This window comes from Bufo gargarizans, chromosome 1, assembly GCF_014858855.1.
Source record: "Bufo gargarizans isolate SCDJY-AF-19 chromosome 1, ASM1485885v1, whole genome shotgun sequence".
Lineage (NCBI taxonomy): Eukaryota > Metazoa > Chordata > Amphibia > Anura > Bufonidae > Bufo > Bufo gargarizans.
The window spans coordinates 466463006-466533840 of NC_058080.1; the positions used below are offsets into that span (position 1 = coordinate 466463006).

At 43.8% G+C, this 70835-nt stretch overlaps 1 protein-coding gene across 1 annotated transcript; it reads left to right on the forward strand.

Moving 5' to 3' along the window:
- Nucleotides 1-32061: 32061 nt before the first annotated feature.
- On the forward strand, nt 32062-47313 carry NFIL3 (nuclear factor, interleukin 3 regulated). Its single transcript, XM_044273299.1, has 2 exons — nt 32062-32224; nt 45172-47313. Exon 2 carries the CDS (start codon nt 45357-45359, stop codon nt 46731-46733), a length of 1377 nt encoding a protein of 458 aa, XP_044129234.1. The 5' UTR covers nt 32062-32224; nt 45172-45356; the 3' UTR covers nt 46734-47313.
- Nucleotides 47314-70835: the final 23522 nt, after the last annotated feature.

Sequence of the window (70835 nt, forward strand, 5' to 3'; positions counted from 1 at the left end):
TAATTATGGCAATACCAAATGTGTTAATGCGTTGTAATTTTTTTTTACATGGCCAGATATTTTCTTTTTTACATCCCCATATTTTAGAACTTGTAACTTTTTCATTGAATCAGCTGTGTTTTTTTTGCAGAATGAGAAGTAATTTTCATTGCTATCAATTTTGAGTACATATGACTCTTTTAATAGCTTTTTATACAATTTTTGGGGGTGTGAGATGACTAAAAACAGTTATTTTCTCATTGTTTTTTTATTCTTTTTATGGCGTTCACTTTTTATACTGTAGATCAGGTCGTTACGGATGTGGTGATACCAATTTGTAGACAAGGAAAAAAATTGATTTTTTTTTTTTTTTTACTTGAAATTTAAATTGATTTTTATTCACTAGGTGTCACCACCAGACATCTGAGAAGCTCTGACAGATGCCTTTCAGAACCTCCTCCTTGAGCTTCCTTTGTTTTGGTTTTCAGTTCCTCATCTCGTTAGCCTCTCTCAGCTGTCTTGTAGTTGGACTGATTGCATCCCTTTAAATTCCTCCCCATAATGCATTAGTGTGCGGTTTATACAGCTTCCTGGAGTGTGTGTCCATGCTGATCCTATTTCCCAGTCTTCTACAAGATAAGTGTTGTACATTCATTTGTGATTTTCTGTTTGCTGAATCCCAGGTGACCCTGACTCCCTCCGTGTCTAGTGTAGGGAGCCGGTGGTCGTGTCCCCTCACTATTATAGGGTGTTCAGGTGTTATACAGTCGAGGTACGAGGATATGCGATCATCTACCATTGGGATGTTCGCATAGGCTGAGCAGTCAGGGAGAGTGCCAGGTCTTATGCAGGGGTCTCCCTTTTTGTTCCTTAGTTTTGGATCCAGTGAGTCATATGTTCATTTTGTATTGTCTTGTTTCCTGTACACCTTCCGTGACACTAGGGGACTTGAAAATACATTGATCTAATCACTGGCATAAAACACTGCAATAGATATCTATTGAAGTGCATTTTACCTGTAATTTTTACACTGACAATTCACCTACTAGACCTTAGCCTATGGAGGGGCCTAATAAGCCTCCAGCTGCAATGCCAAGCGTCAAGACCTTGCGAAAGCATCACAGGGGCCCAATAGGGAAGTGTAGGAGCCTTTTTCCTCTATAAATCACTTAGATGCCACGGTTGTTATTCACTGATGCATCTAAAGGGTTAGACAGTTGGGATAGGAGCTAGCGCTGATCTCTGCCATTGCAACATGGTGTCAACTGTATGTAACAGCAGACACCTGCTGCTGATGGTGCTGGCTCAGTTACTAAGCCAGCTCCATCGCTATGCCGTAAAAGTACAGCATGGTATAGGAATGTACTACGGCATGGCGCAGGAAGGGTTAAATCAGGTTTTCATTCTAAACATGTATGTCTTTTGTGTTTTTATCGATTTATTTTTGCTATTAGCCATATAAAAAAAGTCTTGATAATTTTAAGTTTTTACTCTGGCCATTAGAGTAAACACAATAAAGTGAGCCTGGTTTCTGCAAATCACTTTTCAAACAATGTTTTTTCTTCTGCTTCTCTGGCTCCTGCCTTCCATCACACATCTGCTGAATAAGACCATGGGTCTCCTGCTGTGTGGTGGCACAGACAAACAGTGTTGAAGATGCTACAAGGCGCATTTTTAGAGGGAACCTTTTGTGCTCATACCTCCCAACTTTTGAAAATCGCAAAGAGGGACAATATATGCCGTCACGCATCGCAGCAATTTTTTTCATACTAGGCCACACCTCTAACTCCGCCCTAATATACAGGTAGAAATTATACAGACACTTTAGTAAGGAACAACATAGTAAATTTATTAATGCACATTTATTCATTAATTCCCCAGGTCAAAAAGAGAGACATTTAGGCCCCTTGCAGAAGAGCAAGTGTATTAGTTCTGGATTAGGGTGGCCAGTCTGGCTTTCAGACTCCTTGTCCTCCGTCCGGCGCAGGGTCTGGACGGACGCAGGGATGTCCTCCTTTTCAGTAGCTCACGCTCAGACAGCAGCATTTCATCCCTTTTCCTGGTTTGCCCAATGCTAAGACGCTGGCGCAGGCATTTATTGATCACATTGTCAAATTGCATGGTATTCCTTCAGACATAGTCTCTGATAGGGGCACGCAGTTTGTTTCCAGATTCTGGAAGGCTTTCTGTTCTCGCTTGGGGGTTCGGTTGTCATTCTCTTCTGCTTTCCACCCGCAGTCGAATGGCCAGACAGAGCGCGTCAATCAGAATCTGGAGACATATCTGCGCTGTTTTGTGGCGGAGAATCAGGAGGATTGGTGTTCTTTTTTGTCCCTTGCTGAGTTTGCTTTAAATAACCGTCGTCAGGAGTCCTCTGATAAGTCACCATTTTTTGGTGCATATGGGTTTCATCCGCAGTTTGGGACATTCTCGGGAGAGGGGTCTTCTGGTTTACGTGATGAGGACAGATTCTCCTCATCTTTGTCATCGATTTGGCAAAAGATTCAGGATAATCTAAAGAGCATGAGTGAGAGATATAAGCGTGTGGCAGATAAGAGACGTGTGCCTGGTCCGGACCTGAATGTTGGTGATCTGGTGTGGTTGTCTACCAAGAATATCAAATTGAAGGTTCCCTCCTGGAAGTTGGGTCCTAAGTTTATTGGGCCTTACAAAATCCTGTATGTCATCAATCCTGTTGCCTACCGTCTTGATCTTCCTCAGACTTGGAAGATCCATAATGTTTTTCATAAGTCCTTATTAAAACCTTATGTTCAACCCATTGTACCCTCGCCTTTGCCTCCTCCTCTGATTATGGTTGATGGTAATCTTGAATTTCAGGTCTCTAGGATTGTGGATTCTCGTGTTGTCCGCGGTTCTCTCCAGTACCTCGTTCATTGGGAGGGTTATGGTCCTGAGGAGAGGATGTGGGTCCCAGTGACGGACATTAAGGCCACTCGTCTCATCAGGGCTTTCCATAGGTCCCATCCTGAGAAGGTGGGCTTTGAGTGTCCGGAGTCCACTCGTAGAGGGAGGGGTACTGTCACCACCAGACATCTGAGAAGCTCTGACAGATGCCTTTCAGAACCTCCTCCTTGAGCTTCCTTTGTTTTGGTTTTCAGTTCCTCATCTCGCTAGCCTCTCTCAGCTGTCTTGTAGTTGGACTGATTGCATCCCTTTAAATTCCTCCCCATAATGCATTAGTGTGCGGTTTATACAACTTCCTGGAGTGTGTGTGCATGCTGATCCTATTTCCTAGTCTTCTACAAGATAAGTGTTGTACATTCATTAGTGATTTTCTGTTTGCTGGATCCCAGGTGACCCTGACTCCCTCCGTGTCTAGTGTAGGGAGCCGGTGGTCGTGTCCCCTCACTATTATAGGGTGTTCAGGTGTTATACAGTCGAGGTACGAGGATATGCGATCATCTACCATTGGGATGTTCGCATAGGCTGAGCAGTCAGGGAGAGTGCCAGGTCTTATGCAGGGGTCTCCCTTTTTGTTCCTTAGTTTTGGATCCAGTGAGTCATATGTTCATTTTGTATTGTCTTGTTTCCTGTACACCTTTCGTGACACTAGGGGACTTGAAAATACATTGATCTAATCACTGGCATAAAACACTGCAATAGATATCTATTGAAGTGCATTTTACCTGTAATTTTTACACTGACAATTCACCTACTAGACCTTAGCCTATGGAGGGGCCTAATAGGCCTCCAGCTGCAATGCCAAGCGTCAAGACTTTGCGAAAGCATCACAGGGGCCCAATAGGGAAGTGTAGGAGCCTTTTTCCTCTATAAATCACTTAGATGCCACGGTTGTTATTCACTGATGCATCTAAAGGGTTAGACAGTTGGGATAGGAGCTAGCGCTGATCTCTGCCATTGCAACATGGTGTCAACTGTATGTAACAGCAGACACCTGCTGCTGATGGTGCTGGCTCAGTTACTAAGCCAGCTCCATCGCTATGCCGTAAAAGTACAGCATGGTACAGGAATGTACTACGGCATGGCGCAGGAAGGGTTAAATCAGGTTTTCATTCTAAACATGTATGTCTTTTGTGTTTTTATCGATTTATTTTTGCTATTAGCCATATAAAAAAAGTCTTGATAATTTTAAGTTTTTATTCTGGCCATTAGAGTAAACACAATAAAGTGAGCCTGGTTTCTGCAAATCACTTTTCAAACAATGTTTTTTCTTCTGCTTCTCTGGCTCCTGCCTTCCATCACACATTTGCTGAATAAGACCATGGGTCTCCTGCTGTGTGGTGGCACAGACAAACAGTGTTGAAGATGCTACAAGGCGCATTTTTAGAGGGAACCTTTTGTGCTCATACCTCCCAACTTTTGAAAATCGCAAAGAGGGACAATATATGCCGTCACGCATCGCAGCAATTTTTTTCATACTAGGCCACACCTCTAACTCCGCCCTAATATACAGGTAGAAATTATACAGACACTTTAGTAAGGAACAACATAGTAAATTTATTAATGCACATTTATTCATTAATTCCCCAGGTCAAAAAGAGGGACATTTAGGCCCCTTGCAGAAGAGCAAGTGTATTAGTTCTGGTTAGGGTGGCCAGTCTGGCTTTCAGACTCCCTGTCCTCCGTCCGGCGCAGGGTCTGGACGGACGCAGGGATGTCCTCCTTTTCAGTAGCTCACGCTCAGACAGCAGAGTTGCCTTATCTGAGCGTGAGCCACAACTACAAACTGACTGACTGAGGATTCTCTCACCTCCAGTCAGTCAGTAGAGCCTGCAGACATGGCTCCCTGTGGCTGACTCAGGGGGAGAGAAGCACCACTGGCTGCCCCCAGCTCACCTTCCCATGTGAAAGTTCTCTCCCCCACCCATTTTTTTGGGCTGTGATGGGGGCGTGGCTTAGTGGTGCGGGGCGTGGCTTCACTGATGGTTTGGTAGTTTGGGGGCGTTCCAGTGAGGTCCAGCTTTCCGGGGTGAAGCCAGTGGCCACCCCAGTTCTGGAATGTATTAGATGACACTGACATAATGCTGTCACTGTTATCCAATACATTCCAGAACTGTAAGGGTTACATAGCATCATAAATCAGTATAATGCTATGTGACCCCGGCAGTGCTGGAAGTTCAGGCCAGGTGCCTCGCTGCGAGTCCAAAAGGGGATTTAAGGATTTGTCTCTGCCACAACCATTGGGTTATTCATCCGTTACCTGCTATCCCAGCTGTAAACCCTGGTTCTGTTCACTGCACATCCATCTCATCTTCTGGCCTGTCACATTTTGACTGAACTCCTGGTGACAACCCTAGGCTCTGTTCCTGACCCCATCAGCACTCCCACCACCAATACATGACTGTGAACTGCAACATTCAGCTTAGCCTTCTTAGGCGCCCATACATGTTAAACGTAAAGGTTTTACCCAGACTAATTATTTGTAGAACCATACAAATGCTTGTTTATCAGGTTATTGTGTATTTTGCCTGGCACATAATAAATCATTGTTTCTGTGAAGCACATATTCCTGTATAAACAAGGATCTGCTGCTCAGAAAGAATGGTTCTCTATATTGACCAATGAATGTTGAAGTGAACACTTGTCGCCATACAGAGGACATGACTGCTGCATATAAGGCTACATTTACACGACCGTGGTGTTTTGCGGATCCGTAAAACGCGGATGCTGGCCCATGTGTGTTCTGCAATTTGCAAAATTGCGGAGTGGATGCAGACTCATTCATACGGTCGTGTGAATGTAGCCTAAGCCACATGCACATGTTGCGTATTATGTGTGGATCTGTTCAGCGCATTCATATGTAGCAAACAGCACAATGCAGTACCATTTAAAGGGGTTGTCCGGGTTCAGAGCTAAACCAGAACATACCCACATTTTCACCAAGGCAGCCACCCTAATATGCTCCGATGCTCTCTGTTGCCCTGCGCTGACTCGGGTAGGGCAAAGGCATTTTATGGAGATCCGCTGACGTACCGGGCTCTGCATAGGGACTGCTATGTGGAGGCTTCCGCCAAACAGTTAGCCTGGTGACCGCACCGACATTAATGAGCTTATGGAGTGCCGTTGACGTTACCGGTAAGGCCTCATGCGCACGGCCGTTGTTTTGGTCTCCATCCGAGCTGCAGTTTTGGTGGCTCGGATGCGGACCCATTTACTTCAATGGGGCTGCAAAAGATGCGGACAGCACTCCGTGTGCTGTCCGCATCTGTTGCTCCGTTCCGTGGTCCGCAAAAAAAATATAACCTGTCCTATTCTTGTCCGCGTTTTGCGGACAAGAACAGGCAGTTATATTAAAGGCTGTCTGTGCCGTTCCGCAAATTGCTGAACGCACACGGACGCCATCCGTGTTTTGCGGATCCGCAATTTGCGGACCGCAAAACACACAACGGTCGTGTGCATGAGGCCTAACACAGCTGGGCGGAAGCCTCGGCCTAGCAGTGTGCCAAGGTAAGCAAACAAGCCCTTGCCCTGCGCAATCCAGCACAGGACAAGGGAGTATGAAATTCTCCGATGCTCATATTAGGGGGGCTGCCTGGGTGAAAATGTGGGTATGTCCGGGCTCAGCTCTGAACCCGGACAACCCTTTTAAGGTTGATTTTAAAAGTCTCATCAACTTTCCTTCATAAATTGACCTGTGGGGTGGATTTTGCAATCTGACAGCATGTTAATTCTTTCTGTGGATTTTCATTGCAGATTTCACACTTTTCAATGCAAAAAGCCAATCCGAAACAAAATCCACATAAAATATGTAGCTGTGTGCATGTCGCCATAACGTAGAATCAAGTTTCATGCGTTTTTTAATTCACATGGGCACTTTATGACTGTGAACTCTGAATAATTAGGTCCCCCAAAATACAACTGGAGCTCATTATGGGAATGAGGAAAAATCTTTCCCAAAGTTTTTCATTCAAATTGCTTGTGATTGTCTGTAAGAGACATGGGGGCAAATGACACACTCTAATACTAACTTAACGCTAATAAATGATTGACACCAACAACATAGTGGAGGAAATGGCCGCTGAGCTTTATTAAGGGTCACTTAAAATTATTTAACAACCATAAATAAATAAATTAATTAATTTAAAAATACCATAATAACCGATACCAAAAGACCAATAATAAATTAACCATATAAAGACCAAGATCCACTCAGCATGAGCTGAGCGACACTACCCCTCTAATAAAGCCCAGCGACAGGTGACACAGTGCGAAAATAAGGGAAGGGGGGGTGGGACGCTGGTCAGTTCTTCAGGCACATCTGAGCCAGCTCTGCCGAACCTGTAAATATAAAGGGGAACAGCTTCCCGCCACTAAACCAACAACAAATCAGAGGGCTGGAAATCTCCCCCAGCAACAGCCAGCACCAATCAGCTGCGCTCTTCACTTGTACAGCAGGAATCTTCTAGACTACAGGTAACACTTTTTTCTGAGGTAAATGTACCTGTAATAGAAAAAAGGGCGGGAAAAGACAAACAGGGGAAAGAGACATGGATCCTACTTCAATCCTAATTATGTAAACCTATGGTGTCATTGCCCCCATGCTTCCCCCCAAGCTAAACGCTCTGGTGGGGTTAATTCATGGGGGCAAATGACACACTCTAATACTAACTTAACGCTAATAAATGATTGACACCAACAACATAGTGGAGGAAATGGCCGCTGAGCTTTATTAAGGGTCACTTAAAATTATTTAACAACCATAAATTAATTAATTAATTAATTAATTAAAAAATACCATAATAACCGATACCAAAAGACCAATAATAAATTAACCATATAAAGACCAAGATCCACTCAGCATGAGCTGAGCGACACTACCCCACAAGCCACGCCTAACATAGGCGAGGCCCCCCACAAGACAGCAGCCATTTCTCCACTATATTCTGAAAACCCAAGTTAAAAATATCAATCCCTACCTCAGAAAGATGAACGTTATCGGATCTAAAAAGGCCAGGCAAAAAACCCTCCAAGTCTGAATGCCTATAACTAAAACCGCCCACTAAAGGGAGAAATTTTTCAAGGGCCCTGTTCACTCTTTTCCGGATTTTTTCCATAAATTTACCATCCCTCCCGGACCAAACTAAGCGAGGGACAATCTCTGAAAAAACTAAGTTAGTACTAGGAAGACTATGATGTAATAAGGCCAGGTCCCTCTTCATGACCCATAGTAGCTCACAGGTCCTTATCTTACCTAAATCATTCCCCCCAAGATGAATGATAACCAAATGAGGAACAGGCCATTTTTTAATAAGCTTATTAATTTCATCCATTAACCCTTTCCAACACAACCCTCTAACACCCTGCCAAAGAATAAGAACGTCAGATGTATTAAACGACAAATTCTCTGAGTATATTCTTTTTTCAGCTCGCTTCTGAGCCCAAAAAACAAATGAATGTCCCACAATCCAAATCACAAACTGACTTCCTGCAAAAATAGAAAAGCATTCAGACTGGCAGCATTAAATTCGGCCTAACATAAATTTTAAACCTATTAGATTCCCACCTCCCAATTCTTTTAACTACTGAATCATCCAGCCCAAACCTGGCAGCCTCCGTCGCAGCACCTATCCTAAAAGAATGTGACGAGAATTTTGCAGAACTAAGGCCCAATTTCCCCAAACATTTTTTAAAAATTGCGCTGAACTGAAATTTAGTGAGAGGGGAGGAATCCTGGTGCATTAAAAAGGAACCACACTTAGAGGGATGCATCTCATACAAACACCTTACCAATTTAACCGGACAAAATTCAGAACCCACCCAAGAATGTAAACTAACTACCTGACCCCTACCATACTGATCAGTTTTTGACTTCCTAACAAGAATCTCGACTTTATCATTACTCACCATAACATCAGAAAAACCCAAACCTGACACACTATTACGGCTTGCCGCAACTAACTCACTAATCCTAAAAGCCCCGAAAAAGGCTAACACAAAAGCTGTACGAAAAAGCAATATTTCACCCTGGTCCCTACACACGTCAGACAAAACTTTACAAAGCTGCCCCAATAAAGAGATAGAAATTGGCCTCCTAGCATCCAACTTACCAATACCTTTCTTGTAACCCTTCAGAGCCTGCTTAATCTGAAAAAAGGAAGATAACGGCCTCTCACCCCGCAGTTTCTGAAAAAATGACACGCCAGCCACTACTTTCGCCACAGATGAAGCCGCCAATTTCCTATTAAATAAACTAGTAACAAACAATACACCGCAACTTAAAACATCCCCTTTAATATCCATTGAGCAAGCATTTAAAAAATACCACCAATCCCGCCATGCGGCAGAGTAAGCTGCCCATGTTCTCGGGGCCAAGGACCTCTCAATAGCTTCAGACATCAGTCCCAAATCAAGCCCCACAGATGTTGAGGACATGGGCTCCCATCCAGATCCGCCTCCGGAGCTAATTCCCGGAACCTCAGGAACTGTGAACGAGACAAAGAATCAGCCAACACATTAGATGACCCTACAATATATTTCGCTTTGATCCATATATTAAACTTCATACACAACAGAACTAAATGCCTTAATAATTTTACAACTACATCACATTTGGATGAAAGAGTATTGATCGCAAAACAAACCCCTTTGTTATCCGTGTGTAATAATATCCTTTTATCCTTAAAATCATATCCCCATAGAACAACAGCAACAATTACTGGAAAAAGCTCTAATAGAACAATATTCCTTGTAAGACCATTAACAACCCAAGAAGCAGGCCACCTCTCAGCCGACCATTTACCATTCCAAAAAGCCCCATATCCACAGCTACCGGCCGCATCCGTAAATAAACCCAAAGCGTCAGAACTCGAAAATTCCTCCTGCCAACAACTAGAACCATTAAATTCCTGTAGGAATTCTAACCAAACACCCATATCCTCCTTCAAACATTTAGTCAACCGAATGTGGGAATTAGGAGACTTAAGGCCCCTAGTTGAAAAATATAATCTACTAGAAAAAACTCTACCAATGGGGATAACCCTACAAGCAAAATTAAGTGACCCCAGAAGAGATTGCATATCTCTAAGAGTACATTTTTTCTTACTTAACAAAAGCAAAAGTAACACCCGAATTTTTTCCAATTTCGCCTCTGACAGTCGAAACTCCATGCGACTAGAGTCGATAACTATCCCAAGAAACTCTAAACAACAACACGGACCAACCGTCTTCTCTTCCGCTACTGGAATCCCAAAACAAGAACAAATATCCAAAAACCTACTTAACAAATCTGAACAAGTACTAGAATTAGAAGAACCAACAAATAAAAAATCATCTAAGTAATGAAGAACCCCATTAAAACTTACATCATACTCAACAACTCATTGGATAAAAGTTGAAAATGCTTCAAAGTAATAACAGGACAGTGAAAAACCCATTGGCAGGCATTTATCAAAATAAAAATAACCATCAAACTGAAAACCTAGTGAGTTGAAGCCGTCTGGACAAACAGGCAATAAACGAAATGCAGATTTAATATCAGCCTTAGCTAACAGGGCATCCTTACCAAAAGTCCTGACTAAAGCTAGTGCATTATCAAAAGAGGCATAGGAAACAGAGGCCTCAGATTTATCCACCATATCGTTCAAAGAGCTTTTTTCTGGGAACGACAGGTGATGAATCAACCTGAAATCTCCAGGCTCCTTCTTTGGCACAACGCCCAAAGGAGAAAGCCTAAAATTAGCAAACGGCGGCTCTAAAAAGGGGCCCTCAATCCTCCCCAAATCAAGCTCCTTCTGAATCTTACTACGAACTACCTCTTTATGTAAAATCACCGATTTTAAGTTCTCAACCCAACAGCAGCCAACGCCAGAAAAAGGTGGAACTTCAAAACCATATAAAAACCCATAAAAAATTAAATCAGCTTTCTGACGGTCTGGATAGAGAGCGAGCCATGGCTGCATTTCTGCTAACTTCACTGGACTCCACGCTTTTTGCCACCTGCTCCCTGACGTTTGGCTGCTGCTGGCCTGACTGGGAGTTCCTTTTAAAGCAACGGGACATAGGATGGAACCCCCCACAAAAAGAACATTCATGTCTATACCAGCAATTATTTAACCATTTACAGGTAGACTCGTTATAAGCAAAGCAAACGCCTTTCCTCATAACAGTCTGAGCCGACGCCGGCGGTTTTGCCGGTATAGTTTTTTGCGGCAACATTAAATTTACCCATAGCCCAATGTCCTTCACACCCCATTTAAGGGATGGATGGACAGCTAGCTTTTGGCGGAATGTCTCATCGTAATGAAACCAAGCCATCCCGCCAAAATTCCTATAGGCTTCAGTTACAATGTCTAAATGCTGGAAAAGTCCTGAACAAAGCTCAGAGTGCTTCTCCCCCAAAACCGCAGCATAAACACAAAATGCCTGAAGCCAATTATTAAATGATCTAGGGGGAAAGCGTTTCTTATCATCTTCTATTTTCTCATCTTTCTTGAAAGCACTATCTTTGGCGGACGGTAATAACGCCATTAATTCCACGTATTCCATCCGCCAAATACGCTCCTTCATAGTCGCACTAAGATGATAACCTAAAGGAGACACTTCACAAGCTAGTGCCTCCTTTAAACAAGTCTCCTTAACCCCTGCGCCTCTCTCCAGCACAGGCACCACACTACCAGCATTACTACTAGCATTACTACTAGCGTTACTACCAGCATTACTACCACCAGCATTACCACCAGCATTACTACCAGACGGAGTAACCGCCGTACTTTGACCACTGCTCCAGACATCTGAAGCACCATGAACCATATGCCTGCTAGAAAACTCAGCTAGCAGCTTAACCAAACCATTTAACACAGACGACTCAGACAAGGGAACAACATTGATGTTCTCACCCACTGGCTGTCTTTCCTGGCGTGGACCATAGGCAGCAGATGATAGGTGTGGTGATCTTCCCAGGGGGCCCGGAGATGGCTCAACCAGCAGAGGTGGGAGCCTCTCAACAGGCAGCCCCTGTAATTCATCCTGCAGGATCTGCTGCTCCACTTCCTGCTGCAGCTCCTCAGTGGCAGCATCCTGATGACGTTCCACACCAGTGAGAACAGCTTCTGTATAGGAACTGCCACTCTGCCTTCCAGACTCTCTGATCCTGGAGGACTGCCGGCCTCTCTGAGAAGCTGCTCTTCTCCGATTGGTGCTGCGCCGACGCCCCGCCCCCGGGGGAGGAGTACAAGTGCTCCCTGCACTTCTAGCTCTTTTGCTGGGTAGCGCTGCAGCCTCCTCCTCCCGGAAACGGCTGCTGGATCCTCTGGTGGTGCGCAGCTCCGGACGGCTTCCCCATGCTGGCACCGGACTTTCTTCAACAGCTGGCGGCGGCGGCTCCAGAGACAGCGGCGGCGGCGGTAACATCGGGGACCCCAGCGGCGGTACAGACGAGCTCGGCGGCGATGTCAGCACTTCAGGTGGGCTTGATAGCAGCGGCGCCGGCATCTTCAAACAGCTCCGCAGCCACTCTTCTCCGCCGGCGGACCCCGCTCTCTTCATCAGCTGCTGCAGGAGTTCTTCCATGTCCCACGCTGGTCAGTTCTTCAGGCACATCTGAGCCAGCTCTGCCGAACCTGTAAATATAAAGGGGAACAGCTTCCCGCCACTAAACCAACAACAAATCAAAGGGCTGGAAATCTCCCCCAGCAACAGCCAGCACCAATCAGCTGCGCTCTTCACTTGTACAGCAGGAATCTTCTAGACTACAGGTAACACTTTTTTCTGAGGTAAATGTACCTGTAATAGAAAAAAGGGCGGGAAAGGACAAACAGGGGAAAGAGACATGGATCCTACTTCAATCCTAATTATGTAAACCTATGGTGTCATTGCCCCCATGCTTCCCCCCAAGCTAAACGCTCTGGTGGGGTTAATTCAATATAGCAATACAAAGCTAGTTAGTAAAAATGAACAGTAAGTATTAAATTAGTCTTCCTGCAGGCTATGTGAATAATTAGGATTAACCAGCTATGAGTCAGTTCAAATGACTTTTACATCTAATCTTCCCATACGTTACTGCACACGTGTAAGCTTACTACCATCGGTTCTCTGTTGTTGTTTGTGTTATTTTTGACACAGACATGCCTGTTTTTGTCTGTTTGAAAACAGAAGTGGTTTAGTGGAGATGTCTGAGCCAAATTTATTATTGCCAATTTGCTAGTTTTTATGCTCAACATAATGGTTAAAAATACATTTAAAAAGAGAAAAGTGTCTAACTTCTAGCAAGAAGCATCAAATCTCCTCGGCTACGTTCGCATTTTGCGGCAGCGGATCTGGCAGGCTGTTCCAGGTTTCACTGGATCTGGCATTGCCGGATTCTACAGGTCACTTGGGCGAGGTTTCATCCGCCCCTTTATCAGTTTTGGTCTGTACTTATGTTTTGCTGTATGGCACGTTGGTATTGGGCAAACTTTTTTGGCAGCCTTGATGACTGGTCAGTGGTCATGTGATTGCAACTTTCCCAATGTCTTCTTTGGTTGCTTTAGCAACCAGTCACTTGACCGCACTCTCTATGACGCTCCTTGTTGACTTTGACGATGTGATTAGGTGACCATTACCCCGTGGCGTGATGATGCGCCTATTACCTGAATCCCGCTCAGGTGCAGACAGTTCAATACCAGTAGGTGTCTGCTGGGATCCCTTATCATGCACATTTATGGTGTTGTTGTTATCACTGTATAATCTGTGACCACTTTTGCTGCCTCATCGGTGGTGTAAATGTCAATACCTTGTCATTGTATTTTTATCCTGCAGTTATAATAAAGTGTTTTGTTTCTACAGTAATGGATGCAGTTATCGGTGTTATTAGTTCTGTGTGTACACCTGCAATATTATTAATGGGCCCTAGGTTTATGGGTGTCTATTCTACAGGTCACCGCTAGATCCCCATTGACAATAATGGGATCCATCAGTGGTCTGGCCGCTTTCCAAATAAATGCAGGGTTTCAGGTAGACAAAAACCATTGCACGCAATGGTTTTTGTCCGGCCGACACGTGTGCTGGATCAGGCATGCCGCAGTTGCAAATATACCCTTACACGGTGAGGGGCAAAATGTTTACACCACTATTGTGGAGCAAAAATTAGCAAATAATGTTGAAACGGGGGCGTAACTACCATAGTGGCAGACCGTGCAACTGCTATGGGGCCCACGGCAAGAGGGGGCCCAGTTGGGATCATCCCCTCTTCTACTGGGGTGAAAACTTGGGCAGGACTCTACCCTCTAAGGAAATATTTAGCAAATCAGGCAGTGGAAAAATGGCCTGAAAGGGGTTTAGGCAGAAACCCTTCTGTCCTTTGAGGGGGGGGGGGGGGGGGGGGGCTGTTTTCATCCTTGCTATGGGGCCCTTACTTCTTTATGTACGCCACTGTGTCAAAACTGACAAATTTACCATCATTTACTCCAGAAACTGGCATGAATGATATTTCTAATCTAAGCCAACTCATAGCTAGTGTAGATTTAAAAGTCTGAGCACGGATTGCCTGGAAGTGCTCCAAATCTATTAAGAAACCTGTGTCTCTTAATAAATATGTTGCATTCTGTGCTGACAGACTTTATGCTAAGACATTGTAACACCTGTCTTAGTTTATCTACCAGAGTTTGTGCCACCGTGGTAAGTTTAGTGCATCCCGTGACTACCTTGTCTGAGTTTACTCTGTCTAAATCTTAGGATGTTAGAAACAACATTCACATGCTAATGAATGCAAATGAAAGTCATCTTTGCGAACTGCATTTTGAAAATACAATAACAATCTATGGCCAAAAAAGTTATCTCTTATTTCTATCATTTAAACAGAGAATTGTGTATGTCTGTGAGAACAGATGGAGCCTCACGTGTGCTGAGATGTCAGCTCCACCTTCAACCACTAGAGGGACCACACAAAGTAAGATCTATTATACTTCAAGAAGCTGTCTACTAACCACAAATGTTAACACACTCATTCTATGAACTGCCTAAGAACTCTTTTCCCCATTTATCATAAAATGGAATAAAATATTATCAAAAAGCTGCATGGTCACTAAAATGATACCAATATAAACTACAGCTAACCCCTCCAAAAACAAGCCCTCACACACCTCCTTCGATGAAAAAAATAAAAAAAAGTTATGGGTGTGATGTGCTATTCTTGCACATATGAGCACTGATGCCAGTCATTGGAAGCAGTGTTTACGGGACCTCGTAAAAGAATGTACTTAATCACCAGTCCGCAAAATGCTGCAGGTCCGTGGAGTGTTGTGGGGTAGATTACACTTTCAAGGAATGTACATAAAAAGTCCGGACCGCGCGTGTCATAAATAAAAGGTATAAAACTGAATTTTTTCTTTCTTTTTCTTCCTTCCTTCATAAAGTAACCGAGGTCTGCAGATCTCCAATAATGGATATCCTGCAACTTACAAAGAAAAACAATAGGGTAGATCTGTATGGTTGTTCTGCCCTGTGGTACACAGGTTGTACTTACACGGCACTCCTTCAATATCGAGCGTATGACAGGTTTCCTCTGCCGTTTAGTTGGTTCTCCGCAGGGAAGGTGCACGTTCACACACTGCTACACAGGGTTCAACCACGGGCTTGATTACAGCATACGCCTGGTGAGTCTACTGGGATTCCCAACTTCTTTAAATTCACAATTTTATGTGGATACAAGTGTCGTTTACGGGACCTCGTCTGGGCTTCTTAGACCTGAACCCAACAGGACCCGTGGAAATGGAACAGCAGGCCTTTGTAGTCAATTTTGACCACGGCATCTGAGGCGGTTTTACTGCACTGAGATCAGGGAAGCTGTTGTTGGTGGTGGTAGGCTGGAGTCTCCTCCAGGCTATGATGCTTACAACAGGTATATTTCTATAGAGCCCTGCAGGTGGCAGTGCTCCATGGGAATATATGGAATCTCCCACAGGCTGCATTCTTCAATGAATGCAGTCTATAGGAGAAGGCTCTGCTGATCACATATTCAAGTCTCCTAGGGGGACTTTTAAATAGTAAAAAATAAAAAGTTTAAAAAAATGTATAAAAATTAAAATCACCTCCCTTTCCCCATAATAAAATTTAAAAAAAATTAAATCCCATTGCCATGAGTCCAAAAATGCCTGTACCATTAAAATGTAAAAATATTTATCCTGTACGGTAAAGTACGTAACGGTAAAAAAAATCTAAATGATCAATTTGCCAGTTTTTTGTCACTTCACCATCCCAAAATAATTGAATCAAAAGTGATCAAAAAGTCATACACAGCCACAAATGGAAAAATCTCCGTAGGAGGAAATTTATCACACAGCTCCGTGGGAGGAAATTTATCATGAGGGGAATATTTGAAGTCAGTTTTGCTTGGGTATACATTGGCTTACTTTATGCCACATTTTCAAATGTCACAAGTTGTTTCATAAATTTGTCTTAACCTTAAACCTAACACTTCTGTCTAGAAAAGCTACTCCAGTTTTCCTACTATATTCTCTTACTGGATTGAGATTGCGACTTTTTTAAAGGTTTCATCAACATAACTCATTAACATAGTGAACCACGCCCACTTTGCCACCCATATTACCAAACTGGATTGAGGGGTGTAAAAGTTCAAAAATTAGCAAAATTTTGTGACTTTTTAACACCAGAATTCTGGAGTGAAGGAATGACAAATCAGGGCTGTTATGGGGGTCAGAATATGGCAATGCAAAGCAAAAATCAATTTGTTTCAAAGTTTTTATTTTTAAGTATTAAAACACAAAAAAAGCTATACAAATGTGGTATCGCTATAATCATACTGACCTGAACAATGGAGAAAAAAGGTCAGTTTTCCCGCACAGAGAATGCCGTAAAAGTGAAATCCATAAATCTGTGGCAGAATTTAGGTTTTTTTCCAATTCCACCCCTGTTAAAAAAAATTCTAGCTTCCCACTACATTGTATGCAATATTACACAGTGCCATTATAAAGTACAACTTGTCCCACAAGAAAACAAGCCCTTAAATGGCTACATGAACAAAATATACAAAAGTTATTGCTCTGAGAAGGCCGGGAGTAAAAAACAGAAATGCAAAAGCAGAAAATGGCAGGGTCCTGAAAGGGTTGAAACAGTGATGCCTGAAAAAAATAGTTATTACTTAACATACATAATATGTCTACTTCATGTTGGCATCCTTTTTTAAATATCATTTTATTTTTTTAGGGGGTTAGAAGGCTTTGAATTTTAGAATCAAATTTTCAAATTTTCCAAAACCAAGTTTTTAATATAGTTATGAAGTCATTTTCAGGGGCATACATTATACAATACAAACCACCCATAAATTAAAGGGATTCTGTCACCAGATTTACCCTATTAAGCTAGCTGACATTAGCGATGTGCTAAATTCAGCTAAACCTAACTAGCCTATTCCTACTTTTATCTATGCCCCCGTTACGCCAGAAATCTAATGTTTATAATTTGATAATTAGTCTCTAGGAGCAGGGGGGCGAGTTGTTCCTGCTCCTTGAAGCTCCGTTCTCCCACCTTTGTTGCCTCCCTCCAAGTCCTGATTGACAGGGCCAGGCAGCGCTCACATCTGTCTGCCAGCCCTGTGCTCTGGTGAAATCTCGCGCAGGCGCAGTGAGGAAGCTGGTAGCCTGCAAGCGTATTTTACGTATTTCACTGCGCCTGCGCCGAATGCTGAACGGCGTGAGTTTTCACCAGAGCACAGGGCTGGCAGACAGATGAGAGCGCTGCCTGACCCTGTCAATCAGGACTTGGAGGGAGGGAACAAAGGTGGGAGAACGGAGCTTCAAGGAGGCTTATTCGCATATTATGAAAAGTTAGATTTCTGGCGTAACGGGGGCATAGATAAAAGTAGGAATAGGCTAGTTAGGTTTAGCTGACATTAGCACATTGCTAATGGCAGCTAGCTTAACAGGGTTAAATCTGGTGACAGAAACCCTTTAACCCATTTTAGAAAGTACGACCTTCAAATTATTCAAAATTGAATATTGATTTTAGAAGGGTTAACTTTGTTTAACCTTTAAGTTTTTCACCGAAATTAAAGCTAAATGTAGGTGAAATAAAAAAATGTCATTATTTTTTGTGTGCAGATTTTCAGTTTTAATCCATTTTCCTGTAACACAGCAAGGGTTAACAGCAAAACAAACCCCAATATTTATTAACCTGATTCTGCAGTTCACAGATACACCCCATATGTGGTCATAAACTACTGTATGGGCACACCACAGGGCTCAGTAGGGAAGGAATGTCATGTGGTTTTTGGAGGACAGATTTTGCTGGAATGCTTTTTGGGTGCCATGGTGCATTTGAAGAGATGCTAAGGTACCTCTGCAGTGAAAATCTTCAAAATGTGACCCATTTTGGAAACTACACCCATCAAGGAATTGTTAATGGTATGTAGTAAGCACTGTGACCCAACAAGCTTTTCATATAATTTAGAAACACTTGGCTGTGAAAATGAAAAGTTTTACCCATTTTCTCCTGGACATGAAGACACCCTACAGGTCCTTTAAAAAAAATTAGCATATTGTGATAAAGTTCATTATTTTCTGTAATGTACTGATACACATTAGACTTTCATATATTTTAGATTCATTACACACAACTGAAGTAGTTCAAGCCTTTTTTTTGTTTTAATATTGATGATTTTGGCATATAGCTCATGAAAACCCAAAATTCCTATCTAAAAAAATTAGCATATCATGAAAAGGTTCTCTAAACGAGCTATTAACCTAATCATCTGAATCAACTAATTAACTCTAAACACCTGCAAAAGATTCCTGGGGCTTTTAAAAACTCCCAGCCTGGTTCATTACTCAAAACCGCAATCATGGGTAAGACTGCCGGCCTGACTGCTGTCCAGAAGGCCATCATTAACACCCTCAAGCAAGAGGGTAAGACACAGAAAGAAATTTCTGAACGAATAGGCTGTTCCCAGAGTGCTGTATCAAGGCACCTCAGTGGGAAGTCTGTGGGAAGGAAAAAGTGTGGCAGAAAACGCTGCACAACGAGAAGAGGTGACCGGACACTGAGGAAGATTGTGGAGAAGGACCGATTCCAGACCTTGGGGGACCTGCGGAAGCAGTGGACTGAGTCTGGAGTAGAAACATCCAGAGCCACCGTGTACAGGCGTGTGCAGGAAATGGGCTACAGGTGCCGCATTCCCCAGGTCAAGCCACTTTTGAACCAGAAACAGCGGCAGAAGCACCTGACCTGGGCTACAGAGAAGCAGCACTGGACTGTTGCTCAGTGGTCCAAAGTACTTTTCTCGGATGAAAGCAAATTTTGCATGTCATTCGGAAATCAAGGAGCCAGAGTCTGGAGGAAGACTGGGGAGAGGGAAATGCCAAAATGCCTGAAGTCCAGTGTCAAGTACCCACAGTCAGTGATGGTCTGGGGTGCCATGTCAGCTGCTGGTGTTGGTCCACTGTGTTTTAGCTAGCTGCATTGACCCTGCCCTTGATATCAGGAGATTTTGGAGCACTTTATGCTTCCATCTGCTGAAAAGCTTTATGGAGATGAAGATTTCATTTTTCAGCACGACCTGGCACCTGCTCACAGTGCCAGAACCACTGGTAAATGGTTTACTGACCATGGTATTACTGTGCTAAATTGGCCTGCCAACTCTCCTGACCTGAACCCCATAGAGAATCTGTGGGATATTGGGAAGAGAAAGTTCAGAGACGCAAGACCCAACACTCTAGATGAGCTTAAGGCCGCTATCGAAGCATCCTGGGCCTCCATAACACCTCAGCAGTGCCACAGGCTGATTGCCTCCATGCCACGCCGCATTGAAGCAGTCATTTCTGCAAAAGGATTCCCGACCAAGTATTGAGTGCATAACTGAACATAATTATTTGAAGGTTGACTTTTTTTGTATTAAAAACACTTTTCTTTTATTGGTCGGATGAAATATGCTAATTTTTAAAGATAGGAATTTGGGGTTTTCATGAGCTGTATGACAAAATCATCAATATTAAAACAATAAAAGGCTTGAACTACTTCAGTTGGTGTGTAATGAATCTAAAATATATGAAAGTCTAATGTTTATCAGTACATTACAGAAAATAATGAACTTTATCACAATATGCTAATTTTTTTAGAAGGACCTGTATGTGCCACGAGAACTTAAAAACGGTACCTTTGTTGTATCTAATGGAGTTTTCTTTCAGCCAAAAATGAACTTTTAAGATTCTGTAAATGCGCCCTCTCAAGTGCCCAGGGCGGTGTCTCAATCGTCCGAGACCCAGGCAGCACCTCCTCAACGGCTCATAACCCCGCCCTCCGTGTGCCTCTGCCCGCCCCTTTACTCTCCTCCTCTCTCCTTTTCCACTGCGCCCGCTACGAATTTGACCGTGCAGCCGCAGTGGAAAAGGAGAGAGGAGGAGAGTAAACGGGCGGGCAGAGGCACACGGAGGGCAGGGTTATGAGCCGTTGAGGAGGTGCTGCCTGGGGCTCGGACGATTGAGACCCCGCCCTGGGCACTTGAGAGGGCGCATTTACAGAATCTTAAAAGTTCATTTTTGGCTGAAAGAAAACTCCATTAGATACAACAAAGGTACCATTTTTCAGTTCTCGGTGGCACATATAACGCTATTTGATCAGTCTAATATGCTCAAATGTGGTGACATACTCCCTTTAAAGGGGTTTTCCAGTAAAAATGATTTTTTATTTAATTTTTTTTATCAAGTGCCTGCAGCATGGCCCTAAAACAGAAGATTCATACTTACCTGCTTCCCACCGCTCCAGTCTTTAGCGCTGCCCCTGCTGTCTCCTTCTTCTGGTCTCAGCACTGTTTACATTCGGCTGGCTTTGGGCATGGTCACATGCACCTCTCCAGCCAATAACTAGCTGCAGTGGAGATATGGCCACAGGCAGCACATCACCTCTGAAGCCAGTCATTGGCTGCAGTGGTGCATGTGACCATGCCCATAGCCAGCCGAATGTAAACAGTGCTGAGACCAGGAGACAGCAGGGGCAGCACTGAAGACTAGAGCTGTTGGAAGCAGGTTAGTATGCATTGTCTATTTAAGGGCCACGCTGAGGGCACTTGATAAAAAGAAAAATAATTGTTACCAAAAAATTTGGGTTTAAGGGGGGTTGAAGACAACCTCTTCCAGCATGACCCATCATGTCCTGTTAACATAGTATCTTTCAACACTTAAAACAATAAAAAATGAAATGAATGGTGCTAGGTTAAAGAAAAAAAAAAAAATATATATATATATATATATATATATATATATATATGTTCTCCACCAATACATAGTAATTGTGCCACAGAAAAATACACCAGTCAGTTACACTAGTGAGTGATCAACTGAAATATTTTTGTAAAAGGGTTTTCCGAGACTTTAATATTGATGACCAATTGTTATGTACCAGCGCCAGCAGCGGCGTTCCTCTGCACCGCTGCCAGTGTCCGGTTGCCAGGAGGAAGACGGTCTGGTTTTTCTGTGAAGCAGTGCAGACCAAATCTGACCCCTGGATTTGGACCCTGATTTTGACCTTGCTAAACCTCTTCTGGATGTGACATTCTATCTTAGTATTGACCCTGGCTAGTCCTGGTTTCTGGCTTCCGGTTTGATACTGATTAGATTTTCCTGGGTTTTGACCTTGGCTCGGTATGTTTCTGGATTTGGCTTCCGTTTTCTGTGTGTCTCTGTCACTAGTGGTTTGTTATTTTGTCTCCCTTTTACTTACCCCTATTCCAACCCTGTGCTTACTTAGGAAGGGACTGACAACCAGTTCTGGGCTGCCATTTAGGGTGGATCATGCAAATAGGTAGGGACAGTGCTTAGGCAGGAGTTCAGGGCTCACTGTTTCCTACAGTTACCCATCCTCTGGATAGGTCATCAGTATCTGATCAGTGGGAATCCAACACCCAGGACCCCTGCCGATCAGCTGTTTGAGAAGGCAGCGTAACTCACAGTGGCCTTCTCTAGCTTTTCCTAGGCTGAGTGACGACATGTTCATCAATCAAATGGCCTAGGCACATCCCAACCCCATTTAAGTGATTGGGGCTGAGCTGTGATACTAAGCGCAGCCACTATACAATGTACGGCGTTGTGCTTGGTCAGCACGGAGAAGGCCACAGGAGAGCCTGTGCCTTCTCAAAAAGCTGAGCGGCGGGGGTCCCGAGTGTCGGACCCCCACCTATCAGATACTGATGACCTATCTAGAGGATAGGTCATCAGTATTAAATACATGCAACAGCACTCTGCAAACCAAATAAATCAGTATTAAAGTCTCGGAAAACACAACTTTGATATTTTTTTAATAGTCAAATCGCAGCCAGACGTTGTTACACTACAGTGACTCCTGCCCTGTCCCTAGCTAAAATCTTTCTCTGTTCCTGACAATTAATTAAAGGGGCTGTCCAGAATTTAAAAAAATTGTCAGCTTGCTTTGAAAAACAGCTACATACTTGTCCACAGGTTGTGTGTAACATTACCGCTCAGCCCTATTAACTTTAATGGAACTGAGCTACAATAACAGACACAACCAATGGACAGGCATGGTGCTGTTTTTGGAAGAAAGCAGCCATGTTTTTCTAATAATTGACAACCCCTTTAAATGCAGAAAACGCTGAGACACAGATGTATAAAGACAAGATTTATTGATTTTTTTTCCACAAAACTGCCTATATATATCAATCTGCTCAGCTTGGGCTACTTTCACACTTGCGTTCAGAGCGGATCCGTCTGGTCTCTGCACAGACGGATCCGCTCCTATAATGCAGACGATGGGATCCGTTCAGAACGGATCCGTCTGCATTATAGTTTAGAAAAAAATCTAAGTGTGAAAGTTGCTCAGACGGATCCGTCCAGACTTTACATTGAAAGTCAATAGGGGACGGATCTGTTTAAAAATTGAGCCATATTGTGTCAACTTCAAACGGATCCGTCCCCATTGACTTTCATTGTAAGTCTGGACGAATCCGTTTGCCTCCGCACGGCCTGGCGGACACCCGAACGATGGTTCCTGGGTTAGTGCTAGAAAAATCAGGACTGTTAGCAAGTATGCCACACCTGTCCATAGAGTCTGATATTGCAGCTCAGCTCCATTGAAATAAGGGCTCATGCACACAGATGTATCCTGTGTCCGTTACGTTTTTTTTTTGTTTGTTTTTTATGCGGAAGCATTCACCTCAACGGGACCACAAAAAAAAAGGAATGACTCTGTATGCATTCCGTGTCCGTTCCTAAAAAAAAAAAAAGAATACAGTATGTCATATTATTGTCTGCATTATGGACAAGGGTAGTACTGTTCTACTAGGGGCTGGCCCTTCCGTTCTGCAAAATGCACATTGCCAGTATCCATGCAATTTGTGGACTGCAAGACATCCAACGGTCATGTTAATGAGCTCTTAATGGGGTTGAGCTGCAGTTCCACATATGACCTGTGGGTAGGTGTAGCACTGTTTTTGGAAAACAAAATCCATGTTTTTCTAATCCTTTACAACTCATTTAATTCTGGCTGTGGGCTGCTTCTCCCAAGTGCATTGATTCTGCTCTCCAGTGGGTTCTCTCAGCCTTGGGGCCCCATAGCATAGTTGCCAATACTCCTGAATTTGCAGGGACCATTCCTAATTGTCAGGGACAATGGCGGCAAATTTGCCCTGCCCTGGCTGAAAACAGCTAGTATGACTGAAGTTGTGTCTGGGAACAGCATCTACTAAATGGACCCCATAAGTTTTGGTGCTGAAATAAAGTGGTAGATGTATGACATGAAACCTATAAGGTGACAGGACACCTGTGAGAAAACATTGATATGGAGTTTGTGAGATGACATGATGGCTGAGGTAACATAAAGTCTGCTAGGAGACACGAAGCCTGAGAGGTGACATGAAGCCTCTGAGGAGACATGAACACTGTGAGGTGACATGAAGCCTGTGAGGTGACATGAAGCCTGTGAGGGGACAAGAGCCTGTGAGGAGACATGAACACTGTGAGGTGACATGAAGCCTGTGAGGGAGACATGAAGCCTGTGAGGGAGACATGAAGCCTGTCAGGGAGACATGAAGCCTGTGAGGTAACATAAAACCTGTGAGGAGACAAGAGCCTATGAGGGAGACATAAAGCCTGTGAGGTAGAGCCTACAATAACCCAAAAACCGAACCTTACTCCCCAACCTACTACAACTTGTACAAAAAAAGAGAAAGGATTTAACAAGGTATTTAATCGCATTTTATTCAATATAAATCACATGATCATTACAGGTGAGACTCAAAAGGGACAGAACATGGAGACGGGGCCACAAAAGGGCTCTACAATGTGGAGAATCACAATGGGGGATGATGTGACCATATACAGCAGGTAACAGACAATTGACAGAAGCTGTGAATATTGGAGTAGTTGCGGGTGCAATTGCTGTTCCCTAGTGTTGAACAACTACCTGACTCTTATTCACAGCGTCCAAACAATGGATGCTGTAGTAGGGTATACTAGGACGGTGCCTCCTGGCGAAGCCTACGTGGCGAAACACGTGTCGAGGTTGAAGCAGTGGGGGAACCGTGTCACCACTTTTCAGCAGCAACATGTATAGGTAACATGTTATCTGGATTGGGGTGGGACTAGTGGCTTGCAGTTATTGTTATATAAAACACTGGTGATACACCGGCGCTTGCACTACAACTGAACTGACGCAGCGGTACCGCAATGGTATCGCCCCCGTTGAAGATCAAATGAATGATATGTAATATGTATGTATTAGGTACTGCGCGACATGTACCCCCTTTTGTTCTCCCTGCCTGTTCGGCACTATGGAGGCCCACAGTACATAATACAGTAACTCCCAGATTAATAGAATACCTTATCATAGATGTTCATCTGTGGAGGCTGTTCTTCTGCGTCCCTCTTGCTTTTTCTTTTTTCTGTATTTTCTTCTTTTAGGTGCCGTTCGGGATAGGGATAGGTTTGGGGGGTTAAACCCTAATTGTTATTTGTAGTTTCTTTATATATAAAATACAGAGCTTGCCCCGGCCGGTGGCACAGCTCGTGGTTTGAAAAAGCCGCTTGTTTGCGCTTGCACGGAGTGCTGCGTGACGTCACGGTGGTAGCTACGGCGGACAAATAACAATTAGGGTTTAACCCCCCAAACCTTTCCCTATCCCGAACGGCACCTAAAAGAAGAAAATACAGAAAAAAGAAAAAGCAAGAAGGACGCAAAGAACAGCCTCCACAGATGAACATCTAGGATAAGGCATTCTATTAATCTGGGAGTTACTGTATTATGTACTGTGGGCCTCCATAGTGCAGAACAGGCAGGGAGAACAAAAGGGGGTACATGTTGCGCAGTACCTAATACATACAAGTTATTGTTATATGCCATCTTTATGAGTAGTATTGCACTGTCCAATTATACCCTACAGCATCCATTGTTTGGATGCTGTGAATAAGAGTCAGGTAGTTGTTCAATACTAGGGAACAGCAATTGCACCCGCAACTACTCCAATATTCACAGCTTCTGTCAATTGTCTGTTACCTGCTGTATATGGTCACATCATCCCCCATTGTGATTCTCCACATTGTAGAGCCCTTTTGTGGCCCCGTCTCCATGTTCTGTCCCTTTTGAGTCTCACCTGTAATGATCACGTGATTAATATTGAATAAAATGAGATTTTTTTACCTTGTTAAATCCTTGCTCTTTTTTTGTACATAAATCCTGTGAGGAGACATGAACACTGTGAGGTGACATGAAGCCTGTGAGGTGACATGAAGCCTGTGAGGGAGACATGAAGCCTGTGAGGTAACATAAAACCTATGAGGGAGACATGAAGCCTGTGAGGAGACAAGAGCCTGTGAGGGAGACAGGAAGCCTGTGAGGTAACATAAAACCTGTGAGGGAGACATGAAGCCTGTGAGGTAAAATAAAACCTATGAGGGAGACATGAAGCCTGTGAGGAGACAAGAGCCTGTGAGGGAGACAGGAAGCCTGTGAGGTAACATAAAACCTGTGAGGGAGACATGAAGCCTGTGAGGTAAAATAAAACCTGTGAGGGAGACATGAAGCCTGTAAGGTGACATGAAGCCTGTGAGGAGACAAGAGCCTGTGAGGGTGACCTGAAGCCTGTAAGGTGACCTGAAGCCTGTGAGGAGACTTGAAGCCTGTGAGGTAACATAAAACCTGTGAGGAGACAAGAGCCTCTGAGGGAGACATGAAGCCTGTGAGGAGACAAGAACACTGTGAGGTGACATGAAGCCTGTGAGGTGACATGAATCCTGTGAGGTGACATGAAGCCTGTGAGGAGACATTAACACTGTGAGGTGACATAAAACCTGTGAGGAGACAAGAGCCTGTGAGGGAGACATGAAGCCTGTGAGGAGACATGAAGCCTGTGAGGGAGACATGAAGCCTGTGAGGAGACATAAAACCTGTGAGGAGACAAGAGAGTGTGAGGGAGACATGAAGCCTGTGAGGTGACATGAAGACTGAGGTGACATGAACACTGTGAGTAAAGAAAGACTGGCACTCACTGTATCTTGAAGAAAATAAATCTTTATTGTCACATATATATGTGACAATAAAGATTTATTTTCTTCAAGATACAGTGAGTGCCGGTCTTTCTTTACTGCAGTTTTGGGATCGTTATCTCGGACGCGAGCACCACGCTACTCGTTACGGAGTGCCGGCTGATCATCACTTTTTTTCATGAACACTGTGAGGTGACATGAAACCTGTGAGCAGACATGAACACTGTGAGGCGACATGAAGCCTGTGAGGAGACATGAACACTGTGAGGTGACATGAAGCCTGTGAGGAGACATGAACACTGTGAGGTGACATGAAGCCTGTGAGGTGACATGAAGCCTGTGAGGAGACATGAACACTGTGAGGTGACATGAAACCTGTGAGGAGACATGAACACTGTGAGGTGACATGAAACCTGTGAGGAGACATGAACACTGTGAGGCGACATGAAGCCTGTGAGGAGACATGAACACTGTGAGGTGACATGAAGCCTGTGAGGAGACATGAACACTGTGAGGTGACATGAAGCCTGTGAGGAGACATGAACACTGTGAGGTGACATGAAACCTGTGAGGAGACATGAACACTGTGAGGCGACATGAAGCCTGTGAGGAGACATGAACACTGTGAGGTGACATGAAACCTGTGAGGAGACATGAACACTGTGAGGCGACATGAAGCCTGTGAGGAGACATGAACACTGTGAGGTGACATGAAGCCTGTGAGGAGACATGAACACTGTGAGGTGACATGAAGCCTGTGAGGTGACATGAAGCCTGTGAGGAGACATGAACACTGTGAGGTGACATGAAGCCTGTGAGGAGACATGAACACTGTGAGGTGACATGAAACCTGTGAGGAGACATGAACACTGTGAGGCGACATGAAGCCTGTGAGGAGACATGAACACTGTGAGGTGACATGAAGCCTGTGAGGAGACATGAACACTGTGAGGTGACATGAAGCCTGTGAGGAGACATGAACACTGTGAGGTGACATGAAACCTGTGAGGAGACATGAACACTGTGAGGTGACATGAAGCCTGTGAGGAGACATGAACACTGTGAGGTGACATGAAGCCTGTGAGGAGACACAGGGCCGATCCTAGGGTCACAGGCGCCTGGGTGCAGAAATATTTCTGGCGCCCCCACATGGGCGTGGTTATCTTACTAACTCCTCCCCTTTACAATGTTTCTATGGCAACAACTTCAGCCCCCAACTTCAGCCCCACCCCCTTGCAGTCTAGGGGCGGAGCCAAACCCGGAAGCACAATTGAGGGGCAGGGCCAGCCACCAGTAAGATAGGAAGGCTTCAGCCAACACACAAGCTTTGCAACAATATAGGAAGCTACAGAAAAGTCTTATAATATCCTCAGTGGATCTCAACCTCCCAATCCTCCACACCCTGTACAGGTCAGTGCCCCCGAAATTGCACTCACAGTTCTCCAGCAACTCTGGCAAATACCACCTATTCCGTACAGGGTGGGTTTACATCTGCGTTATGCCATTCCGTTATAGGTTCCGTTTCAAACGGAATATAACGGAATGGCCAGATGGAATGCAAAACGGAAACCTTTAAGGGTCCATTCACACGTCCGTTGTTTCTTTCCTGATCTGTTCCGTTTTTTGCGGAACAGATCTGGACCAGTTCTGTACCCATTCATTTTCAATGGGTCCTGAAAAAAAATCTGAAATTGAGCTGTCCGATTTTTTTCAGGACCCATTGAAAATGAATAGTCCAGATCTGTTCCGCAAAAAACGTAACAGATCAGGAAAGAAACAACGGACGTGTGAATGGACCCTAAGAGGCATTCCGTTTTGCTCTGTCCTAATAGAAGTTTATGAGAAAGCATAACGGATCAGTCTGGGTCCCCTTATGCAAGATGGACTTTGTTTTCAGTCTTGCATAACAGGAACCAGATGGATCAGTTTTGATTCCCATAGACTTTTAAGAGGACGGAGAGCAAACGGAAAGCCTCTTGCGGAGTCTGCACTGTACGAGAGAGAGAGAGCAGTGGCTGTGAAGGGAAAAGTTCCAGAGCACAATGACAGCCCCAGAGCCTTTCTGCTGCCTGACCAACCGTATGCTGCCACAGCGCCAGCCCAGCCTGCAGGACATCAGAGAGGCCTGGGGTCCACATTATAGCACCACTACATTTACTTATTATCAAAAAGCATCATACATAACCAAGCAAAAGCCAGAATATAATAAAAGACAAAAACATTAAACTACATTTATAATAAAACAATTTACTTACAAAAGAAGCGATTCAGTCGTCTGCTGTACCGTCCTCTGCTTGCTTCCACTGATTATGTGCCCTCCTTCCTGTCTCTCCTCAGTGCGCAGGCGCACTGTTATGGGGGATCTGTGGATGACAGTATGACGCACTGTTATGGGGGATCTGTGGATGACAGTATGACGCACTGTTATGGGGGATCTGTGGATGACAGTATGACGCACTGTTATGGGGGATCTGTGGATGACAGTATGACGCACTGTTATGGGGGATCTGTGGATGACAGTATGACGCACTGTTATGGGGGATCTGTGGATGACACACTGTTATGGGGGATCTGTGGATGACGCACTGTTATGGGGGATCTGTGGATGACAGTATGACGCACTGTTATGGGGGATCTGTGGATGACAGTATGACGCACTGTTATGGGGGATCTGTGGATGACACACTGTTATGGGCATCAGTGGATTACACACGGTTATGGGGGCATCTGTGGATGACACTGTTATGGAACTTATGGGGACATCTGTGGGTGACACACTGTTATGGGGCATCTGTGGATGACACTGTTATAGGTGGCCGGGGGGATCTGTGGATGACACACATATATGGCAGGCAGCGCAAGCATCTTGTGCTATATAAATGTGTCATCATCCACATATCACTTCTCCCCCCCCCCCCCCCCCATAACAGTGTCCCACCCTATTGTAAGACGTCCGTTCCTTTATGTAAGTGAGCTATTGAGCTTGTAAATAAACTTGTGCAAAGTATATGAGTAGTTAGTAACTACTCATATAGTTTGCAGTTTGCACAAGTTTATTTACAAGCTCAATAGCTCACTTAGGGCTCTTTCACACCTGCGTTATAGTCTTCCGGCATAGAGTTCCGTCGTCGGGGCTCTATGCCGGAAGAATACTGATCAGGATTTTCCTAATGCATTCTGAATGGACAGTCCGTCCTTCAGGATGCATCAGGATGTCTTCCGTTCCGGAACGGAACGTTTTTTGGCCGCAGAAAATAGCGCAGCATGCTGCGCTTTTTGCTCCGGCCAAAAATCCGGAACACTTGCCGCAAGGCCGGATCCGGAATGAATGCCCATTGAAAGGCATTGATCCGGATCCGGCCTTAAGCTAAACGTCGTTTCGGCGCATTGCCGGATGCGACGTTTAGCTTTTTCTCAATGGTTACCATGGCTGCCGGGACGCTAAAGTCCTGGCAGCCATGGTAAAGTGTAGTGGGGAGCGGGGAGCAGCATACTTACCGACTTACCGTCCGTGCGGCTCCCGGGGCGCTCCAGAGTGACGTCAGGGCGCCCCAAGCGCATGGATCACGTGATCGCATGTACACGTCATCCGTGCGCCTGGGGCGCTCTGACGTCATTCTGGAGCGCCCCGGGAGCCGCACGGATGGTAAGTATGCCGCTCCCCCGCTCCCCACTACTACTATGGCAACCAGGACTTTAATAGCGTCCTGGGTGCCATAGTAACACTGAAAGCATTCTGAAGACGGATCCGTCTTCAAATGCTTTCAGTACACTTGCGTTTTTCCGGATCCGGCGTGTAATTCCGGCAAGTGGAGTACACGCCGGATCCGGACAACGCAAGTGTGAAAGAGGCCTTACATAAGTTACTATCTTATCTAATATAATCTATCACTAATCATCACTATTCAGTATTCACTCTAACTTACTGCCTGGGACAGTCAGGAGTCAGGACTCAGTCAGGAGGACTCCAAATGTATTCTCACAGTCACAGCGAACTTAGTACAAGCCAGTTGGCACTACTAGGGCGCAGGGGCGGGCACTGGCAGGCAGAAGCTGGTGGCGTGGCTGGCGTGGCACTGGCAGTGCTCCAGTCCCGCTCTTCAATATTCAAAATTGGCGCCCGGCGGCAGCGTAACTGTAACGTGACGTGACGTCACTCACTACGTTACGTCGCAGTGAGCGACGTTACGCTGCCGGCCGGAAGATGGGAGGCAGTCAGGAAGAGCACGGAGGCGGAGCACAGGAGGCGGAGCACGGAGGCGGAGCACAGGACAGGAGGCAGACTCGCAGAGCACAGGAGGCGGACTACAGGAGGCGGACTACAGGAGGCGGTCTCAGTCTCACACGTGAGTCACGTCAGTATATGTGTGTGTCTGTGTCTGTTCTTTGTGTCACGGACTCGTCACTGTCACGGCACACCCCCGGCCCCACTCGAACCCTGAGGCTGAGGCGGCCCGGCCCACCGGGAGGTGGTTAAAAAAAAAAAAAAAAGTCAAAAAAAAAAAAAGTCCCGGCGGCTCGCTCGGCGCCTTTCGGGTGACAGCGCTGGGGTGCGCGGGGCGCACCCCGTGTAGGATCGGCCCTGAGGAGACATGAACACTGGGAGGTGACATGAAACCTGTGAGGAGACATGAACACTGTGAGGAGACATGAACACTGTGAGGTGACATGAAGCCTGTGAGGAGACATGAACACTGTGAGGTGACATGAACACTGTGAGGTGACATGAAGCCTGTGAGGTGACATGAACACTGTGAGGTGACATGAAGCCTGTGAGGAGACATGAACACTGTGAGGTGACATGAAGCCTGTGAGGAGACATGAACACTGTGAGGGAGACATGAACACTGTGAGGAGACATGAAGCCTGTGAGGAGACATGGAGCCTGTGAGGTGACATGAAGACTGAGGTGACATCGAGCATTTAGCTGACAGGCTCTAATGTTTAACATGTGCCCAGCCTTATGCAGATAATTGTCAGCAGTCCTGACACGTTGTGTCACCTGTAATGTAGTTAGACTAGTGACTGGACCTGTGGTCACTTCTATGGCCACAGTACTATTCTAGCTAATTACAAGAAATCATTCTGCAATGATGGGTGAAGCTCCCGAAATGGCTGTCACTACACCCTGCGTGTGGACAATCTGACTGGCCGTGCACGTTGTGCACTGCGGTAAATTGCGTTTCCATCACTCTAGAACAATGGATGAAATCAACGGACAATGAGACAAATCGTTACAGGCGGGCGGGATCCCAGCATGAGGCGATTATCACATCACGAATTGAGCAGCAGAGCATGATAGTGCCGGGAGCCGGCGCTCACTACCACGTCCCCTCCCATACTATAGTTGTACGCCGATATCCCCATTCATTTATTACCCCTAGTAAACAAAGCCCTGCCTAGTTCACCTGAGGTGTGCACGCAACGGGTTAATGTGCCGCCGCTGTCGGGCAGTTACGTAAATGCCCCTCCCTCCCTCCTCTCCCCCAGCTCTAGTTATGCAATACACAGGACAAGAGCTACACGTTCTACAGTAACACGGTGTTCACAAGCAGAGTTCTTAATGCCTTCTCCGCGCCCCGCCCCCTGTCTCCGGCGGCGCTCTCTCATTGGTCGTCGCTTACAAACGCCGGGGATGTGATTGGCTGCAGGGAGCTCCTGTTTGAGTCACTGGAAGCCTGGAAGTACACACAGAGTAACACAGAGGAGTATTGACCTACTAACACAGATCTGTGGAGCATCGGCAGCAGCGGCAGCAGGCTGGAGCTGGGACACCCCGCATAGGAGGCGCTGCTTCCCGGATAGTGCCATGTCCATGTCTACCAGGATGCTGCTGACCAACCAAGGTAAACCCTGTGCTGAGGAGCTGCCAGGTCAGGAGCCGGGCTGCACGTCCACACTGTCTGAATGGGGATGAATGTGACAGTGAGTGGCGGGGCTGCTGCGGCTATTATTCCCCAGTGACCTTTATCATACAGCCTCCAGAATGTCACATCGAGAGGAGGCTGCCCGAAGAGCTGACACTCTGCCGGGCTAGCGCACAGCTGGCGGCTCCATGGCACATGCAGATGTGTACGTGGTGCTGGAGGAGTCCGCTGGAATGAGGTGTCCTTTTGTTGTCTGGAGCCGGGGGAGGAGGGTCTCGTGGATTGCATAACCCGTGCAGAGTGATGGGAGGCTCCGCGGTCTCCTGCTGCGATCGATCGATCGCCCCGTCTGGTGCAGGGGGATCTATCAACCCAGACACCTATACATTGTGTATGTCCTGCTGTATGCTAGAGATACAATGTAACACGTGACTGTATGGACGCGTTCCTTCATGTTCACCTATATATACAATGTGAGACGTGATGATGTGGCTGTACACTGTGTGTATCTATAGAAGTGACCATATGGATGTATACCCTACTGCTCAGTCTGTATATATGGATATATACATGCTGTGTATACCCTACAAGGGATCCTGCCTAATCTATCCACCTGTATGTAACCTGCTATCTATCTGACATCTAGATTTCCCTCTCTGTAACTACCTGTCTCTATCTGCTAGCAATGACCACGGCTCCGTCCCTCATCCATCCTGCGTGTTCCTGGAAATGTGCTGTTATGTAACCTCAGCATAACAAGCTGGCAGCTCAGGCTGTGTGTGAAGGGAGCTGATGATGCGATTTTCTGAGCCGGTAACAATAGACTCCGGACGGTACGGGGGGGGTCATTCTGTGCTGCGGGCTCCTCTGCTCCAGGAGCAGACAATGGCTGTGAGCTCATGCTCCTCAGGGACTTTGTATAAAAATAACGCACGTCTATATTTGTCCCGGCGCTACGTGTGACTGCTGCGAGGGAATGGCCGCGCTCCGGCTCTCTCCGTCCAGACAATGGCCGTGCTCGGGCTAGTGGGGCTACATGCGGCGGGCGCTTGTTGTGATTGAGGGCTGAGCACGTGAATGGGAGGCGCACACTGCCGGGCTCCGCATTCCTTTGTTCTCCTGCAGGGAAGCATACAGCCGTGCCCCTGCCATGTGTTCCTCTCACCGGGGCGCTGCTGGCGGGGATAGCCTTGAACTTGAGCGGCTGTGGTGGTAATGGCGCAGTGCATGTGAGGTAAAGCACACGAGCTGCTTCTGTCAGTCCACGGCGCCGTACGCTCAGCTGTTGGAGGACTACGAGACCCATCGTGTTGTCTTCTGGTGGGCGCTTGGTGTCTTTGTTCTTAGAACTTATAAAGCAGAGAGCCCCATGTTCTACCACAGATACTCCTCATATTGGTGCCTGCTGCCAGATACAGCGCTTACACGTCCTTACCTTTCACCATAGTGTCACCGAGGGGGGAAGCTACTAGAAAGACCCGAGCCTGTGCCAGAGCCCTGACTCTCTTGTGTAACTCCATTGCATAATGCTATCTGAGCCACACCATGGCCTGGGAAGCAGCCCTTATGTATGGAATGGGTCTGTGGTGGTGTAGGTTGGCACTAATGTCATGCCACGCGTGGATTAGTACACATATTACTTACCTGCATCCTCATATACTGTCATATTCCTATACAGAGATAGAAGGGGGGGTTTGTGTTCCATAAAAAGACCCAGGTCCATCAAGTTCAACCCTTTTCTACCAATTGTCAGATTAATTATAACCCTTAATTCCATTTGCATTTTTTATATCCGCTGACATATACCTGCAGTTTCTACCTCTTGGCTGGACTGCTCTAACTGTAAAGAACCCTTTCCTGTATTGAGCTGTAAATCTCCTTTATGAACATTTATCCTGCTCAATAGGGGCAATAATTCCTCTTCCTATCCTATTGAGAAGATGGTTTAAACTCATAGCTCTGGCCGAGTGGAGTATAACCCCCACCTTATCTAGGACATGCTGGAACTGTAGTAGATGTAAGTACAATAGTCATGTTAACATCGTACTTTATAATGACAGTCGTAACCCCTCGCATAGCCGTAGCGGGTGTTGAGGTCTCAGAAGAGCCACGTGCCACTTCCAATGCTTTAGAAATTAAAGTGGTGTTCCCATCTGGGACATCAATGGCATATCACTAGGAGATACCACAAATGTCAGATAGGAGCAGAACGGGACCCCTGAAGTGAACCGAGAGCAGCTGCGCATGCGCTGCCACCCACTGTTCACCGCTATGGGAGTTCCTAACAGGCGAGCGGTGGCCACGCTTGCGCGGTGTGTTCTCCATTCACGCCATAGCGATGCGTGGTGTGCTCTCCTATACTTCAGGAAGGCACCTCTGCATCCAAGTCTTTATATTTGTACAATGACACATCACTCATGGTCCTATATGAGAACTTGCTTCCAGTGTCCTTACATTGAGGGGGAAGAGACAGGGTATGTCAGTCTGGGAGGGAGAGGCTGCATATTTGACATGACTTGTAACCTGAACCTCTTTCACATATAGGGATAGCTGTAGCCTTGTAACCTGGGGTGAGCCAGCAGGCTGTGGCCCTCGCCCCTCTCCTGCTCAGGATCACCCTGTGCTAATCAGTTTTGTAATATGATCTTGGAGACAGGATAACACTGTTTGTTTGCGCAGAGCGGGCAAGGCGGCTCAGGAGGAGGAGGAGGAGGGATGGATGCTTTGCCAGTCACGTATTCCTAATGTTTGTGTGTAGTCGTTCATTAACATTGCAATCCACAGACCAGGGAGTGATGGGAGCTCTCAGCCTCCCCCTATTTCAGGGAAAAACAACTTCATAAAACTTTCCACGCCAGAGTCAGGCGTTATGGCCTACTATTAACATTCAAACAGGTAGTTACAGGTGTGAAACATGACACCAACATCTGCAGCCGCACAGGCAACATGCTACAATCGTGGTAACAGGCCTGGTCGCCTCAATTAGACTTTACCGGATCTCACCAATTTCATTATATCTGTCCATAATCCAATATCAAACGCTGTCCCAATTTCAGCATTTTCATGTAATGTGTATGGTGACGCCAACGACACGTGTCAGGGGAGAGGAGGATCTGCAGTTAGATTTTTATATACCCAATGCTCTTGATATCAGGGAAGAAAGGCAGCACCAGAGGTGGCCGACAGTGAACTACCCCCACCCCCATCTTCAAGAAAAAGAAATGCAAGAAGTCCAGTTGCTCTGAGTTATTACTACTGATCCCCCCTAGGTGGGGTCTGGAGAGATAGCTGTTGGCTGAAGGAGTGTTGGGCCAACAGCTATCTAAGGGTAGATTCACATCACTGTTTCATTTTCTGTTCTTCTGATCCTATTTAGAGCATCAGTTATGCTCATTTTGCATCCGTTTTAGGAATTTCTGTCTGAGATCTGTTATTTTAGATGGAAGAAAAAGTCCTTTGTGGAGGAGGATGGTGTACAGCCAACTTGAGATGTCCTCCAGACGGCCCCCTGGCTGCAGCCTAGGATCTGACAGATTTCTCTTTCTATTTGTGTGTTATTGTTCCATCGGCAGATAGGTGGTGCCAGAGGTGTGTGTCAGTAGCTTCCCATACTAACAGCTATGCAAACTGACCTTATGAACAAGCTGTATCTGCGAAGGAGATTTTGCCGTCTGAAGCTGTTGGTACAAGTACTAAGCTTAGATGGGCAGGTCAAGCTTTGTAAACTGTAGTTTGTAGTAGCTGATGAAAGTAAAAAGCACAGCAAGAGTGGAATTACCTTCTCCACTTGTAGAACTGGTTTGGAGAATCCTGTTATGAGGTCATTTTAGTACTCTTTGTCTTGCCAATGCTAGAGAGCTGCCAGGCATCACACGCAATAGACTTAATGTTTCCTTGTGGAGCGTCTTACTTTTAATTACTTATATGATATAAGATGATGAATGTTATGTGCTCCCAACCAACATATCAAGGGTTAATTGTGCCAGCTGCAGCAGAATGTACTCAAACATTGCCTAATAGGAACCTATTACTAACATTGTAAATGTCATTATCTGTCCTTGTGACAGGGACAACGCTTTCACACAATTATCCTCTTTTAGGACAACTTTCTTTCCAAGCTTTTTTTACTTCTCAGTTCACGTGGCCTTATCAGGCTTTTTCGAGTAGCATTTTTATGACACCATTTCATTTACCACATCTTGTATGGAAAAACAAGTGGGGCGAAAAAGATTAAAAAAAACGCATTTCTTCTATTGTTTTTTGGATATAGCTTTCACTATGCACTAAAAATGACATGGTTTTCCTTATTCTGCTATGATTATGGCGATACGAGATTATTATTCTGCAATATGGTCCAGAATAGGACATGTACTGTAATGTGTGGAACAGCCACACGGATCCACAAAAGATACAGGTATGTGCATGGCCCCATAGAAATGAATGGGTCTGTGTGCTATCCGGAAATATTGTGGCTGTCACACGGATGAAAACTATAACCGTGAGGCCTCTTGCACACAAACTTATTTTTTGCCGCTTACGTTCCGTTTTTTTTGCATTCTGTATACGAACCGTATATGGAACAATTTATTTCAATGGATCCATAAAAAGAACAGAAGGTACTCTGTATGCCTTCCATTTTTCCATTCCATTCAAAAATAGAATATGTCCTATTATTGTCCGCTTAACGGACAAGTAAAGTACTGTTCTATCAGGGGCTAGCTGTTCCGCAAAAAACGTAATGCACACGGACGTCATCTGTATTTTTTTCGGATCTGTTTTTTGCAGACCTCAAAATACTGAGGAGCGCATGGCATTATACTGATTTATAATGCTGTGTGTCTCTGCTTGACCTTACTGATACAGGATCATAGTGACATAAAGCTGTCACTATGATCCTGTATCAGTAAGGTCAAGCAGAGACACACAGCATTATAAATCAGTATAATGCCGAGCGCTCCTCAAGACCAGCAGTGTCCAGAACGGAGGATTAGAGTGTGGTTCCCTCACTGGACACGCTTGTGTGAAAGGGAGCTAACAGTAATGCAGGGAATCCCTCATTTTCCCTAATATTTTAGTGAAAGTCCCTTAAAACTACAGGTAAGCCATTTGAGCTAGTAAACAAGCATGTTCATTCACCTCTGTGTTTTAACCATATAAAAGTCTATTAACTTGTATGATGACCTCATTAGATGGTTAGATAAGGAGCTCAGAAATGGACAACTCCCAACATGTACCACACAGCAAAGTCCATTCAGTAAGAGGTTAGGTAAACGTGCTAATCCTACACGTAGCGGTGAACACGCAGCCAGTGTCATTATATCATCTGCTGTTATGGAACAGAGTGCAGTTTATGTAAGACTGCTCTGTGTCCTGTCTGGGACTGTAAATCGTACAGATGAAAGTCGCTCTGCACCAGTTACATCTGAGAGGTTTGAGGTTTTTATGTACTCGCTGCTTATAGAAATGACTCCTCACACGTCATGTCTGCTCCGTTACATGTACATAAATTAATTGTCATGGCATGGTGTCTTGCAGTACTAGAGTGCAATAGTTGTGCATTATTACCAGTAGACTGAACACATAATGTGCACCTTCATTAGCTACCAGTCATACATCTACATGTGTTGTCAATGGTGAGAGGGGAGAAGCTCCTGCCGGACACCCGATGGCGGCTTACCTTCAGAGAGAACAAAAGCTTGGGGAGAAATGATTCATTCATTCCTCCAATCCTTCTCTCCCCTGACATCATCTGTTAGTGGAGAGTCGAAGCACCTTATATATACTGGTTTATCACCCGGTCACTCCAAAAATGGCGGGTTTGACCCACAGTACACTAAACATGCAAGATGGCTTGTAGTACATACCAGGTTCTTATCATTACATTTATTCATTTGTAAGGGTACATATACTCTTTGTAGGCATGTTTTCAGGGCATTTTCTGCAGAAATTAGATACTTTGGAGAGATCTATTAAAACTGCTGCAAAAGAAAAGTGGAGCAGCTACCTTTAAATTCCTCAAAGGAAGGAATCAAAAGTGGAACAGGTGTCAACAAGACGTCTTTCCATACTGTATAAGAACAACATGCTCTTCTCATCGTGTTGTCTCTTTGTTACACAATCTCCGAGATGAGCTACGATTGCCTTCTTTGTGGTTTTGTGGATTTTTGCCCACATAATCTGTTGCAGCAGTTAGCAGTAAAACAACAGGAACCTTCCAAACTGCATCTCCCTGCTGTGCTAAGTCCAAAGGAGAATTTCCCAAGTGCCACTTTTGCCATACCTTATCCAGGCAGCTCCTGTATATTGTATGCATATTACTGTCCTTTGTGGGCCTGCTAATTCAGAGGCTCCGAGATGAAACTAAATGCAAGTATCACTGATAGAAATGCCATTAGAGGGTTTGAGCCGCTCTTACTGTCGTGACCACATCTGAAGATGGATTAGGACCTCTTTTCTGTGGAATCCATGCACTCAGTGATCAGCATCATTCAGCCCAGATAAACGCCATGCATACAAAGACATGCACTGTGTGTGATGGGTTGGTACAGATAGAGGGGATCTGGAATGCACTTGATATGTACATCCGTTTTCATAGCTATCATTGCCATGTCCAGAATGTTACACTTTTCAGAAACTGTTTTATGTTATCAAAATATAGGCTACCAAAAAGCATTATAATTTATGTTCCTATTATCTGGCATGTCATTGTACAGTATGTGAAGAGCTCTTCACTGACCTCATACATAGTATGTTGTTATTTCCGAGCCAAGATACCCAAAAGTGCAAATTGTCACCACATGCTAAAATGATAGGAACAGTTGTACCCTAATGTGAGATGGAAGAATTGCCTGCGTGTTCAAAGGATGGGTGGAACCACACACATTTCTTCTTAGAAGGTCCCCCACCCACTGTATTGTGTATGAAAATCCAAGGCCCACTTCTTTTTGCAATTAAGAAGTGAAGTTGTTTTTTGAAATCACATCTTGTAACCAAAAAGGTCTGTTAGACGGCATTATCTTTCCAGGACACATAAAAAAATGTTTACCCAGATAACATGAGAAGGACGATATGAACTTTATCAAGTTGTATCTGGTATGTATGATGAGAACAGGGTATGCGAGGACGCTGTCGCTGGGAAGGATTGAAGGATAATGCAAACTAACAGACCATCGTAGTCACAAGATGTGATTTAATAAACTTCACTTATGAATTGCAAAAAGTAGTGTGCCTTGTAATTTTATACACTGCATGTGTCTGATGCCATAGAATTGGAGACAGAAAGCAATGATAATGTCTGCGGAATATGTCAGTGCTATATAAGTGAGTAAAATAAATGATTGCTTCCGTGATTGGACATACACATGGCACAAGCTAGCAGTCGTCTGGTTGCAAAACTCAGCCTAAAGTACAATAGGGGCAGCATGCCACATTCCAGACTTACAATTCAGTAGGCATGTTGAGGACATCTTTCAGAATTAAGACAGCGGCAGCTGATGTGCAGTTTAATAAGCTTAAGGCTTCATGCACACGACGGTATGTATTTTGCAGTCCGCAAACTGCAAATCCACAAAATACGGATACCACCTGTCCGCATTTTTTCGCTGATCTGTTGACCAATGGGTCTGGGGTCTGCATTTTATGGACCAGAATAGGACATGTTCTATAATTTGTGGGACCAACATATGGATGCCGAGAACACAAGTCTGTCATTCGCAGATCCACAAAATTCAGATACCGTCTATGTGCTGTCCGCATTTTTTTATATATTTTTTCAGATCCATATGAGTCGGTGGTCCACATTTTGCAGACTAGAATAGGGCTTTTTCTATAATATGTGGAATGGACACACAGACGTATACAGCACATGGACGTCATCCGCATAATATGGATACCGTCCAGACCCGTTGACTTGCGGACCAGAATAGGACATGCTCTATATTTTGCGGAACAGATGGATGCCGTCCATTGCACAAATTAAAGAACATGTTCTATTCTGCAGACCCTGCCTGGACCCATTGTTCCGCTTGTCCTGGACACATACTGTATCCATATTTTGCAGATCCACGGTTTACAAAACGCAAAATACATATAGTTGAGTGCATGAGATTTTGGGGGGGATTTATCGAACCAGTGTAAAGTAGAACTGGCTTAGCTCCCCAAAGCAACCAATCAGATTTCACCTTTAATTTTTCACAGCTCCTTTGGAAAATGAAAGGTGGAATATGATTGGTTGCTATGGGCAACTAAGCCAGTTCTACTTTACACCAATTTGATAAATCTCCCCCTTTAAGTCTCAAAATAGATTTTATAAATAGACTGGCACACTATGTCTGGTAGCAAGTAAAGAACAAGCGGGTAGTATTAAAGAAAGTATTATTTTATTCTCCCTATTATAAAAATGTAGATAAGAGATCAAAAAGACAGAGCAGAGGATCAAGGACAAAAAACAGTAAAAATAAGGTAGGAGAAAAAATAAAGAAAATGGTAAATATAAAATGTACATTATAAGGTGACTCTGATATGAGAATATCTAGAGATAAGACTGTGGCCACAAAGGGGGGTAATAGTCACAAGGAAAAGTGGTTTAGCCAAAAGTTAGTGGCTGTAAAAATTCCTTCTGGGAATATCAAGTCTCAAAATAGCTTAGTATATTAGCCAATAATCAAGAATAAAAATATATATAAGGCTACTTTCACACTAGCGTTCGATCGGATCCGTTCTGAACGGATCCGCTCATAATAATGCAGACGGAGGCTCCGTTCAGAACGGATCCGTCTGCATTAAAATGGCAAAAAAAAGCTGTGTGAAAATAGCCTCGGACGGATCCGTCCAGACTTTCAATGTAAAGTCAATTGGGGACGGATCCGCTTGAAGATTGAGCCATATTGTGGCATCTTCAAACTGATCCGTCCCCATTGACTTACATTGTAAGTCTGGACGGATCCGCACGGCCAGGCGGACACCCGAACGCTGCAAGCAGCGTTCAGCTGTCCGCTTGTCCGTGCGGAGGCGAGCGGAGCGGAGGCTGAACGCCGCCAGACTGATGCAGTCTGAGCGGATCCGCTCCATTCAGACTGCATCAGGGCTGGACGGCTGCGTTCGGGTCCACTCGTGAGCCCCTTCAAACGGAGCTCACGAGCGGACACCCGAACGCTAGTGTGAAAGCAGCCTAAAAAAGCTGACCATTTCTCCTATATAAGTAGTGCTTGTCAGGTAAAACTTTCCGTGCTCCCATGAGAACTCTTTGACAGATATGGCTTTTTATATGCAAATTAACGTATGTCAGCCAACCTACAGACTGCTCCAACAGAAAAAGTGACCAATTTGTAGATATCGGGGTTACTCTTCATTTTGGAGGCGTCTCGGTTTGGCTGACTTGAGCCAATCTGAATACTCCCCCCCTTTCCCATGAAGCCTTGCTTGAAAATAAGCCCTACACTTATTGAGAACCAATAACCCCCTTAATCTAGATTTTCCCATTAAATCCATCTATACACAAGTAGATGTCTCATGGTCAAGAAATTATTTGCCATCTTTCGAACCTTACTTTGTGGAGCAGCAGGGGTCCATTTGGCCCTGTTTAGGGTCAACGTAACTTTTGAGCTTATAGTATGTAGCTGTGGACAATTAGGCAATACACATAGTTGGATTCAGACTACATAAACCATATTAAAAGGCCATTCACTACATCACCTACGGTATTATTCTTTGAGGGAATTGTGATTTGACAGTGGCCGAGTTTACACCCACACATTTTGTAATATTGTTGTCTTCATTTTTACAAAAAAAAGCTAAATCCATTTCTTCATTTGTGCAGAACGGTTCTATTAATGATTTCTATGCCTGTCTTCAAGTCGTTCTATCCCAAGGAGAGAGAGAAAATTAGATTAATGAGCCATTGTAAATGAGTGAAACGCTAACCTTGCTGGCTGTCTTTGTGTACTTTGGCATCGTTCTCACTGAGCATTAGCTGGCTAGAGATATATTTATGTGAACAGTTGTTCTTTTACTATTTTTGATTCACTGAAAACCTAACAAACCATGGTGAGTAAGTCGCAAAAACAGAAGCAACATTTTTCTGCCAAGCATAGTCACAGTCAGCAAGTCATCCATTTCACATACTCTAATCGCTTCTTGTATGAATTGCCTGTACACGGAAATCATGTGATGGCTGTTTGGTATGTTTTAATTAGCAGTGATAAAATTAGGTACTGGACATGAATCACCCGTTTTATGCATTTAGCTGCTTTCTCCAATGACTACCGTCTATGATAAACTATGCCTTTAGCGTCATTTCCCTTTCAGAAAGTCATAGCGAGCAGCAGCTCTGTAGCCTAAGGCCTCATGCACACGACCGTTGTTCTGGACCGCATCTGAGCCACAGTTTTTGCGGCTCGGGAGCGGACCCATTCACTTCAATGGGGCCACAAAAAATGCTGACAGCACTCTGTGTGCTGTCCGCATCCGTTGCTCCTTTACATACCCCCCGCAAAAAAAAATATAACATGTCCTATTCTTGTCTGTTTTGCGGACAAGAATAGGCATTTCTACAATGGGCCGCCTGTTCCGCAAATTGCGAAAGGCACACGGGCGGCTTCCGTTTTTTGCGGACCGCAAAAAAACGGAATGGTCGTGTACATGAGGCCTTAGAGCATGGATGTCAAACTCATGGCCCTCCAGATGTTGCAAAACTACAACTCCCATCATTCCCTGATAGCTTTAGTATGCCTAGGCATGATGGGAGTTGTCGTTTTGCAACAGCTGGAGGGCCACGGGTTTGACATCCCTGCCTTAGAGTAATGAGCACTGAGAAGGGATGCTTAGTGGCACCAAACTGGACAAGGGCTACTGGTGACACATCTATTTTTAGTCTATATGTGTAAAAGATAATTGCAAGTTTCCTGCTACATTTCATTTTTTTTGCATTATTTAAGATTTCCCACAAGATAGATGTACACTGGTTGTTGTCCTTTGCAGCGCTGGTTTTGTATAAATTTCATATGACATTGTAAAGACACATTCTCATGCTGAATGTCCAAATAAGCTATAATAGGTACAACATATGCCAGAAGTGTCAATTACACCTTTCAATACCACAAGGAATACAGATAATTTTTCACTGTGGGAGTTAATGGGCAGCACATGTATTTTTGTGGAGCCTGGTTGCATACGTCACATCTATATGTTTGTGATGTGGTGAACACTGCGTTGCTGAGTTGTAAAGTTTATTGCTGTGAAGTACAGTCTGGGGCAGACTGGGAACTTAAAGTGGCCCTGGAAAAAACGAAAAGTGGACCCATGTTGTCGGCTGGTCCAAATTCACAGAAGGCCGAGCAACACAAGTTGGCAGGGACAACCGAGGTGGGTGCGGCCAGCAATACCATGGTGCAGCACAAAATACCGCCCCAGCATAACCAAATACCTCTGTGCAGCATAACATACTACAGTTTCAATGTACTGAGGACATTGATACAGTCGTATTCAGAATGGACCTGCGGCTATCGGCAAGGTACATAGGTACCTGATGCTCTTAGCATTAATTAATGCTGAGAGCATCAGATCATTATGTAGCTGAACACGGCCCATGAGGAGGACTCAGGCGGCCCTCTGGGCATCAGCCCACCGGGAAATTTCCCTGTAGGGTTTATGGCCTGTCCGCCCCTGAGTACAGTACATAATTTGACATTGTTGTACATTTCTGAAAGCAGTCCCCCAATACTATATATTTTATTGTAGTTTTGAATATATTGGCTTAAGTGGTATATTGGGGGAGATTTATCATCTCTCTTGTGCGAGAAAAGTCGCTTTACAAAGTTGCAACCTGTATGTTTGTCGTAAGCGCCTCTTTTTACGCGGCCTTCGCCACTTTTCCAAAAAGACGAGGCCAACAGCTGAGACAGATTTATCTTGATTTACGCCAGTTTTCTGGTGCAAATGAAGCCAGAAATCTATTTTCTGTTTAGCCGCACAGACTGCCGGAGGATGCTCCTGTGCCTCATCATTAATAAGGCACAGCCTCTGGCAGCACAGGGGATATCAAGACCAGACTCCCCCCTAAAAACAGGTTCTGTGAAGCTGCATCGAACAACACACATTGAATTATTGTCAGCCATGCCTGATCATTTTGGTGGGTTGGCTGATTACCTAATGTGCATGTTGGCCTCCCAACTCTCATTCCACAAACTAAAAAACTTGGAATTTCCCAATTCTTTTGTTCTAGCAGGAGATCAGCCTCCGCCAGAGCTGCCTGGAAGTGGCATTCTCCACTCTTGCCATTCAAAACACATGCTTGGTCGGCCATACTGTGCATGCATGTGTATGAGGGAGTCAGGAAAAATAGTTGTCAGCCAAATGAGCATTTTTTACTGTAGACTTGCTTTACTAAATTAATTTGCAAGCCGGTATGTGTTAACATATGATGTATATGTTTAGTGTTTTTTTGGGATTATATATATCTAGTTTTTCAGGGGCTTTTTTCTACTTCATTCAAGTTCACTTTTTCCACTTCTCTTTGAATATCAAGTACCAATTAATCATTCCACGCACTGTTTGTTCCTTCTGCTCTTTACATCCTCAGACAGAAGGCGTGCAGTGTCTCAAGCTCCCCAGAACTAATGTAAGCCAAGTAAATCTCTGCTTATAAGAGCATATTGGTGCACCTGATCATTGTTCTCTACGAACCGCAAACATGCCCTGTATGATCTAGTCTGTAAAATTGCAGAAGTGTTTGTGATTGTGGTTGCAATAGCAAACCAACACTTCTGTAGCTCTAGTGGAAACTTCTTCCGTACAAGAGGGACTTTTAGCTCAAGTCATAGATTAATATTGCAAAATACTGACGTAGTATTTTCTGTCTAAATATGACATTTACTCATCTTTTTCTTCCATTTCCATGTTTTAAAATCAATGTGTTCTCTTTTTTGCAGGTGGCATGGCATATTGTGGGTAGACTGCAAAGATGGTCACAGACTCCAAGCTTGAACTCCTGGGAATAAATATTTATAGCAGATGGAATTTCCTATAATTACGATATTAATGTTCACACGGTTTAAGGAACGCTGTCAGAAAGTCTCCAGCAACCGTGGACTGTTCCCAATGCCACTTGGCGCTGATGCAGCTAAGGAAAATGCCTACCATTAAAAAAGAGGAATGTGCTGATACAAGAAATAGTATGGAGAACATCCTTGTGCTTAATCCTAGTGTGCCCGACATGTCTGAATCAATGGACTCCAGTAATGACATGTTGTATAATGAAGGGTCGGTTTCAAAAAACAAGTCCTCCTCCTGTCGCAGGAAAAGGGAATTTATACCTGATGAAAAGAAAGATGCCATGTACTGGGAAAAAAGAAGGAAAAACAATGAGGCCGCAAAGCGATCGCGTGAAAAACGTAGACTAAATGATATGGTTCTAGAAAATAAACTGATTGCATTAGGGGAGGAAAATTCTAATCTGAAAACAGAACTGCTCTCCCTAAAACTTAAATTTGGATTGATAAGTTCTGCTTCCTATGCCCAAGAGATACAAAAAGTTACCACTGCCACAGCTGTGTATTTTCAGGAATATGCGGCTGCTAAATCAAATGCTGCGATATCTTTCTCAGGAGAACATGAACATCCTTTAATGGGCAGTAGCTGTATCTCTGTAATCAAGCACTCCCCTCAGAGCTCTATCTCTGACGTATCTGAGGTATCATCTGGAGAACTTGTCCATCCAACCCCTACCCAAAACACCTGCTTGAACTTTCAAAGGGTAAAGCAGGAACCCCTGGAAATCGAGAACTTTGCTCGGGAACCTAGAGAAGAAAATCCCTCCTATGCATCATCTATCTATCGGAACTATATTGGAAGTACATTTCCTGGGTACTCACATTCTCCCCCACTTTTGCAAATTAACAGTTCCTCCAGCAACTCACCGAGAACATCGGAGGCTGATGAGGGAGTGGTGGGAAAGACTTCTGATGGGGAGGATGAACAACAAGTTCCTAAGGGTCCTATCCATTCCCCTGTTGAACTGAAAACTGGTCATACAACAGTTATTAAAGTCCCAGAGGTGAACTCCTCTGCACTGCCTCATAAACTGCGAATTAAGTCAAAAGCAATGCAGGTAAAAATGGAAACACTGGAGAACGAGTTTGATGCCACACAAAAACTCCCACTGCCAATTGACATGTCCTCAAAAAGGCACTTTCCTCTGGAAAAACATAGTAGTGAACCTCTGGTACATTCTTCGTTGTCCCCCTTGTCAGTTCAAGTGACTAATATCCCAGACTGGCCTATACAATCAGGACAATGGCATCATAAGGAACTTGATAAAATCCCAAACCTTTGCAAATCATCTGTAATTGCCGGAATGTCAGACAATGTCTACAAAGCTTCTGAGCCAGAGAACTTGTATTTAAAACGAGGTATCGCAAATTTATCTGCTGATGTGGCCACACTTAAGAGACTTATAGTAGCTCAAGAAATCTGCACTTCAGATTCCAGCTAAATTACTACTGAAATGATTTCAGATTCTTAATGTAAAGGGTGTCGTTTGCAGTAAATGAGTATGTTTTGTAAGATGCTGATTTTCACTGGAATCGTGACGTCATTTCACTGTTTTGTTCCTGTAATGATGTCTACTAAATATTGTCTTTTCCTGTGCACAATATTCTGAAGACTATTTTGTGGTTCTATGATCACTATGCCTTGTGTACAGTTACGTAGCTATTGCAAGGTTGTAAATATCGGAAACATTATTTTTGCTGGTCTGTTCTAAACTGTGCAAGTTACCAGTTATAATAAAGTATTGGTGACAACGAAGGAACATTGGTCTAAATCAAGTCGCAATTAGAAAGTAATGTGTTTTAAATATGTACTAGTGTAAAAATGGAAAATGTGTACAATGTACCGTATTTATGTAGTTATGGGTAATATGTGTATGTGGCCCAAAATTGACCTTTGCAACGGTGAAACAATAAGATTGACCAGCTGAAGACCTGATTGTAAAAGGTGACATTGTTATGCTTATTTTATCTTTTTATACATCTGCCCTAATAGGGCTCCTCAATAAAGTGAAGGGAAAACAACCTGATATGATTATATTTTAATATAAGGCTTTAGCAGTATTCACCTTATTATTACGAGAACATGATTGCTTGTATGCACCCCACATCTCCATTCCCTGTTTGCCCTCCCCCAAAAACAGGAATGGATGGCACTAAAGGGTAGGTTGCTATGAAAGGCCTTTTTATATTCTGGCAGATTGTCACTTATCAGTAAACAGTTGATTTCATGCTTAAAGGGTCTATCCCATGATCAATGTGAAGAAATGAAAATCAGATATTATGTAGTAAATGGCAATCTATTTCTAACAAACTTACAACCAGCCCTGTACCTCACATGGGTCCAGGGATATCCACATTCACTGCTCCAAATACCCGGCTATATTTATTTCAAGCTGGCAGCTTAAGGGGCGTGCACTTTCCCAGGGTGTGTGTCCTTTCTACCTCAGATGGTGGAAGGATGAACCTGAGAAGGTGCTTCCATCTCACTGAGCAGGACATAGAAATTGAAAAAAGAGCAAACAGCAGGTGGCGCTATAGAGGTAGCCTTCATTGAATAACTCACTGGCTATACAAAATTATTAATTGCATGCAATTATAAAAGTATTCACACACAGGTGCTGGTTTGAAAAGAATAGAATATTTTTTGTGGGACAGCTCCTTTAACATCGAAAGTTCTATCACAAAAATATATGAAAGAAATCATATGACTTAATAAAATATTTATCAATCAAACACAATTCTTGGTAGAGGGGAAAAGCAGTGTACAGGTCCTTCTAAAAAAATTAGCATATTGTGATAAAGTTCATTATTTTCTGTAATGTACTGATAAACATTAGACTTTCATATATTTTAGATTCATTACACACAACTGAAGTAGTTCAAGCCTTTTATTGTTTTAATATTGATGAGTTTGGCATACAGCTCATGAAAACCCAAATTTCCTATCTAAAAAAATTAGCATATCATGAAAAGGTTCTCTAAACGAGCTATTAACCTAATCATCTGAATCAACTAATTAACTCTAAACACCTGCAAAAGATTCCTGAGGCTTTTAAAAACTCCCAGCCTGGTTCATTACTCAAAACCGCAATCATGGGTAAGACTGCCGACCTGACTGCTGTCCAGAAGGCCATCATTGACACCCTCAAGCAAGAGGGTAAGACACAGAAAGAAATTTCTGAACGAATAGGCTGTTCCCAGAGTGCTGTATCAAGGCACCTCAGTGGGAAGTCTGTGGGAAGGAAAAAGTGTGGCAGAAAACGCTGCACAACGAGAAGAGGTGACCGGACCCTGAGGAAGATTGTGGAGAAGGACCGATTCCAGACCTTGGGGGACCTGCGGAAGCAGTGGACTGAGTCTGGAGAAGAAACATCCAGAGCCACCGTGTACAGGCGTGTGCAGGAAATGGGCTACAGGTGCCGCATTCCCCAGGTCAAGCCACTTTTGAACCAGAAACAGCGGCAGAAGCGCCTGACCTGGGCTACAGAGAAGCAGCACTGGACTGTTGCATGTCATTCGGAAATCAAGGTGCCAGAGTCTGGAGGAAGACTGGGGAGAGGGAAATGCCAAAATGCCTGAAGTCCAGTGTCAAGTACCCACAGTCAGTGATGGTCTGGGGTGCCATGTCAGCTGCTGGTGTTGGTCCACTGTGTTTTATCAAGGGCAGGGTCAATGCAGCTAGCTATCAGGAGATTTTGGAGCACTTCATGCTTCCATCTGCTGAAAAGCTTTATGGAGATGAAGATTTAATTTTTCAGCACGACCTGGCACCTGCTCACAGTGCCAGAACCACTGGTAAATGGTTTACTGACCATGGTATTACTGTGCTCAATTGGCCTGCCAACTCTCCTGACCTGAACCCCATAGAGAATCTGTGGGATATTGGGAAGAGAAAGTTGAGAGCCGCAAGACCCAACACTCTGGATGAGCTTAAGGCCGCTATCGAAGCATCCTGGGCCTCCATAACACCTCAGCAGTGCCACAGGCTGATTGCCTCCATGCCACGCCGCATTGAAGCAGTCATTTCTGCAAAAGGATTCCCGACCAAGTATTGAGTGCAGAACTGAACATAATTATTTGAAGGTTGACTTTTGGGAATTTGGGGTTTTCATGAGCTGTATGCCAAAATCATCAATATTAAAACAATAAAAGGCTTGAACTACTTCAGTTGTGTGTAACGAATCTAAAATATATGAAAGTCTAATGTTTATCAGTACATTACAGAAAATAATGAACTTACAATATCACAATATGCATTTTTTTTAGAAGGACCTGTATATCCTCGAATCACCAAGCACTGCAAATTCATGGAGCCCTATCTTGGTGTAAAATTGTTAAATCTCCTTTGTGCCTAGTGCCTATTATCCATTTGTTTGTGTATTTAGGGCCTTAAAGAGGTCTCATCTCCATATGCCTCCTCAATCTCGTCTTGCCAGGCTGTGGCTTCGGTAGGTGGTCAGAGCTGCGGAAGCAGCTGAGTGGGCTCTGCTACACTGTTTCTGTAGCTCCCGTACAAGTGAATAGGAGTTATAGAAATAGCACAGCTTAGTGCGTTTCCATAGCTTCGACAACCTCTGGCTGCCACATCCAGACAGGATGGAATTGGGGTGCCCCTTCTCAAGATGGGTGCAGGTCCCAGAGGTGGCACCAGCATCTATCAAACATTTATGGCAAGTCCTTTGAGATGGAAATACTCATTTAAAGTGAACCCGTTAGGTAATTCAGCTGCTGTATCTGAGAGCACGATATGATAGAGTTCAAATATATGATTTGGAGAAGGATTTCTGACACACGACCGTATGTATTTTGCGGTCTGCAAAAAATATGGATGACATCCGTGTGCATTCCGTATTTTGCAGAACGGAACAGCAGGCCCCTGATAGACGAGTACTATCGTCCATAATGTGGAATAGGACATGTTCTATTTTTTTGCATACGGTCCGCAAAAGAAACGGAACAGAAGCGGAATGAAAATACATTCGTGTGCAAGAGGCCTAAATCACGACAGGACTCCTAGAAGTGACAGTCCTGATACAGGGAGAGTTGTCAAACACTGTGTGAGGGTGGGTTTATCAGAACTTTCACCATCTCTACTGAGTCCAGTCAAGATTTACTCCAAATCATATAAACCTATAGGGAAGTAAAAAACCTGACAGGTTCACTGTAAGTCATTAAACCTGGTCACAATTCAACAACAGAAAAGGGTAAATCTTGGCACAAAGTTGTACATATTTTCAGATCTCTCAGAAAAGATTGAGGCGCAGTTATTACTGCACTACATGTAACAGCAGTCTGCATGTCAGAAGATCCTCCTGATGCACACAGATTTATATTGACTCTAATTTCAACACCTATTTGGGAATATCACACAAGGTACTGAACAATGGCAGCCTGTAAAGCTGGGGCTGCGCCTAGACATTCCGTAACACTTTTAATTTATTTTAAAGGGAATCTGTCAGCTCCAAAACATTCCCCAAATAAGCACAAGCAGTGTATAGTCCGATTATGTACTCTTCTTACCCCCTTGCATTCGCACAAATCAGCAGTAAAATACATTAAGAGAACTCCTGTGCTCACACATAACGGAGAGGACTCAAAGAGGAGTCCTCTCAATGCATTTTACTGCTGGTCTGTGGGAGCACAGCGTCGGAAGATAAAAATGACATAATAGGACTAGGAGTCACTTACACAATACAATGCTTGCGCTAGTTTGATGGATGTTTTGGAGATGACAGATTCTCTTTAAAGGGACATTAAAGGGGTTATCCCATCTTAGACAATGGGGGCATATCGCTAGGATATGCCCCCATTGTCTGATAGGTGCGGGTCCCACCGCTGGGACCCGCACCTACAAGGAGAACGGAGTGGAGAAAGTGGAGGAGGGCGCACTGCGCATGCGCAGCCGCCCTCCATTCATTTCTATGGAGCCGCCGAAAATAGCCGAGCGCTGGCTCGGCTATTTCCGTCGGCCCCATAGAAAGTAATGGGAGCGGTGGCCGGGCATGCGCGGTGTGCTCCCATTCACTTCAATGGGAGAGGCAGGGAGCTGTGCCTGGTGGTGGACGGACCCTGGGAAACCCGGGGTCCTCCAGCCACGACTCTCCCCGGCTCCGTTCTCGATATAGGTGCAGGTCCCAGAGGTGTGACCCGCACCTATCAGACAATGGGGGCATATTCTAGCGATATGCCCCCATTGTCTAAGATGGGATAACCCCTTTAACATCAAATTAGATTTATCACATATTGGCATATATGTGTATTCTATGATTTATTTTTATTTTTTATAAAAACAGGTGGATGGTTTTCTGGATATAATTTTCTCACTCCATGCAGTCTGCTTCCTCTCTTGGCTCTTTAACTTCCTCTTTGGACTTAGCATGATCATGGTCAATTGCGGTGATGGCATATGAATGGTCATTTGCAGGGAGTGGGATTCCTCTGACACCCAAATGGCTAACCTGCGACAAGATTAAAGGAGCCATTTACTTGCTATGGTAGCTGGAAGTCTTGTGAAGGTTCCCAGCCTGCCTTAGTAACGTTCTTATTGAGCCCAGCATAAAGGAAATCTGGAAATTCACCAGTAAACCAGGCACACTGCCTTGTAAGTTGACAACTGAATGTTATGATACATTTTAGTTAGTGATCCATTGTTTCATTCTGGATTTTTATTTATTTATCCATATGCAAATGAGCAGCTAAGTGCACCGAGGGTTGGCCCAAGCTCACCCTGTGTTCCCTTGCTGCTCTGCTTTCCTCTACCAGCTCCTACCTCTTCTTTTTGATGGACAGGCCCAGGTGAGATGACAATGCAGGAACCTGGCTGTCAATTAAGAAAAAGAGGGAGGAGTTGGCAGAGAAAGCATGAGGAGCAAGAGTGCACAGAACAGCTTGGGCCCCCTCGGTGCACTTAACTTGCAATTTGCATAGATAGATTAAAATAACTTTTTCTCCAGAATAAAGCAGTGGATCACTAAGTGAAACATCAAATCATAACATTCAGCTAAGTTAGCCTTACAAGGTCTTGTGCCTAGTCTACCAGTGAATTTTAGGTGACAGTCTCTCTTTAATAGAACATAGCACTTATCCTCTAGACTGTGATAGTAAACTATTGCAGTCTATGATAAAAGCCATTAAGCAATCACATATGGGGGAACTAAATTGCATATTTAGTCCCTAGGGGGACTAAAAAGTAAAAAAAAAGTTTTAAAAGAAAAAAAATGAATTAAAGGGGTTAATGCAAAAAATGAAAATTAGCTCAATCATTTGTATAGTACATGACTATACATGTTCCATAGATCTCCCCATTAATTGCTCCAATTGTTCTGATTTATTTCAAGCTGGCAGCTTAGGAGGCGTGCACTTTCTCAGGGGGCATGTCCTTTCTACTGCAGCTGGTGGCAGTTGAAGGATGGAACTGAGCATGTGCTTCCATCTTAGTGAACAGGACTGAGAAATTAGAAAAAAAGCAAACAGAAGGTGGCGCTGTACAGATACATTTCATACTAAATTTTTTATTACAAGCAATTACAAAAGTGCTCAGATCCAGGTTATGGTTTGAAACATTTAGAATATTTTTCATGGGACACCCCTTTCCTTATTTTACATATAAAAAAATTAACATTACTAATATGCCACATTCAAAATTACCTAAACTATTAACCCCATTCTGATCAGTGCCATACATGTATAGCACTGGGCGGGACTAAAGATGGCGTCTGCTCGCAAGTTTGGCTGGCCCATTGCCGCCGAGTGCCTGCTGTTTTACACAGCAGACACCCGGGACTAATGTATGCAATCGTGACCTCGGCATCTGCAGGTGCAAAAACTCAGAAGCGCATGCATGTGTTATGGCTTCTCACAGCAATGATCGGGGGAGCCAGAGTGTGTGTGTGTAGCAGCCTCTGTATTCCTCAATGACACGAGGCTTCCGCACATTAGTTCCTATGGAGCACCTGCCTGTGGTCATTTATTAAGATAGGCTTTTTAGACGCCGATCTTAATAACCCGTGCACTGGGGGTGGATCCGCCGAAGGTATGAAGAGGCCCCATTGTGTATTTCTCATAGACTCCACTGCTAATGCATTACAGTCTTAGAGAGAAGCAATATGATGACTGCTTGTTATAGGTCCCTATGGGAACTATAAAAAAAAGTGTAAAAAAAAAAAAAGTTACAAATACAAAAAATATCAAAATTCACCCCTCCCCCCTTCCCAAAATGAAAATACATAAACAATAAAAAATAAACATCATGGGGATTGCCACGTGCAAAAATGTCCGTACTATTAAATTATAAAAATATTTATCCCATACGGCAACATGGAAGAAAGCCAAGATTTGACGATCTGCTGTTTTTTGGTCATTTTACCTCCCACAAAAAAAAAATCAAGAACAAAAAGTCATACACACCTGAAAATAAAAATGCCTAAATTTTAATTTTTTGGGTCACCGCTATACAGCTCTATAGATGGAAATATAAAAAACGTATTGGTGTTGCGGCTTCCCAATATATTTTATGGCATATTAAATTGTGTCATTAGAAAATACAACTTCCCCACAAAAAATACAAGCCTTTTATGGCTATGTTAACAGAAATCTTGGACTCTTGGAAATTAGGAAGTAAAGAAAAGTAATAAAAGCAGGCTTGACCACGGATCCCATTAGCTATGGGGGAAAAAACAAGAGAATACAGGAAGGAATTGGGGTTGTTGCAATCTAATTTATACACCAAGGTCAACAGCCTTCGGTACAGCTGTTGTGAAACAACTCCCAGCATGCTCAATGCTCTTCTATAGGATTTATGGGAACAGCCAAGCAAGTGTACATGGTGGGAGTTGTAGTTTTTACAACAGCTGGAGTGCCAAAGGTTGCTGACCCCTGATTTAGTACCAACCAGAAGATTTTAAATGTTGTAATGCACAAAGACAATATGCAAAACAGGTCTAAAAATAAACTTCTTGAAATTCACTGTATACATAAACTTCCATAGATTCTGTATATGGATGGCTACATACAACTTGGAGTCTGTAGGGAACCAGTAAGGGGTCATCCTTGTTTGAGTATCTGTCTTTTATTGTGGGTATGTAGTGCCCTGGGGCAGGGGTACCGTGAAGTCTGGATATTTGTGGACATTTACCTGTCTCCCCTATACAAAGTTATGAACGTCTTACTTTATTTCTCTTGAAAGGGTTAACTTGCACTGTTTAATACTGTTTAACTGCTTTTTATATGTATGTTGTGATCTATATCCTGTTCATTTGCACTGTTTGCATGGCATTGTGGAAAGGGTTAATGAATACTGAGAGACTTTTGGGACTTTCTAGCTAATAACGAGAAGCTGGTAATTTTCCACAGCTACCATAAGGTTTAAAGAACATGTTTTGGAGGGAAAAGCCAGACTTGTTTACCACCAAAACCAGACAGACTGACCTTTTGAATGTCTGGTTTAGCTCTGTTGTTATGTCTGGAAATGTGTTTGTGTCTGAAAAAACTGCTGTGTCATTGCCATTGTGTATAATTGAAGCTCTAATGTAAGTCTATGAGAGACTGAAAGTGCAACAATGTATCTGTTTGTGCTGTTTCTCCACTCCACCCGTCCCACTAGAAGGTTCTAGTTTACCTATAAATTGTATATAAGTACAGCAGTCAGTGTTCTGCAGTTAGGGTTCAGTGCTTGGAGTGGGAGACTCTGCCATTCTACATGAGTGACCAGAAGAAGATGCTGAGACAGGGATACTCTGCCACAGTCCCTGGATCACCAGCCCTATGGAGCCACCCGGACAACTGAGCTACAGACTGTGGACCTCCATCCTTTGACCAGGGAACCAGCCTTCTGAGAGAGAGAGAGAGAGAGCGCGAGAGGGATGGCTAGCTCAGGCCTTTCCTCAGAATCAAACCCTTCTTCTGCCAGGGTGGAGACTGGAGAAGCCAGCCTTATTCCTTGCCAAGAATAGGACATGTTATATTTTATTTGCAGGCCTACGGAATGGAGCAACGGAAGTGGACAGAACACGGAGTGCTGTCCACATCTTTTGCGGCCCCATTGAAGTGAATGGGTCCGTATCCGAGCCGCAAAAACTGAGGCTCGGATGCGGACCCAAAAAACGGTCGTGTGCATGAGGCCTTAGGCTGTGCCCATTAACTGTCACTGTTACATTGATAAGATATAATGCATCAGTATACAAAGTATCAAGTGATCGCATTGTGACATCCTTTAGTGGAACAAAAAAACATATTTATTAAAGGTTAAAAAACTTAACAACCCAGCCATTTTTTTTCACGGCTGTAGGTCAGCTTTAGGCTAGGGCTAAGCTACAATAAGTCTCACGACACATAGGGCATAACTACACTGCGACATTGATGTCACACAACAATTTTTATAATGATAGTCTATGGTGTTGCACTGCGACATGCGACATGCTGCGACTGTGACGCGACAGTCACAGAAAAATCCATCTTGGATGTTTTGCGACTGTCCTGTCGCAGTATGTCACATGTCGCAGTGCGCCACCATAACCTATCATTATAAAAATTGTTGCACCACATTGGTGCGACAAAATGATGCGCGACACATGTCATCTGGTAGCCCTAGCCTTATATGTATAGTTTTTCTTGTGTTTTGATAGTGATAAAAAAAAAAATTGGGAAAAAGAATTTGTGTTATTTTCTTGTCGCCATATTTTGACCTCTATAACGTGTAATTATGTGTACGAAGCTGTATGGGGGCTCATTTTTTGCGGGGCGATCTGAACTTTTAATTGATACCATTCTGGGGTATGTATGACTTTTTGATTACTTTTTATTTAATTGTTTGTAAAAAATGAAGTGACCAAAAATGGCGAATCGGGCATTTGGACGCTTTTTTCCGTTTTGCTGTTTGCCGTATGGGGAATATATTTTGATATTTTTATACTATAGGTTTTCGCACATGATGTGTATTTTAAAAAAAAATTTAGTTCTTTGATTTTTATTTTGGGAAAAGGGCGGTGATTTGATATTTTTTTTTTTTTTTATAGTTTCCATAGGGAACTATAACATGCAATCATTAGATTGCTATTCTTATAGACTCCAATGCACTAGCATTGGAGTCTATGAGAAAATTGCTTGTCTCCTATGGAGCCCTATTACAGGCAAGGGCTCCATAGGAAATACTATGCAGCAGCCTCCAGTCATTCACAAAGACAGGGGCTGCTGCACACAAGCTCTGGCTCCTCCGATCACCGCACGGGGGAGCTGGAGCACCACCGGAAGCGTGCTCTTTCGGTTTTCAACGCACTCAGATGCCGTGGTCAGGATTGACCACTGCATCTAAGGGGGCTAAATGTTCGTGATCGGCATTACTGCTAGTTGCAGACATGAGACGCGGGTGTTTTCTATAAGAAGCAGACGGCCACCCACACAGGAGCGGGTGCCATCTTTAAAGACCCGGCCAGCTTCTTACTATTACGGCGCTGGTTGGGAAGGGGTTAATAGATTTAGAAAAATTAATCAATTTAAAGAGGTGGCAGGAATATAGATTTGAGGCACAGATGCCATGGCAGGGGACTAGGTCTGTTAGGACACTTACCATCCCTAAAAGGCCCTCCCTCTCGCCATTATCATCTATATGACTAAGGGCTCATGCACACGAATGTATTTTCTTTCTGTGTCCATTCTGTGTTTTTTTGCAGACTGTATGCAGATCCATTCATTTCAATGGGTCCGCAAAAAAAATAATTATCCCGTTTCCGTATGTCCGTATTTACGTTCCGCAAAAAAATAGAACATGTCCTATTATTGTCCGTATAAGGCTACTTTCACACCTGCGTTTAGGTGCGGATCCGTCTGGTATCTGCACAGACGGATCCGCACCTATAATGCAAACGCTTAGATCCGTTCAGAACGGATCCGTTTGCATTACCATGAACCAAAAAAAATATATATAATTTTTTTTTTGGTTGTTCATGATAGTGCAAACGGATCCGTTTTGACTTTACATTGAAATCCGTTAGAAAATTGAGCCATACTGTGTCAACTTCAAACGGATCCGTCCCCATTGACTTAGGCTACTTTCACACTTGCGTTCAGAGCGGATCCGTCTGAGACGGATCCGCTCATATAATGCAGACGGTGGCTCCGTTCAGTACGGATCCGTCTGCATTATAATGTTAAAAAATAAGTGTGAAAGTAGCCTCAGACGGATCCGTCCAGACTTTCAATGTAAAGTCAATGGGGGACGGATCCGTTTGAAGATTGAGCCATAGTGTGGCATCTTCAAACGGATTCGTCCCCATTGACTTACATTGTAAGTCTGGACAGATCCGCACGCCTCCGCACGGCCAGGTGGACACCTGAACGCTGCAAGCAGCGTTCAGGTGTCCGCCTGCTGAGCGGAGCGGAGGCTGAACGCTGCCAGACTGATGCATTCTGAGCGGATCCGCATCCACTCAGAATGCATTAGGGCAGTACGGATGCGTTCGGGTCCGCTTGTGAGCCCCTTCAAACGGAGCTCACAAGCGGGCACCCAAACGCTAGTGTGAAAGTAGCCTTACATTGTAAGTCTGGACGGATCCGTTTGCCTCCGCACGGCCAGGCGGACATCCGAACGCTGCAAACAGCGTTCGGGTGTCCGCCTGCTGAGCGGAGGACAAACGGTGCCAGACTGATGCATTCTGAGCGGATCCGCATCCACTCAGAATGCATTAGGGCTGGACGGATCCGTTCGGGGCCGCTTGTGAGAGCCTTCAAACGGAACTCACAAGCGGAGCCCCGAACGCAAGTGTGAAAGTAGCCTTAGGGACAAGGATAGTACTGTTCTATCAGGGGCCTGCTGTTCCATTCTGCAAAATACGGACGTCATCAGTTTTTTTTGCGGATCCGTTTTTTGCAAACTGCAAAATACATACGGTCGTGTGCATGAGCCCTAAGAGAACCTGATACTGGATTCACCACTGGGAACTGGAATTTAATGATTGAACCTGCTTATTGTCATCTAGGAATCGTGAGTGATCATAGTGATATTACTTTATTTCCTGCCTTACATATCTCCTTTTATATTTTATATATAGTATCTTTTTGTGTGGGTAATATTTTAATGACCAAATAAAAGTTATTGTTTAGATTAGGGTTATTTCCACTGATAAGATACTTAATGTACAGGGTGGGCCATTTATATGGATACACCTTAATAAAATGGGAATGGTTGGTGATATTAACTTCCTGTTTGTGGCACATTAGTATATGTGAGGGGGGAAACTTTTCAAGATGGGTGGTGACCATGGTGGCCATTTTGAAGTCGGCCATTTTGAACCCAACTTTTGTTTTTTCAATAGGAAGAGGGTGCAACCCTCTTCTCCCACTCTTCACACACTGATAGCAACACCGCAGGAAAAATGCTAGCACAGGCTTGCAGTATCCATAGTTTCAGGTGCTGCACATCTTGTATCTTCACAGCAAAGACAATTGCCTTCAGATGACCCCAAAGATAAAAGTCTAAGGGGGTCAGATCGGGAGACCTTGGGGGCCATTCAACTGGCCCACAACGACCAATCCACTTTCCAGGAAACTGTTCATCTAGGAATGCTCGGACCTGACACCCATAATGTGGTGGTGCACCATCTTGCTGGAAAACTCAGGGAACGTGCCAGCTTCAGTGCATAAAGAGGGAAACACATCATCAGTGTGTGAAGAGTGGGAGAGGAGGGTTGCATTGACAATCCAACACAATGGGCAGCACATTGAACACATTTTATAAGTGGTCAGAAAACTTGTAAATAACTCATGAAAGAATAAAGTTACGTTAAAACCAAGCACACAATTGTTTTTCTTGTGAAATTCCCAATAAGTTTGATGCGTCACATGACCCTCTTCCTATTGAAAAAACAAAAGTTGGATTCAAAATGTCCAACTTCAAAATGGCCGCCATGGTCACCACCTATCTTGAAAAGTTTCCCCCCTCACATATACAAATGTGCCACAAACAGGAAGTTAATATCACCAACCATTCCCATTTTATTAAGGTGTATCCATATAAATGGCCCACCCTGTACAGTGCAGACCAAAAGTTTGGACACACCTTCTCATTCAAAGAGTTTTCTTTATTTTCATGACTATGAAGGCATCAAAACTATGAATTAACACACGTGGAATTAGATACATAACAAAAAAGTGTGAAACAACTAAAAATATGTCATATTGTAGGTTCTTCAAAGTAGCCACCTTTTGCTTTGATTACTGCTTTGCACACTCTTGGCATTCTCTTGATAAGCTTCAAGAGGGCATTTCAGAGACTTTAGTCTTGTGGTTTTAGCTGTAATTTTATTTCTCATTAAATAATTTTTATCCGACTCTTTGGTGCGCATCCGTTCCACTAACCAGTCCTTCTGAGAAGCTGAGGTCTAGTACCATCTAGGTGCAGAAGCATTCCATCCGTCGGATCGATATTTGGAAATTCCTACTTGAGTATCTTGATCCTTGCCTGCTCCACCCGCCCAGCTGCCTGTGAATATTGCACAGATTCCTTCCAGCCTCTCATAAGGGACATCCTGTGAGTATAACCTTACAGCAAGCGTTTTAAGTGTAATTACATGCTACACTATAGTCCTCTCTTTTCAACAGAGTACTATTGAAGACACCATCCATTCATATACGCATTTACTCGCAAGATACCCTGTGAGTATAATCTATTCGCAGGGGCGCTAAGTTTGTGGAACTTGCTACACCATAGTGCGCTTTTTCATTTCAGAACAGATTTCCATACCAGTGTTAAGTTGTGAGGTTGGCTTGTGACCACGTTGATTGAAGATCTACCAAAGGAACTTTTTATTATATATTTTTATTTTTATACAAAAGAATTTTCTCCTGCAGCGCAATCCTTTTCCAAAAATTCAAGAGGTAGTCACCTGAAATGGTTTTCACTTCAGAGGTGTGCCCTGTCAGGTTTAATAAGTGGGATTTCTTGCCTTATAAATGGGGTTGGGACCATCAGTTGCGTTGTGGAGAAGTCAGGTGGATACACAGCTGATAGTCCTACTGAATAGACTGTTAGAATTATGGCAAGAAAAAAGCAGCTAAGTAAAGAAAAACGAGTGGCCATCATTACTTTAAGAAATGAAGGTCAGTCATTTCGAAAAATTGGGAAAACTTTGAAAGTGTCCCCAAGTGCAGTCACAAAAGCCATCAAGCGCTACAAAGAAACTGGCTCACATGCGGACCGCCCCAGGAAAGGAAGACCAAGAGTCACCTCTGCTGCAGAGGATAAGTTCATCCGAGTCACCAGCCTCAGAAATCGCAGGTTAACAGCAGCTCAGATTAGAGACCAGGTCAATGCCACACAGAGTTCTAGCAGCAGACACATCTCTAGAACAAGAGGAGACTGTGTGAATCAGGCCTTCATGGTAGAATATCTGCTATGAAACCACTGCTAAGGACAGGCAACAAGCAGAAGAGACTTGTTTGGGCTAAAGAACACAAGGAATGGACATTAGACCAGTGGAAATCTGTGCTTTGGTCTGATGAGTCCAAATTTGAGATCTTTGGTTCCAACCACCGTGTCTTTGTGAGACGCAGAAAAGGTGAACGGATGGACTCTACATGCCTGGTTTCCACCGTGAAGCATGGAGGAGGAGGTGTGATGGTGTGGGGGTGCTTTGCTGGTGACACTGCTGGGGATTTATTCAAAATTGAAGGCCTACTGAACCAGCATGGCTACCACAGCATCTTGCAGCGGCATGCTATTCCATCCAGTTTGCGTTTAGTTGGACTATCATTTATTTTTCAACAGGACAATGACCCCAAACACACCTCCAGGCTGTGTAGGGGCTATTTGACCATGAAGGAGAGTGATGGGGTGCTGTGCCAGATGACCTGGCCTCCACAGTCACTGGACCTGAACCCAATCGAGATGGTTTGGGGTGAGCTGGACCGCAGAGTGAAGGCAAAAGGGCCAACAAGCATCTCTGGGAACTCCTTCAAGACTGTTGGAAGACCATTTCAGGTGACTACCTCTTGAAGCTCATCAAGAGAATGCCAAGAGTGTGCAAAGCAGTAATCAAAGCAAAAGGTGGCTACTTTGAAGAACCTAGAATATGACATATTTTCAGTTGTTTCACACTTTTTTGTTATGTATATAATTCCACATGTGTTAATTCATAGTTTTGATGCCTTCAGTGTGAATCTACAATTTTCATAGTCATGAAAATAAAGAAAACTCTTTGAATGAGAAGGTGTGTCCAAATTTTTGGTCTGTACTGTATACCCTGACATCATATCTGCAAATTTCCAGTGGTATACCTAACCTCCCCTAACCAATCCAGAAATTGTTGATCCCAATTGCCATTCAAATTGAGCAGCAGGTCGAGCAATTGCCCAGCCCTACATTAAATGTTTGTTTTGCCAGGACATTCTTCACAAGTAAAATGAGCTATAAAACGACGTAGGGAACTGAAATGGGTGTCAACTGAATAAGCATTCTTGAGTCACTCAATGGTCTGAGCCATGATGGACAAAGTTTTGGCTTTAAAGGGCTTCTGTCACCCCACTAAAGTGATTTTTTTTTTTGGGCTAGTGAAATTAGTTATATTGCGATATATGACAATATAATTGTGTTACTTACTTTGATCCAGCAGTTTCTGCAAAAAACAAAGTTTTATAATATGTAAATTCGGTCTCTACCAGCAAGTAGGGCGGCTACTTGCTGGTAGCTGCTGCAGAAATCCGCCCCCCTCGGCGCAGGCGCTCTGAGATGAGGAGGCTCGTCTCCTCAGAACTCCCTCAGTGCACCTGCGCCGATGACATCACCGAAATAGAAGACGTCATCGGCGCAGGTGCACTGAGGGAGTTCTGAGGAGACGAGCCTCCTCATCTCAGAGCGCCTGCGCCGAATCAACACAAGCGCGCGATTTTTGAAATGCCGACAGGGCTGGCCGGAGGAGGAGATCCCGGCTGGCCCTGTCAATCAACACGACGAGGGGGCGGATTTCTGCAGCAGCTACCAGCAAGTAGCCGCCCTACTTGCTGGTAGAGACCGAATTTACATATTATAAAACTTTGTTTTTTGCAGAAACTGCTGGATCAAAGTAACACAATTATATTGTCATATATCGCAATATAACTAATTTCACTAGCCCAAAAAAAAAATCACTTTAGTGGGGTGACAGAAGCCCTTTAAAGCCAAAACTTTAAAGAGAATGTGTCACCAAAAATGTTCTCTGCCAGTTAAAACCAGATAGTGACACACATCCTTTTTTCTAATCAGTTTTTATTTTGATTGCAGTTTTTTAATTCTGTTTTCTGAGCATGATTATGGGGGCAGCCATCTTACCTGAGCTGCTTTACAGCAGCCACCAGTGGCACATTGGACTGGAGCTCACCTCATTTTCTAGGCATGCTCTGTGATCTGTGCGGAGGTAGGGGGAGTAGATAAGCTGTGTTATCACCTATTGTTAATGGTGAATTTTGTTATCTACAGTTTATAGTGGTGACGTATGTTATTGTAATCCTGCCTATAATGATAAGCAGATAACTGCTGTAAAGTGATCTGTACAGAACAAGATGTAGTGCCTATTAGAAGGCTTAGTCGCTGGTGCTTGAACTGCAGGATTTTATGGTTTTTGTTTAATATAGATATTAACATGGAAAATTTAAAATAAATACCAAAAATTCTTCAAAAATATGTTTAACACATTCTCTTTAAAGGGGTTATTCACTCCCAGGAGCCTTTCGGGCTGAACCCCCAAAGTGGCCGGATCTGTGGAGAGAATTATACTTTCCTGATCCCCACTACTGGGTTTTGGTTCCTTTGTTCCCCTGCTGCTTCAGCTCTGCAGTCTCCCCAGCTCAACAGCCGTTTTGCTGCAAATCACATAGGAGCTACAGCAAATGATCTGCCGCAGTAGTGACGTATCCCACATGCAACACATGACCCACTGAGATGATGCACGGAGGACACTTCACCTCTGCAGCCAGTTATTGGCTGCAGTGGGTACGTGATCCACGTGAAACTGGATGTTGACTTGTGAAGACCAGAGACTTGCAGCAGCGGAGAGGGGAGAGAAGGAGCCAGGACATAGTGGTGAGGATCAGGTAATTCCCTCCGCAGGTGAAGCCATGTTGGGGGGTCTGCCCAAAAGGGCCTCGTTAATAAACAACCTATTTATCTATGAGGGAACTCTACCCTCCTCTAACATATAACATGAGCCAATCTGCAGCACACAGTACTGGTGATTTACATCAATTCTAGTATGCTCATTTTATCTTTATGCGCATTGAATGTAGCAGAGGTCTATTATACACAGGCACAAAGATATATGAACATTTTTTAAGTACCCTTTTAGCTCTACTTGATAAAACATTCCTCTGAATATAACCTTTTGAAAGAAGAATAGTTAATGGCTAAGGGGCTTAAAGAGTCCTTTGCAAATTCTATTTAAAGCCATGACTAAACAGCCTGCTGCAAATGAATGCGCAAAAAGCAAGATAGTGAAGTAACGACAGCTCACTGGAAAACATTGTAGTTTCTTGGAAATGTTAACATGTGTTTGTTTGCCTGGCTGTCTATTTATAGCAGGGCAGTTTGTCTGCCTCTTTTTCTGCCTTATCAATATACAGTATGTGTTTACTTTTGGAATGCCAAATAAATCAAATATAAGAAAATATGGACTAGCAGGAACTGCCTGACACCTACTTTAGCAACTTATCGAGTGCTTAGAGTTGCGGTGTACATTTTAATATCCAAATACATTGTTTCTGTGTTTTGTGGATCTAATTGATAATCTGTGGGCCAGCTCTTTGGTATATACACTCATTGACAAAAAAATAAAAAATCACCAGAAAGAAATGGAGGATGGATGCAAAACTCAGCATGCAGCTATGTCTCAGGCAGATATGTAAATGATTACACGTGTGGTCAGCTGCCCCATTAAAAGTCTCTCAGAGGCTACTTTTGGATAGTGTACTTCTAGGTAAGAGATTATTGACTGCTACACATACCTTTAAAATGCACTTAAAGACATTTTGCCTAGTTGACAGACTTTGAGAGGGGGCACATTATTGGACTGAAAGTAGCAGGGTGTTGTTTCGACGAATTGCCTGCCATCTAGGCTGCTTTAACTTGTTAGGAGGTGTTGGGGGCAGTGGTTACCCGAGGGCACGCACACAAGGTGAACAGTCTCCAGACGGCCCTGACAGACCACCAGTAGAGAGAATCGTTTGGTCTGCTGCCAAGCATAAGCAGCAACCACATTTTTGTTGTCCTCCATCCAGACACAGCTGGCTCGTTCATTCCCCACCCCTGTCTCTGCCAGGACCATTTTCAGGTGCTTAGCAGGAGGAAATTTGGTGACATGGAACCCATTACGTGTCCTGCCATTGATGGCCAACCATTGCAGTGGTGTCATGAAAGAGAAACCTGGACTGCTTAGGATTATAATCGTATTGTCTTTAGTGATAAATCCAGGTTCTGTTCAGGATCCCAACACACTGCCCCAACTGCTGGTCTGAGGATCTGGGGAGCCATTGCATATGACAATCAGTCACCCCTAGTAGTGATACGAGGGACACTAAAATCTCAGTGATAGGTGCAGGACATCCTGTGGCCTCATGTGTTGCCTTTCATGGCAGGCTTCCAATGGCATGTTTCAACTGGATAATGCTTGCCCACACATACTAAGAGTTTTCCCAGGAATGTCCCCTTTAGATTTCAGCACTTACTTGGCTTGCCCAGTCGCAATTTTGTGGCCAGTCGGGCATTTATGGGACCCGCTAGGACACCTGCTTTGACAATCTATTGCGCAGGATCTACAGGCCCGGCTGCAACATCTGTGGGCAAATGTGCTGCAGGATACCATAGAGAACCTGTATGCCTCCATGTCCAACCGTATCTCATCCTGTATCCAGGCTAGAGGAGGTATAACAGGTACTGGAGCTTCTTTCCACTTGTACAGTGTTGTCCAATAAACGTATCCTTTCACTCTAATATTATAATCACTTATATATACCGTCATTACATTCACAGACAAAGTTTCATTTGATTACAACAACTCCTTCTTGGTGCGTTATTTTTTGTCAACGAGTCTATTTATCTGCTGCTAATTTAGCATATGAGCCTTAAAAGGGTTGTTCACCTCATGGGCATTTCGGCCTGCCCTCCCCTTTCCCCCTACATGGCCAGACCAGTGAAGGAAATCACACTTACTTGCTCTCTGCACCTAGGTTCCAGCTCCTTATCTCCCTTGCCGCTGCACCTCTCCAGTCTTCATCTCCAGTCTACATCCGGTTTGACACTCGTCACATGGCTGCTGCGGCCAATGACTGGTAGCAGTGGTGATGTGTCACCCATGCGCCACATTACCAAGTCACATGACTCATGGAGGACACATCAGCACTGCAGCCAATCATTGGCTGCACAGCCATGTGTTGACACGGAGAGACCAGAGAGCAGCAGTGGTGGCAGGGGATCAAAGCAGCCTGAACCTAGTGGTGGGGAGCAGGTAAGTATGCTTCCCTCTGCAGGTCCAGCCATGTGGGGGTGATCCCCTGGGTGTGACATTATGCGGCCCACTAATTACTATGTTCATTATTGCCCATGGACATGTGTAGCACTGTTTCTAATAAAAAAATAAACCCAGTACCGGACAACCTTTGTAAACACATTTGGTGTGCAGTTAAGGCTACTTTCACACTGCGTTAAAGTTTTCCGGTATCAAGTTCCGTCCTCGGGACTTAATACCGGAAAAGAACTGATCAGTTTTATCCTAATGCATTCTGAATGGCGAGCATTCCGTTCAGTATGCATCAGGATTCATCAGTTTAGTCCCTCTTACGTTTTTAGGCCGGAAAAAATAATGCAGCATGCTGCAGTTTTCTCTCCGGCCAAAAATCTTGAACACTTGCCGGAATTCCGGATCTGGCATTAATTTCCATTTCGGCAAAACGGATCTGGTTTTGCGGTCTGCGCATGCGCAGTCCTTTAAAAATGAGAAAAAAATAAGATTTGTTTTTTCCGTATGACAACGGAAAGACGGATCTGGTATTGCAATGCATTTGTGAGACGGATGCGCATCCGGATCCGTCTCACAAATGCATCAGTTTGCGTCCGGCAGGCAGTTCCGGGCCGGTGACAGAAATGCCTGCCGGAATCCTATGCCGCAAGTGTGAAAGTACCCTTTAGCTACATAATACCTACAATATTCCATAAGAAATATTAAAGAGAAACTTTGGAACTTTATTTTCTGGTACTGAGTACTCCACAGCATTACCTGGTGTCTATATTGTAGAGTACAAGTGAAAACTAACCATGACAAGGTAAATAGCATATGCATTGCTATCTTATGAACAGGACCAGTGACGTCTGAAAAGCAAATAGATATATGTTTATATTAAAGCAACCTTAAATCATCTTTTTATAAGCTCAAAAAATTCCTCTGCAAAGCAAAGATAAAAACACACATAAACGACCTCATTAGCTTTAATTTTCTTCTGAGAAAGGATCAGCAGTAAGTATGTTAAAGTGTCAAATTGCATATGTCGGTATTTAACTTGAGATTGCAATAGCAGAAGTTTTTAGACGGCCATGCAATCTGATGACTGAAACATATGCAACAGAGAATGTTAGCAATGAATTGACCTATATATACTGACCTACATTACATCCATGACTACATTGTATAAGTGTGCCACAAGTCTGCTTTCTCTGGAAAGGAACACACGGTACCAAAAAAAATGTGTAATTAAGGCTAATGGTAAACGTAACTAACAGTGTATTCATTAAATGTCAGCTTGGTAATTGCTTGCTTGACATTATTCTCCAAATTCATACAAATTATTATTTAGAGGGAAGTGCACAGCATATACAGTAAATATGTGTGTGTGTGTGTGTGTATACAGTGGATATACAAAGTCTACACACTCCTGTTAAAATGTCAGGTTTCTGTGATGTAAAAAAATGAGACAAAGATAAATCATTTCAGAACTTTTTCCACCTTTAATGTGACCTATAAACTGTACCACTCAATTGAAAAACAAACTAAATTTTTTTAGGTGGAGTTAAGAAAACAAAAAAAAACTAAAATAATGTGGTTGCACAAGTGTGCACACCCTCTTATAATTGGGGATATAGCTGTGCTCAGAATTAAGCAATCACATTCAAAATAATGTTAAATAGGAGTCAGCATACACCTGCCATCATTTAAAGTGCCTCTGATTAACCCCAAATAAAGTTCAGCTGCTCTAGTTGGTCTTTCCTGGAATTTTCTTAGTCGCATCCCACAGCAGGTCCACAGAGAGCTTCCAAAGCATCAGAGGGATCTCATTGTTAAAAGGTATCAGTCAGGAGAAGGGTACAAAAGAATTTCCAAGGCATTAGATATACCATGGAACACAGTGAAGACAGTCATCATCAAGTGGAGAAAATATGGCACAACAGTGACATTACCAAGAACTGGACGTCCCTCCAAAATTTATAAAAAGATGAGAAGAAAACTGGTCTGGGAGGCTACCAAGAGGCCTACAGCAACATTAAAGGAGCTGCAGGAATATCTGGCAAGTACGGGCTGTGTGGTACATGTGACAACAATCTCCCGTATTCTTCATATGTCTGGGCTATGGGGTAGAGTGATAAGACTAAAGCCTTTTCTTACGAAGAAAAACATCCAAGCCAGGCTACATTTTACAAAAACACATCTGAAGTCTCCCAAAAGCATGTGGGAAAAGGTCTTAAAGTCTGATGAAACCAAGGTTGAACTTTTTGGCCATAATTCCAAAAGATATGTTTGGCCCAAAAACAACACTGCACGTCACCAAAAGAACACCATACCCACAGTGAAGCATGGTGGTGGCAGCATCATGCTTTGGGGCTGTTTTTCTTCAGCTGGAACTGGGGCCTTAGTTAAGCTAGAGGGAATTATGAACAGTTCCAAATACCAGTCAATATTGGCACAAAACCTTCAGGCTTCTGCTAGAAAGCTGAACACGAAGAGGAACTTCATCTTTCAGCATGACAACGACCCAAAGCATACATCCAAATCAACAAAGGAATGGCTTCACCAGAAGAAGATTAAAGTTTTTGAATGGCCCAGCCAGAGCCCAGACCTAAATCCGATTGAAAATCTGTGGGGTGATCTGAAGAGGGTTGTGCACAGGAGATGCCCTCGCAATCTGACAGATTTGGAGTGTTTTTGCAAAGAAGAGTGGGCAAATCTTGCCAAATCAAAATGTGCCATGCTGATAGACTCATACCCAAAAAGACTGAGTGCTGTAATAAAATGAAAAGGTGCTTCAACAAAGTATTAGTTTAAGGCTGTGCACACTGATGCAACCATATTATTTTATTTTTATATTTTTTCTTCCCTCTACCTAAAAGGGTTTGTTTTTCAATTGAGTTGTACAGTTTATAGGTTACATTAAAGGTGGGAAAAGTTCTGAAATTATATCTTTGTCTAATTTTTTTACATCACAGAAACCTGACATTTTAACAGGGGTGTGTAGACTTTTTATATCCACTGTATATATAGCATGTAATAAAATAATTTTGTTATATCACGGTGCATAGAGTTTTCAGTTACAGCTTTAGTCCAGAGCACGAACGCACTCCAGGATAGTAAAGGAAATGAGTGATAGAAGTTAAAGAAGTAGCAACTTTCTATTAATATTAATTATTAATAGTTGATTTTGATATTAATAATTCATATTTACTTTAAGATACAGTGGGATGCGAAAGTTTGGGCAACCTTGTTAATCGTCATGATTTTCCTGTATAAATCGTTGGTTGTAATGATAAAAAATGTCAGTTAAATATATCATATAGGAGACACACACAGTGATATTTGAGAAGTGAAATGAAGTTTATTGGATTTACAAAAAGTGTGCTATAATTGTTTAAACTAAATTAGGCAGGTGCATAAATTTGGGCACCACAAAAAAGAAATGAAATCAATATTTAGTAGATCCTCCTTTTGCAGAAATTACAGCCTCTAAACGCTTCCTGTAGGTTCCAATGAGAGTCTGGATTCTGGTTGAAGGTATTTTGGACCATTCCTCTTTACAAAACATCTTTAGTTCATTCAGGTTTGATGGCTTCCGAGCATGGACAGCTCTCTTTAAGTCACACCACAGATTTTCAATTATATTCAGGTCTGGGGACTGAGATAGCCATTCCAGAACGTTGTACTTGTTCCTCTGCATAAATGCCTTAGTTGATTTTGAGCAGTGTTTAGGGTCGTTGTCTTGTTGAAAGATCCAGCCCCGGCACAGCTTCAGCTTTGTCACTGATTCCTGGACATTGGTCTCCAGAATCTGCTGATACTGAGTGGAATCCTTGCGTCCCTCAACTTTGACAAGATTCCCAGTCCCTGCACTGGCCACACAGCCCCACAGCATGATGGAACCACCACCATATTTCACTGTAGGTAGCAGGTGTTTTTCTTGGAATGCTGTGTTCTTTTTCCTCCATGCATAACGCCCCTTGTTATGGCCAAATAACTCAATTTTAGTTTTATCAGTCCACAGCACCTTATTCCAAAATGAAGCTGGCTTGTCCAAATGTGCTTTAGCCCACCTCAAGCGGCACTTTTTGTGCTGTGGGCGGAGAAAAGGCTTCCTCTGCATCACTCTCGCATACAACATCTCCTTGTGTAACGTGCCCGGAATGGTTGAACAATGCACAGTGACTCCATCTGCAGCAAGATGATGTTGTAGGTCTTTGGTGCTGGTCTGTGAGTTGACTCTGACTGTTCTCAACATTCGTCGCTTCTGTCTATCCGAGATTTTTCTTGGTCTGCCACTTCGAGCCTTAACTTGAACTGAGCCTGTGGTCTTCCATTTCCTCAATATGTTCCTAACTGTGGAAACAGACAGCTGAAATCTCTGAGACAGCTTTCTGTATCCTTCCCCTAAACCATGATGGTGAACAATCTTTGTCTTCAGGTCATTTGAGAGTTGTTTTGAGACCCCCATGTTGCTACTCTTCAGAGAAAATTAAAAGAGGAGGGAAACTTACAATTGACCCCCTTAAATACTCTTTCTCATAATTGGATTCACCTGTGTATGTAGGTCAGGGGTCACTGAGCTTACCAAGCCAATTTCAGTTCCAATAATTAGTTCTAAATGTTTTGGAATCAATAAAATGACAACAGTGCCCAAATTTATGCACCTGTCTAATTTTGTTTAAACAATTATAGCACACTTTCTGTAAATTCAATAAACTTCATTTCACTTCTCAAATATCACTGTGTGTGTCTCTTATATGATATATTTAACTGACATTTTTTATCGTAACAACCAACGATTTAGACTGTTATTCAGAAAATAATAAGGCTATCATCAATGTACGGTACATGATTTAGGCTTTGTTTAGACTGTGTTTGAGCATTTTGTTGGAGGTGTATGTTGGGAGGATTTGGGAGGATTTCCTAACAGATACCTCCAATGTATGCCACCGTATAGACATACAGTGATATATATTGCCCATAGGTATCCATTGGATGGCTTTGCATAAAAAAAAATAAAAGTTGGCTACACTTTACTACAGTATACAAAAAAAAACATATACCAGCCAAAGAAGCCAAAAGGACACT

Coding starts and splice junctions, on each gene's coding strand:
- NFIL3 (XM_044273299.1), top strand. CDS start 45,357: ATGCAGCTAAGGAAAATGCCTACCATTAAAAAAGAGGAATGTGCTGAT.